Genomic DNA, 61582 nt, shown 5'->3' with positions numbered 1-61582 from the left:
CTCTAAAAACTAACCTCCACAAACACACAAAACCTCTTCAAACTAAATATCTAAAAACCAACACATGACCTCTTCAAACACACAAAAACACTAAAAACACAAACCCTCCACAAAGAGACATCAAACTACCACTGCTCCTCTTTCTCTTCCTGCAGGTGATGGACGAGCAGCTAAGACGAACAAGACGAGCCACAACAGGAGCCTGAAGCAGGAAAACTGAGTATCTGTCTTCTGATGAAACTCCTTCAGGTCGTGCAGTTGTTTGTTGACTCTGGTTTCACCTGCTCAGACAGTGAGCACTGTTGTCTTTACTGGCTGTTTACATAATAAACCCTTTTTTTGAATTACACTCTGTTGTGGTTTTAATCCTGCTCTCTCCTGATTTTTAAAGAACATGTTGAGTCTTTTGAGGGAAGTTAATGTCTCCTCTCAGTGGCATCGTCAAAGCTTTAAATTTATTTGATATATACATTTTTTTGTTGCCATGGAGGTGTTGGAGCAAGGGTGCTGTCTTGTGATCTAGGATAAAGTCAAACGCAACTGTAAAGAAATGTCACAAAAGTGAACAATCTGTGCAGTGACACCATCTGACACATCTTATCGTCATCACCTCAGCAGTGACTGGGGAAAAAAGACCTGATGCACAAAGTGTGACATTGTTGAAGCTTCTGGCCTGAGACTGATGAGGAAGCAGCAGCAGGTTGTTGCTGGTGGTCTGGAGGTTTTACTGGGATCAGTTGATGCAGCTGAAGAAGGATCTGATAGTAAACTGGGTCTGTAGTTTTGGGGAGAATCATCTGACTGGTGATAAAGTGAGGCTATACTTTGCTGATGAAGCCATTCCCAACAGGTTCTGTTAGCCAAGGCCCACTTCCTGTTTCAGGCAGCTGAAGGACACAAACAACAGCAGGGATAGTTGAGATTAAAGTGAAACTCTTGCCAAAATGCAACCTAGGCTTTTTTTGTGAATGTATATGAGTCAGACCTTCGTGGAAAAGCATAATTGCGACAAGAGGCACTTTTAAGATTTACTGTACTTTTGTTTTCAGGTCAAACTCATTTTCAATGGGAGTGCTACGGACACTTTTCCGCTAGCATCAAAATCTCAATTTTTAAAACAGTAAGAAGTCTCGACACAACATGAAACTTTGCTGGTAGTATCACCAGGGTCTCTACACATGAACACGAGCATTGAGAACATTGTTTGTGTACACAGAGTTTACTAAGAAGAACGTTTCTGAACAACTCACGTTAGCAGATGTTTCCTCCACTCACTGCTGTCCTGCCAGTGAGAAGTGTCGATCTCAGAATGTGACGTAACCTGGAGGACAGTTAAGGTGGAACGCTCCTAAAGCTTAGTTCCATATAAATGCAGGATAATTTGTTGTTTTGTCGTTAGTGAAAAACAATATTGACCTTGAAGTTGAAAAAGGAGCCTCATATGAGTCACGTGAGATATTGCGTGGATAGTTATTGCCGGAAGACAGTAGTTACACCTTAACTGTCCTCAAAGTTACGTTGCATTCTGAGATCGATACTTAGAGACTGGCAGGACGGCGTCAACAGAGGAAAGATCTGCTAACGTGAGTTGTTCAAAAACTCTTTTTAGTAAACTCTGTACACAAACAATGTTCTCAATGCTCGTGTTCATGTGTAGAGACCCTGGTGATACTTAGGGGTGGGTGCAATTCATTGATGTGGCGATGCGTCACGATGCGTCACGTGACGTTTTGGCATCAAATAAATAATGTCGGTGTTCCGCAAGACTGGAACAAAAAACACGTAACCCGAACCTTAGCGCGCACGTGCCGCCCGGACTGTTTAGTGAGTGGGACCACAACAAACGGAGCAGTATCGTTAGTTTCTTTGCAAAATGGCAACAGCTTTAGCAGCCCCCAAAGAGCGGCCGATTCTCTCGCCACCAGGGTTCACTGCAACCGCGTGGAAGCACTTTGGATTTTATGAGAGAGCAAACAAGACGACTGACAAGACCTACGCGATTTGCTGCTTTCAGTGTTTTCCACCAATAGAGGGGGCTCTTGTGCAAGTGGAGCTTTCCCTGGTCAAAGTTAAGTAGGTCAAAGTTCAAATGTTTACATAGCCATAAAATAAAATATTTTGTGTCTTTTAAAAATACAAGTCAAATCAAGTCAAATGTTCGAAAAACCTTGTTATTTATTTAATGAGTGTAGTTTTAGAGGAACTGAGTTAATTGATAGGCTATTTACAAATGTAGCCACAGATGAAGACAACATTTTATGGAAAAAAGCATTAAAAATAGCAAAAATCGAAGAATCGTGGGACCAATAATCGAATCGACAATCGTTATAATTTAAGGATTCGAAGCTCCCGTAATCGAAATCGAATCGAATCGTGAGGTGCCCTTGTTGGAACACCCCTGGTGATACTACAAGCAAAGTTTCATGTTGTGTCGAGCCTTCTTACTGTTTTAAAATAGAGATTTTTATGCCATCATAAAAGTGCCTGTAGCACTCCCATTGAAAATGAGTTTGACCCGAAAACGGAACTACAAGAAATCTTAAAAGTGCCTATTTCGTCATTATTATGCTTTTACACAAAAGTTTGACTCATATACATTCCCAAAAAAGCCTAAGTTGCATTTTGGCGAGAGTTTCACTTTAAGCTGCTGATGTAAACAAGACCTTTTGGAAATGTTTAAATCTGTATGATTATAGCCTGACCAGAACTGGACTTTTGAGGCCAATACCAACATAGAGATGTCTTTGATTATATCAGCCTAAGTACATTTTTTAAACATTAACAAACAGTGTTGATACTAATACCTCAGATTTTATCCAGGCTAGTAGCAGGACTATGAATGGCATTGTTACTATTTTTCGACAAATTCCACCAGGTGGCAGCCCTATTCACACTACCGCTGTTCGCGAAGTCACGCGTTAGTTGTTACGTGATTTATGTTTGATCACAATCGCATTATGACGTAATTTCGTATTACGTAGAGCCGTTTACGCAAAACAAATTTGCCGGTAGTAGCACTTTGTTACACACTGAAGTGGCGGAGCGGTAACGTTAGCAGGCTGTATCAGGCGGGAGGGGGGAAGGTGGGTTTCCATACCGGCACACAAGGAACCAGAACAGAGAGGGTGAGTACACGTTTGTCAGCCGTGTCCCGACTTTATTTTTCAGACGCTTGTACATTTACACGTAAACTAAAACGGCGCTGTTTCAGGAGTTTGTTAGCGCAATGTGGCGTCAGTTAAGTCACGCTTTAGCTTAAGTCATTGTTCTCTAACGTAGCGTACCTCGTAGTGTTGTTAGCGTTAGCTCACGTTTTAGCTTGCGGTATGTAGCCACACCGGCTAATGTTCTCAGTTTTTAAAAACAAATTGTAAAAACAGTTTTCTAAATAAACCAAGCTAGCTAAATCGCAGGGTACTTGTGGAAGTCAGCTAGCTGTTGTCTGCGGCTGACTAACGAGGTTTATGTTGAGTTTTATAAAATGTTAGCTTCGTCTCGTTGCGCACTGACTCGGGCAGTTACGTAGATTAAGTTACAGCGAACAGTTTTTGATTGATAACCCGTTTTGACATATCAAATCGAGTTTGGATCATGATACAAAGTTAATTTGTGCAAGTTATGTTGCAGTGCATTTCTACGTTAGCTGTTAACGCTTGCAGATGGTTAGATTAAATTGGAGCTGGCTGTTAAGTGTTTGTGGTGTTGTTTGGACTGGTTCGGGGTTCCCTCCATTAAAACGGCCCATCATGGCTTCTCTTTACGTGCATGCTTTTATTTGTTTTGTGGACTTTGTAGAACTTGCTGTAAACAGCTGATCTGAGCTCGGTTTTTGCGCTTGTCATTTACCGGGACTCCCGTGTTTTCTCCGATCCCGTATCAGTCACCGGAAACACCCTGTGGCCTCGCGCGATCGCTGCTGATTCCATTGATTCCATTGATTCTATTGGCCAAGACGATACCCGCTCTAATCTGATTGGTGTAGAGACAGGAACACCTTGTCGCATGGTTGTATTCATGTCCGCACTGACGGTTTAAAACGGTCTTCGCAAACTAAAAAGTCTAAAATAACTTTATGGATTAAAAGTTTAAAACGCAGTTTGCAGTTGTTCATAATTCTTCAGTTGTTTAATACTTACTTTGACGACTGGTGTTGTTTTTAAGCAAGACCCGCATTCCTGTGTCGACCATAAATAACAAGTAGTAGCTAGTTTTATGATCATTTATGAAGGCTGTGAATCGAAATTGATTACTTTGTTGTTAATTTTACCTTCAAAACTTAAAAGGAGGTGAAATAAATTGGAAAACATTGCTACATCGCGAGTTCGATGATAGAAACTTGCTTGTCATCCAATTGGAGCTGAGATGAACGGCACTTTTGTGAAGTCTTGAATGCACCATTTTTGCGGGAAAAGTGGTCGTCTTTGTGAGCATGTGCAGAAGGAACCGGACAGGCTTTAAACACGTCCACAGCCTCCTCATGGCAATCTATTAATGTTACAAGTCTTCTGGAAGGAAAGGAATGAAAGTTTGATTCAAGGTTTTGAAATGTGAGTAGAGCTGTTTGTTGTTGGGCAGTGATTCATGGCGAGTGCTGATTTCAGTGTTTTCAAGTGTCAGCAGTCACGACCACATCCTGGGAAGTCAAATTATTTTAGATACACAATGTAACCCACTTGTTATTGACTTTCTCACACACTTGTTGCTTTGTTTAGTAATATATCTGTCTGTAGGATTGCCTGTGTCTTGTATTGAAGATATATGTATGTGGTGTTTGTGCAGGTCCTTCCCTTTTGGAGATGGCACAGAATGTGGCAAAGAATATAAATGTGACTTCAGTAAATGTGAACCACTATGAGCTGCTGGCTTGGCTCAATGAAACTTTACAGACTGGCTTCACCAAGATCGAGCAAGTATGCACAGGTAGGTCCACAATCATGGTGTTATGCTTTAATATTTCATGTTTTGTGTACGTTGATACTGGACTTTCATGCGATTGTCTGGTGTCTGATCTAATCAGTCTCTTGAGTTTTGACCATGCCATGCAAAATTCTTTGCGTCTGAGGCAAAGACATAAATATAGCACAGATGAGATTAACACACGCTCAGAGAGGTTGTAGTAACGCATGCCGCTAAATACCCTGCCATTGTCTTAGTTTATCTGTCCCTTTTCTGTTTCAGCTACCCTGAAATATTGTACCGCTTGTCTCCAGTTCCTTTTATTGATTGCTTTTGTATGAATGTCCAGGTGCAGCCTATTGCCAGCTGATGGACTGCCTGTTTCCTGGTTCCCTGGACCTTTCCAGGGTCCGGTTCCAAAGCAGTAACATGGTGGACTCCATCCACAACTACAGCTTACTGCAAGCTGCATTCAGACAAGTTGGAGTTGTCCGTGTGAGTATTGTAACAAAAGTAGTGAAGAACCAGTAAATTAGCATTTTATGTCTATATTTTAGAGGCCTATTTATGTTTAAGTAAAGTTTGAGACTTAAATCCACCTCTTTTCTTTCTTCAGTACATCCCCACTGAGGCACTGATCAAGAAGAACTCAATCGTGGCTCTGACCTTCCTGCAGTGGTTTAAACTTTTCTTTGATAAGAACAAAAGTGGCAGGGAGTACCATGCGTTTGAGGCCAGAGGTGGACAGAGTATGGTTCCTGACTCAGGTGGGAGCAGTGTGCATCAGCAGACAAATCACATAGCTGCTGCAAAGATATTCTACATAGCTAACATTGTTTATTTGTAAGACTCACACAGCACCAAGACTGTTGGGTTAAGACAGAACCATTTGTATTAGGTGTGCTATTTAAAGAAATATGGAACCTTGTTGACACATGATAGAAACTATATTAGTAAACAAGATTATTGCGGTACCTGAACAAAAACAAAACAAACACATCCTGTCAGAATGATGACTCTTTCTGCAGGAGTCTTGTAATGTCTGATAAAGATCATAAGAAACATTTATGTGATGCAGCAGGCCCATGTTTAAATGCCAAAAAAGCTTTCATGATGTCACTTTATTATGTGTTTAATATCTACAAAGCCCTGAATGTGTTTTTATTCTCATTACAGATTCTCATCAGAAACTTGAGATTATTGTGAAGATGGAGGGCGGCAAAGTGGAAGTACCAAGACAAGAAACAGCCAGGGAGAACGTGAACAGGAAGGCAGATGACATCGTGCTTATATCTGATGATGATGACGATGATGTGGTGGAAGTTACAATGGAGCAGAAAATAGAGACAATGGAGATAACAGTGATTGAAGAGCCCGTAGTGGCACAGGAGATAAAGAAAGTGGAGCCAGCAGAAGCAGCAGTGGAAAAAGAAAATCAAGAGAGCGGTGATACTTTATTGCCCTTCATCAGAAGATATTGTGGTGATAGTGTGGACAACACTCAGGTTTCTGGCCTTTCAGTTCCCTCCGGCTTGAGTCCAGTCCACCCCAAAGACATAGTTCAGGCTTGCTGTCGAACCCCATACTGCCTTTACCTGTATGTGGGCGTAGAGCTGGGGCGAGGACAGAGCACAAGTGTTGTCCTGATTGGCTACTTTGACCAGAGCGCAGGGATCAGCGTGGTGAGGCTGCTGCAAACTCTTCAGATGAGTGTTGACACTTTTCATCCACAAACTGACGCGAACACTATCTCAGACAAACATGATGCAGATGCTGATGCACGCCTCTTGATCAGTATGTTAAAAGAATTAGGCATTACTCTGTCCAACCTCGCCGTGTTTTACTGCAACGCTCCACACCCTGCTGTGAGTCAGGTGTTTGTGTCTCAGCTCCAGGCCTTCAACCCCAGGTTGGTATCTCTCTGCGGCCTCCCTGGGATTGCAGAAAGAGCCTGCCAGGCTGGATTCTTGCCCACCTTTCATCAATGCGTGGTTAACCTTATTGGCGACATCCACCAACACTACTCCACCTGCTCCTCCGTCAATGACAATCTGAAAGAGCTATTTGCTGATTCTGAGTCCTATAATCCATCCCAGCCTCTTCATGCACAGGGTCTATTTTTCACCAGGACGGTGCAGAAGATGGTCAGCAGCTGGAGGGATTTAGCAGAATATTTTAAATCACTGATGCCAGCAGAGGATGCTCACCGGATCAGAACCCAGCTGATGGATCATAAAGTCAAGCTGTACTTCCTGTTTCTCTCCCATGCTCTGGAGCCCCTTCGAGCTCTCCAAGAACTGCAGCAGCACGGCTCAACGGACGTGGCCGCTGAGCTCCATCTCACCTCTGAGCTGGTTCGCTCCTACGCAGCCAGACGCCTTCGGCCCGCCGTCATTGAAAGCTTTCTCAGGAAGCGAGACCTTCAGGTCCTCCGCAAAAAGAACGAGCTGCTCTGCAAAAAGGAGGTGGATGTCGGCCCCTGTGTGAAAGAGTTCTTATGGGCCACTGCTGTCATTGATCTGGGGGAACATGAGAGGAACCACTTCCTCAACTTTGCAGCAGCTTTCTATAAAGCAGCGCTGCAGAGTTTAGTGGAAGGTATTCCTCAGCAGCTGGGAGACGTGGCCCTGAAGAATATCAACGAAGTCCTGAAACATCCTGAAAATATTGATGTAAGAGTTCTTTGAGTTTCTTTTTATTTTTATTTTTAGCATTAAGTGAGACTTCATACAGACAGCTAGAGGTTAATATCTGTTCATCAGCAGTACTGGAAAAGGCAAATATTAAAAAATCCAAAGATTCTTCAATTATGATCATGAATAACAAAACACTAGCAAAACTTGACATTTTAAGAGGCTTAAACAAGATCAAACAAATGTTGGACATTTTGACTTGAAACATTTATTTTCTTTTGATTGATTATTTGTTGCAGCTCTACTTCACTGGATCTGATTTTCCTGCCTGTGTATTGCTTCTCCTGATGTCTTTATTTTCCTTCAGGTGCATCTTTCCAGACTCCTGCTGTCCAAGTTGGCTCTCCAGTGGGGTCTGTGTGACACTGGGTCTCCAGAAATAAATCGGCTTGCATCTGACTACCTCACTGTCGTTAACATTGTAAAAGAGGAACCGGCCAGAGGAACAGAAGAAGGGCCCTGCTGGGCAAAGGTAAACCAAGTGCAATGAATCAATTATTAGCTGAAGAACAGGAAAAATCTTTTTCTGTCCAAACAGGAACATGTAAATCTTATCATGTGTCAGAAATGTACCTAACTAATCTATGACCTTGAATTTGTTTGAATCCATCTCTGTTATGATGATGATGATGATGTTGTTTTAACAGTGGCAAAAGCGCTTGACTACATGTGGAGTATCTTGTGTTTTCTGCACAGGTGTTGCGTGGAATTAGACCAAACTCTCTTCTGCATAGACTCCTCCTCACCCTTCTGGCCCTGCCGAGCTCCCTGTGCAGTAAACAGGTGTTTTCTAAGGTGAGTGTTACAAATTGAGACTTTTTCAGAAGACCGACTCTTTTTACAAACCAGGTCAGCGTCCAGGTGCCTTCTAACTAAGTCTGGACACACGGTATACGACTTTTAAAACCCTAACTGTGAATTCTGGTTGCATCACGCACTTTAGGACCATTTTTACAGATGTTCTTGTCTCTAATTTTAAACCTGCACACGCTACAGGATATTATGAAGATGATCGTGCTGGAGGGAGTGATGCAGCACCTCACCTGACCCAAGTTTCAACTATATGAGGCAACTTGCTATAGTAACTCTGTGTGTCTGTCTGTCTGTCTGTCTCAAGGCATTCAACAGCATCAAGGCTCAAACCTCCAGAGCTACACTTCAAGCAGGCAGGTGGACAGGAAGACCCCGAATGCGGAGAAGGACACTACCTGTCCGGGTATTAAATGATGACAAAATGAGTGAAGAGGAGGATGAAGAGACTTCAACAGATAATAGTGAAGATGTGGATGAATCTGACCCCACAGATCATTCGTCAGGTAAGACTGTCAGGTGTGCACTTCTATTGTGATGCGAGCAGCAACTCCAAATATGTTTAATGGTATTAAACAATGTGACTGTTCTTTTTTTCATCAGATGAGCATGATGACGACCAAATACCAAAAATGTCTCGGAACAACAGATTTATCAACTCAGAAAGTAAGAAGTGTGTTATATTGTTAACAGCCCAGTGAAAAAATTAACAAATGTCTGTTCTGAATGATTTGATAAGATATTTAAATTTATTGTAGGCTCACAGTGACGAGTCCTGTTCTTTAAATGCAAAGCTCGTCTTTGTCTTGCAGGTCAAAATCCTCCACCAGCAGAGTCTGTTTACATTGTGAGCAGTGATGAAGATACTTGCACGGAATTGGCGAACAGAACGCCCAAAGCAGCACAGCTGGTAAAGTCTCCTTTAAGATTATTCAGATTGTCATAGTGTTATTTTTCGTACTCGTAGTGTAATCTACCATCTACACACAGTTTATTATTTCATGAAAATAATGTTTTATTCTCAGCGTAACCATTTAGCAGCGATGTAAACATGTTTACAGCAGTTAATTATGTTTAAAAATGCATGAGTTATAGATAAAACCTGCATGTGTTTCTTCAGTTACTACCATTCAAATGAACTCTGGTGTATTTACCTGTTTTGAGGTAATTTACACTGGTGTCATCAAATAAAATGAATGTGCTGCATGACCGGTCACTGGCATTAGATTTCCCTTGACATCTTTTAAAACTGTCCAATGAATGAGTCACCTGTCAGTCCATGTTTACTGCTTTTTACCGAAACTGATGAAGAATCGGACCAGAACTAAAAGGCAACAAGTCTTTTGCTTTGTCTGAAACTGTCAGTATTTGTGCTTTTAATATCGTGTGTTGTGTAGGGTGCACCTGGGGAGCTGGTCTGGGGTCAGGTGGAGGGCTTCTCTCCATGGCCGGGCATCATTGAACCCTGCAGTGGAGAGGATGCATTTCCAGGGAAGAGGATGGTGGAGTTTTACGGCCAGAGAGTGTCCTCTCAGGTGAGATGAACGAGGGTGCAGAGGTTAAACTTCATGCAGTCAGAGTTGATAGAGCACATATCATGCTCCTTATATATACTGACAGACAGTACAGTAACAATGCCACATTTTCACGACAGGATCCTTCTGTGTGGTACCAGCTGAGTACACAGGTTCTGCACAAGTCCCCAGTAAATATTTTTTTCTGACACAGAGCAAAATCATTTTTCTCAGCTGCCTTTAAATGATTGTTTCACTGTGTCATTAAATCGTTGTCATTTTAACGTCGTGGAATATATCATGTTGCTCGTTGATGTTGCGATTGAACCAACTTCCACACATTGTGATTCATGTTTATGTTTCTTCAGGTCAGTTTGAAAGCCCTGAAACCATTCGCTGCCTTCACCGAACGCTTCTGTTCCAAATCCTTCGCCATCCTCGTGACCTACCGAGAGGCCATCTTCCAGTCCCTGCAGGTCTGTGTGTCTCTCTGTGTGATTTCTCACATACACAGGACTCACGTATTGTCTGTACCTGAACTTAGAAAGCAGCCACATGTGATGCATATTCTGTTTTGATGTTTGTGTCCATCAGGAGGCAGCTGTACGTTGTAAGAAGCAGTTTTCAGCATCTCTGGAGGACAGAGACGACCTTCTGAAACAGATGTTAAACTGGGCCTTTGGAGGCTTTCAGCCCAGTGGGCCAAACGCACTCAAACCATCGAATAACAAAAATGGTAAGAACATCCGATTATGAGCCTGAATAGATTCAGTCAGTACTGTCTGCAGGGTTCGTACGGGTGCTTGAAATCCTTGAAAGTGCTTGAATTTCAATGTTGTGTTTTCAAGGTCCGAAAAGTACTTGGATTTTAGGTTAAGTGCTTGAAAGTGCTTGACATTATAAATCTGTGTCTTTCACAAAATTGGGATCAGACTGGATAATTAATTTCTGAAGTTTTTGCTACTATGAAACATAATTTTAGATGTTTACAGCATGAAACAATGTACATAATTGTGATAAAAAGTGAAGAAAAAAATCATGAGTGTATATATATTCCAATATTAGCAATAAGGTGCTGGAAAATCTTGAAAATGACCCTGAAAAGTGCTTGAAAAGTGCTTGAATTTGACCTTGAAAAATGTGTACGAACCCTGTGTCTGACTAAGCTGGTAAATTTTATAAAGAGATTTTGAACTTTTCTGTGACTAACTGCAGAATAATATCACATACGAGGTCTGATGAATCGTTCAGATTCAAGTAAACTAGACTTTCTCAGAGGGAAACTGTTCGGAAAGTATATTAATAGTAATTGACCAACAAACTAACATGGATACAAGTAAGAAAGGAGGAAATGATCTAACAGATATGTAGGGTTACACTTATCCTAAACTCAGAGTTACTGTTCTGTTAAATGTCTGATTTTCACATGTTTGTCTTCTGTCCAGGTTTTACAAATAACAAACCAAAGGCGAAGAAAAAACTCTTCCTGAAAGCCAACTCTAACTCGGTCAGCTCCTCCAGCCCGATGAGCAGCAAGAGCAGTATCTTCAGCTCTGAGCTGACAGACGTGGCCGTCTCCATGAACAGACTGACGTGCAACTCAGCAGGGAAGTCCGTCCACAGAAGTGGAGGAAGAAAAACTACATGGGATGGAAACATAAAAGGAGTCATGAAAGGATCCAGAGGAGGATGTTCTGCAGAGAAGGGGAGACAAGGGAAGGTTGGATGGGACGGAGAGAAGGATGAGTCGGGAGGAGGATGGGAGAAAGGGAAATCAGGATGGGCAAAAGGGAAAAGTAAGGGAGGGTGGAAAGGAGGGAAGGTTCAGAAGAAGAAGAGCAGCCTGCTTGATGGATTCAATGACGACATGTCACCAGACTTTGTGCCGTACAAGAGGAGGCCCTACACCAAACCTTACAATAAGGTGACCAGCGTCTACACCCAGCCGGACCAGAAACTGAGAGGTACCACACACAAGCTGATCGTTAAAGCGTACACATGCAAACAAACACATTCTGCATCAGTTTTAACTTTTCAGACTTACTGTTTGTTTTTTTGTCCTTGCAGAGGAGACCATCAATAACATCATGGACAAGAAACTGGACATTGAAGGTGAGTGTTTGGTCGTGTGTTGAATGTTATTTAGATTCTGAACCTTTTTATGCAAAAATATTTATCTAAAAACTTTCAAAATGATCCTTGAATTGTTAAAACAAACTGATACCTGTCAGCTGATTTTGTGGCTGTTTACAGTGAAACCAGATTCGAGTGAATCTCTTATTAAGCTTTTGCACGATCCTTAAGTTTGAGTATTTAACATTTGTTCTGGTATAACAAAATAAGCACGCTGGTTAATGTAACTATATAATTTAACTTTCATTTGCTTTGTCTCCTCCGCCGCCTCGTTGTCTCTGTAATCTGTCTGCAGGCTTCTGTTTGTGTTGTGGAACTGAAAACGTTGAGATTTTCCACCCTCTGTTTAAAGGCAGCCTCTGCCTGAAGTGCAAAGTAAGAAATCATCATCTTCTCCTCATTTTACAGCCAGCAGTGACCAACAGTAACTGTGAATGTGCGTTTAAGTATTCAGCGCTGTGCTGTCTGTGTCTCTGCAGAATAACTTTGCAGAAACTCTGTATCGTTATGATGAAGATGGATACCAGTCCTACTGCACCATCTGCTGCTATGGGATGGAGGTCATACTGTGTGGCAAAGATAGCTGCTGCAGGTTCGTCTGTCCATCTCCTTCTCTCTACAATCTGGCTGTCTTAACAAAAGTAACCAGTAGAGCTCAGTTTTTTTTTATCTTTGTTAAGTTATTGTTCTTCTCCTGGTCTTCCTCTTCCTCTTCATGTGCAGATCTTACTGTGGAGACTGTCTGAACATCCTCGTCGGTGCGGGGACGTTTGATTCGTTGAAGCTGGTGGAACCGTGGATCTGCTTCATGTGTCAGCCTCATCGACCCCACGGCGCCCTGGTTCCCAGAGAGGACTGGAGCATTCGTGTTCAGGAGCTATTCGCCAACGACAGCGCCATGGCGTTTGTGAGTGATCAGTGAATATGAACTCTTCCATAACCGTGCAAAATCATCTGCTCTCTAAATACATTACAATATTTTTGATGTAATACAGTTTATTTAAGTATTCTACATGTTAAATGTCTAAATATCACTTCATCCCCGTGTAATCGCAGGATAATATGAGCATGGTTTACATTCTTGGTAATAAGAAACAGTGTTAGAAGGGTTTTTTTAATCTAATTTGCTTCAGGGTTGATACTTAAAAAAATTTTGTTTTATCAATTTGTCTTTGAAAGTTTCAGAAAATAGTGAAACAGCAGAGTTATTCTTTTTCTAAAACATCTTAAAGGATTCTTTGGATTACAATGTTTTTGTTGTTGAGGATTCAGACGAGCTCAGCTAACAGTTGTTCTTGTGATCTTTTCATTCGTAGGAGCCACATCGTGTTTACCCGTCCATCCCCGCCAACCTGCGCAGACCGCTCCGAGTTCTGTCGCTGTTCGATGGCATAGCAACAGGTGAGCACGCAGACCGGAGCCCCGTTTACCAATAATGATCTATTTTAAAAAATTTTCCTGAAGCAGCATTTAAGATTGAAGGCACGTATGTGATGAGTCTTAATGTGGACTGTCTGTGTATTGAATACTATCACTGTTTTAATCCATGTTACTTAACAAACAACATTAATGCTCCTGAGAAAAGTACAGCTGTTTAAATCCTCCAGCGGCTTTTAAAGATGCTTTTACCGTTTTTTTTTCATCTGTGGTCAGAAGAGCATCTTCAGCTGTGACGCGCGGGGAAAACCTCTTTAAGTAAAAAGGTTCATTAAAATAGATTTTACCATCATTCTTCTGAAGTGAAACGAGGCCCTTCGCCTGATGTTTGATCAGAGTTTGATAAACAGATGTTCTGATGGTCTCACTCCTCATATTCAGATGGTTTACAATAATCTGTATATTTGATGTTTGTTAGAAGCTTACAGCTTGTGTATGTGTTTTGTTTTGTGTTTTTTTTTTCAGGCTACGTGGTGCTGAAGGAGCTCGGCTTCAAAGTAGAGAAGTATGTCGCCTCAGAGGTCTGCGAGGATTCGATTGCTGTGGCGGTCATCAACCACGATGCGAAGATCATCCATGTTGGTGACGCTCGCCTCATCACCGAGGAACACGTATGTTAACACATACTTACAAGCTGTTATTAATGTTAATATTCTTCTTATTCTACCAAATGTCTCTGTTTGAACTTGTGCTTTTGGCTGACAGTGACATCTGATCGATTTGTTTTTATTTTAGTGTTATTTTGTTGGCTGAGAAAAAACGCGAGTGTCACACTGAATAAATCCAGCTCCTTGTTCCTCTCTGATCCTGCAGCTCGAGCAGTGGGGTCCGTTTGATTTGCTGATCGGTGGCAGCCCCTGTAATGACCTCTCCATCGTCAACCCTTTAAGAAAAGGCCTTTACGGTATTTTACTGCGTTTTGCACATGTCAGATTTATAGAAATTGATTGTTTAAGATTTTAAAATGTATTAATTTAGGAAATAATCAAGTTCAAATGCCAAACCCTCTTGCTGTAATTCACCCTTCTCTCCAGTAGAGGGCACTGGCAGGCTGTTCTTTGAGTACTACCGCATCCTCCAGCTGCTGAAGCCCAAAGAAGACGACCCCAGGCCGTTCTTCTGGCTGTTTGAGAACGTGGTCTTCATGAACACACATGACAAAGTCAACATCTGCCGCTTCCTCGAGGTTCCACATCCTCTTCTGTTTGCTTTTATCCAGAGTGCTCAATTTTTTTAATGTAATAGTATAATACTACATTGTATCATATCATTGTATAATACAGTCTTAATACATGGTCATGTTTTGTTTTACTGCTTTATTATTTACTTATCTTGATTTACGTGTACTTATTTCTCCTCTCTGATTCTTCGACAGTGCAACCCGGTGCTGGTGGATGCAGTCAAAGTCAGTCCTGCACACAGAGCTCGGAGCTTCTGGGGAAACATCCCGGGGATGGGAAGGTTAGATTCATCCAATTCCTCAGGTTAAATCTATCAGAATGAATGTTTTCAGACCATGTTCTTGACTGGAGTAACACATTAGTGTCCCATATCACCAGCAGAAGTGTTATCAATAAAATAAGTCCTTTTTTACCATCGGCTGTACGACTCTGTTGTGTGGTTTGTACTCTTTCTTCTTGCTTACATGTATTGTGTTCTTTGTCTCTTTCACTTCCCTCTGCCTTGTTTCTTCATCTTGTAAAGCATTTTGTAACTTCTGTTTTTTTTAAATGTCATATTAAAAATGTTTATCTGCTGCTGGTCTCCCTTCAGGCCCATCACAGCCTCCCAGAGCGACAAGCTGAGTCTCCAGGAATGTTTGGAGATCGGAAGAGAAGCCAGGGTCAGTGATTGATCCTGCTGGTGCAGTTTTATGTGTCTAATTTGAATGATTTTAACACTCTCTCTATTTCAGATGATTAATGTGTCTTTTGTCAAAAGGATTACGATGTTCATTAAGATACGAAAAATCAACACTGTTGTTGTTCTTTTGGTTTCAGGTCACTAAGGTGAGGACGATCACCACCAACCCAAACTCTCTGAAGCAGGGCAAAAATGTCTCTCTGCTGCCCGTCCTCCAGAACGGCCAAGAGGACAACCTCTGGATCACTGAGCTGGAGAGGTAGGCATAATGATACTTGTGTTTCTGTGTAGGAAAATCATTTTACATCATGGGTCATGTAAACAACAATCACCTGTGGCCAGTTGAAGGAGGTCTGTTGTCATTAGGTTAACTGATTCATCATTGAAAGAAAATGTTCATTACAATGTCCCAGAGCTAAGGGTGATGTCGTCGGGTGTGTTGTATGTCCAACCAACAGTCCAACACCTGAAGAAACCCAACAAATATCCACATATAAGAATCTGGAACCAGACAGTTTGAGACTTCAGCTAACACACATCTGTTCCTCCTCCCTTATCATTCACCAGAATCTTTGGTTTCCCCAAACATTACACGGACGTGAGGAACATGAACCGGCAGCAGAGGCAGAAGGTTCTGGGGAAGGCCTGGAGCGTCCCGGTCATCCGTCACCTCTTTGCTCCCCTCAAGGACTACTTCGCCTGTGAGGAGCTGCCTCCTATGACCAGCTCCACCAGCTCCACCTCCCCGCCCTCCCCTGCCTCTTCAGAAGAGCACCAACTGAGATAGGAGAGGTTGATTATGTTTTCTATAGCATACTACAGACTACTTTATATCTGCAACATGTGCTTTATTACAACTACAGGAGCATAAAGGATCTATGCAGTCTCCTAGACAGGCTACTGCGGATCACTGCCACACGGGCCGTTTTCTACATTATGCATGCAAAACTGCATCATATCACACATGAAATTTATGCGCACAACAGTCACTTTGGCGCCCTCTTGTTGTTGGTTTTGCTTCCTCAAACTCTGCACCTGTTGTAGTGTAAAGACGAGAGGCAAGAGGAAAAAGTTTAAAGTGAATCCTTCCTTTTCCTGACAAAGGTTCAGTGACTATCAGTGGTGCTAAAGTAGCCAGAAACCAGCAACGCATTTCAGTTTGGAAGGTGAAAATTGCCAGTTGAAAAGCAGATGCAGAGTGTCATGAAGGGTGATTTTATTATTTTACCTTTTTAGACTTTTATCTGGTTCGTTCTGTGCAAGACACTGTGCAGGAGGAGAGACTGTGCTGGTATGAGTGCTGCTGGATGATGATGTGATATCAAATTCCGCTGATTTCCTCCGGCGCTGTTTTGTGCCAAATGTCTTGGAGATTTTTAAACATTTTTAACATATGGCTGCAATTTACATGCACGTTCATTTTATACTATCATTCCAAATATGACACATTCAGAATTTGATACAGGACATCTGAGCGACACATTCCATCATAGAATCCTAATTGTGCTTTACTCTGAATGTAGTGTTTTCTGATAAAGCGATGAAATCACATTTCTGGTTGGAGGCAGAAATTCGCCTACTTTTGATCTTAATGAAAAGCTTGGATATCAACAGGTTTTTGGGTTTGCATATATGATGCAGCAGCGACCTCTTCATGATCCGTCCATGGTGCTAAAACAGTACAGAATGCACAACTTCATGAAATCAGGAATATTAGTGGAATTTGCATTGTTTATTTGGCCGGTAAACAGCTGAGTTGGAATATTGTCATTTTCAGAATAAGCACAGAAACCAGAATGGTGTGTGCATGTAAACACTGACACTGTTACATGAGAATATCTTTTTAATATTTTGAGTTACGAAGTCTGAATCATGTTGAACTCAGAGTTTTCCTTCCAATCATTTTTGTTTCTAGACTAGGGTCACTTTTACAATGAGATTAACATCGACTGTAACTTTATATATTTTGTACCAGCATGTCATTTCTCTTCTATTCTTTTTACCAAAACTAACTGTTGTGTGAATGTTGCCTCAGATATTTGAGAAGAAATGTTTTTAACTTCATATTTTGTTTCATCTTAGCTTCATTTACATTTAGACTGCAGAAAATGTATGTATTTGGATGTATGAATATGTACTGAAGTGTGTGTGTGTGTGTGTGTGTGTGTGTGTGTGTGTGTGTATGTGTGTGTGTGTGTGTGTGTGTGTGTGTGTGTGTGTTTGCACGGCCACTTTTACAAACAGCTGGGATTAACACAAACGCCTCAACGAACCACGACTCTTTATGCTGCTCAATGATCATCTGTATCATGTTTTACTTCAGAGAAACTGTGAATATTAATGTTCAGTGACATGAATTAGAAAAACTCAGATTTTACCACTGTAAGGCTTTACTTTTACTTTTATACATGAGAACACAAGTTAATTTTTTGTTTGGCCATTAATTTTGAATCATTTAATGTCAGATAATTGATTTTTAACAGAATGATTTCTGTCATTTTTATTGTTATTTAGTTATATTTTGTAGACGATATTATTATTCAATGCACAAAAATGACAGAATTTACACTAGATGTTTGTTAATAATAATAATATGATCTGTTTTGATGATTGTATCATGAATTTTTTGATATTGGTTGGCGGTGGAGAGCTTTAAACTGGATTGTACAGTTTTAATGCACATAAACACCAGTGAAATGGATTTTAAGGGTTCGAAGTGATGAACGTGTCCGTTCACCCATCATCATAGTTTCTGTACAATTTTAAAAAAAAAGTTTTTCTAATGAGGGATAAATGAATGTTTCTATATGTAAACATAGAATTGTTCTGAATTTTTTTCCCCTGTCCTGCATATTGTATATTTGTCCAAGTGACTAATTGAAAGTGAGAAAGCCATTTTTTTTTTACTTGTTGAAAAGATCAATAAAAGAAAAGAATTCTGATCCTAAAGATGAGCTGTTTATTTTATTTGTGTCCCGCAGCTGACATTTGTTTTTAATTGGTACAAACACGACAGCATTTAAACCTTAATGTGTAAAAAAAGAGATTGACATGAAATATAACTGAACAGTCAACTGAGTGAAAATGATCATCTAAATACCTGATTCAAAATCACCCTGTCAGTCAGGCTACAGGTATAAAAAAACAAAAAACAGCTCATTAAAAAGACTGACAGTCGAATATTGTCTGTAACATTTGTCTGTAGGACACATAGTGGTCCCTGAGTGAAATATCATGAATAAAATATAAAATGTATTTGTGCGCCAACAATGAAAAACAAGTTCAAATTTGCATAGATGACAGAAACCTCCTGAATAATAGATATTACATGTATTTCGTTGGCAGAACAGGCTTTCCTAGAAACCCTCTTTATGTTATATCTAACACAGTGTAAGTTACTCGTAGCATAAACAAAATGACCAGGCGATTATTTTTCTGGCAATAATGTTCACTACATTCATGACCTCAGGACAATAAATTCAACCATTTTTTTTATCCCTTTCTTTTTAATTGTAGCACATACAGAAATCATAAATCATTTCATAAAGATGTTTTATAGGGAACAGGTTCATTGGTTTCATAGCTTTTCTATTATTTGAGCATTTTATTATTTATTTAGTTGGCATGTTTCTCACAGTTTTGATCTATGAAAAGGTGATTTTGCAGGTAGTAGGATCAAACTGATGATGTAGTGCTGATTCGTTTCGGTAGAGGTTTAAATAAGTATTATTATTATTAATATTTCATCGTATTATTACATTTACATTTTCATACAAGAGGGAAAACTCAGCATCAGGTAAAGGGAAATACAATTGCAGATATCTTGCCAAAAAACACACTGGTGGGGAATAAATCATAATACATATAATCTAAATAAATTTAAGTATTGTTTGTTTTTTCTGAACACTTGTTAAAGTGGGGGAAATCAACATGTTTGCATATGAAACAGAAGTGTACGCATGCAACATAAAAAACAGTATTTCAGATACAACATTTATACATAATGTAAAAAAACATTTGAATTAAAATAACTTAAAAAGACACACCACTTGGGTGATTGAAAATGAAAAAGACATGTATACTTATTGTTTTTACGATATAAAGGAATATATCTTAAATATTCACAGCTTAAAATCTTAGGAACACAGACTTCATGTATTTTGTTTAGAAAATCACTATTTTGTTTTGTAATATTTACATTAATTATTAAAATAGTTCATGGCGGGTTTGTTGTTGTTCAATATGTATTTATGTATATGATATTTACCAAGAAATATATCTAATATTGTATTTATTTTGTATTAATCTTCAATTCATTTCCGCTCCGTTTCCTGGTTTATATTGACGTCTCTCGCCGTCGTCACGTTTAGGCGTTACCCGTTGCGTCCTGACGTCATCGAATCGGTTCTTCCGCTGCCGGTAGACTGAACGTGAACTGCCAAGAAGGAGCGAAGAAAAAGCAGAAGTGGCAATAACGTCGAAACAATTACAGATAGGCTTTATATGACAGAGAGCTACAGCTGAGAAACATAAGTCATTGTGTCCAGGAACTGTGAAAGCCAATCCAATCAAGGTAGGTTTCAAACACGGTGTCATTTATTAGCCGGCATGTGAAGCGGCGGAGGCTAATCGCCGTTAGCTACGATGAAGCTAGCCTGTCGCACGACAGCGAACATAACCGGGATGCGCCAGTTTGATTCCAGAGTTAACCACCGTTAGCGAGGCTTGCAGTGTAGGCCACTTCCTTCAACACTGGTTCACATGCGGACGAAGCAGGTGCTTTTCAAAATCCAATACTCAAAATTAGTCGAATTAACCGTTACAAGCTAATTTAAGCTAGCAGGGCTGTTGGTGATTTTCAGGGCGGGGAAAACGTCTTAATGTCTGATAAACTCGCCCACATTAGCCGATGCTCGTGTTTAGCCATTGACATGAAAGAGGCGTATTCTACTTACATCTTCGTCGTCAATTTAAATTAATTTTCCGCTAATTTACTAAATTGGCAGATGGTAGCCTGCTGGGTAACTGTCCATACTGTCTGTCGGATAGCCGTATATAGCTAAGCTAGCTATTTAGGGAGCTAACCGAAGTTGCTTGCCAGTTGGCTAACTGCCGCTACCGTTAGCTTTCCAAGTTTCTCTACTGGGCCCTGTTGCATTGAGCTAACTGGTGCCTGTTAGCTCCAGTTGACTATTATTTTATTACTGACAATAGGCCGATAATGTTCTGGACTTATCATTTAGTCAAGCAAATTACAAAAACAATTTAATCTGAGCTTTATTTGAGGTGATCATGTTGCTTGTGAAATCTCACCAACAGTCCAGATCCTCAATATGAATAAAAATACATCGATCTGATACAGAGAAAACATACAGTTATATACTATTTGAGTCGAGGAAGAATGTCATACATGGCAATTTTTACATGAAAATATAACAAACGATTAGTCGGTTAATAAACGATATTAACAACCGTTTTAGCTCGATGAAGCTGGCAGTAATATTAGTGAGAGACCTGCACTTCAGTGTGAACTGTTGGGCCTTTCAGCTCAGAACATCTGAAACACAGAAGTCCTGTAGAAGCTATGAGTTGGACATTAAATGTATATATTAGGGATGGTAATGATCAATTAATCGCTGTTAAGCAATTAAGTGTTACTTTTTAAGTTGTGTTTGTGTATATGAAAAAAAAAATGTCAAAAGCAGGTAAAATAAGTAGGTTTTTATTTCATGAATAGGCAACAAAACATGTGTGAAAGCGTCAGTTGATATGGAGGTCACTCACATGATTGAATATCTTTACTAACTCATGACAGAATTTTGTCTCCTTTACTTCAAAATAATCTCCCAGGATCAGATTTTGCAAATCCAAAGACAATCGTTGGCTCCATCTGAAGCAAAAAGCCTCCAGCTATAACTTTCATCAGGCCTGACCTGCAGATGAGGCCAAGCAGGGACTGTGGGAGCTGGCATTTGTAATTGATAGGAGTGCTGCAATCATTCATCAAAATGTGACATTTTGACATTTAATTTAACATTTAACTTCATTGTTTTGGTTGCCAGTGTTTTTGTGGGTGCCCACAATCTTGTCCTCATTGTGAAGTGACATGTTGATAGATGTGTGCCACAATACTCTACATGTCACAAAGTACGAGGCTGGGCTGCAGGAAAATCCATTATAAGAAGTTCAACTTTCCCAAATCTGTCTTTCAAACTGGTAATCTCTATATTTTGAAGATAACAATAATTATTGATGCCTTGTGCATTATTATATTGGGTTAATTATTTTTTAAGCATAGAAAGGCAGAAATGAACTGGTTCCAACTTTTCAAAATGAACATTTTGTTTGGTCTTTTGTTAGTCTTGTATGATTGAAGTGGGATTCTGGCCAGGTTCATAATGATGACGCAGCATTGATGATATAAAGGAACTGTCTCCCAGCAGCTCTGTGCTGGTCTACTTCAGCTGTGACTACCGGTAGTTGGTTTGTCTGCTCTAAAAGACGCTCAGACAGATAAATGAGTCATCATGTAAATTTTCTCTCCTCTGTGTCAGCAGGTGACCGACAATGGCTGTGAACGTGTACTCCACCTCAGTGACCAGTGACAACTTAAGTCGTCATGACATGTTGGTGTGGATCAATGAGTCTCTACAGATGAACCTCACCAAGATAGAAATGTTGTGTACAGGTAACACATTAGTTAGCTTTTTAAAATCTTTCTTTTATTGCGGGAGCACCAGGCGTGTTTTGTAAGAAGGACCTACTGAAACCGTTCCAAGATGAGTGTTCACATTGTAAATAGAGGTGTGATCATGATATTTTGCATGACTGTGTGACCTCACAGGTGTGTGGAACAACAGGTCATTCATCACTGATGCTGAATATGTTGACAATGTGAGGGTAGAATCTTAAGTAACAATGTAAAAGTTTAAAAACTTTCACAGTAAGGTACTCAGCTTTTTTATCCACCTGCCAGTCGGGTACAGAATGATCAGATTTTACAAGCTACTCAATAGATTACTATTGTTTTATTTTTTTTATAGAGCCTGAAAAATACAACATTTTTGGAGGCTGATACAGATATTAGGTAGTATAATACTTGTAAGATATAAACACTGGTGACAAAGATATGTAATTGAGGCAGGTTATTTTAGAGTTTAACCATAATCTTTACAGACAAAAATGAAACTAAACTTCCAAGCATTTATTTCTGCCGAATAAACTCAGAGAAAACGATTTTCACATTGAGCAGCATTTACGCTGACACCGATATATTTGTGAACAGATGTATCAGTCAGGCAAACTAAAAACAGTGTATTTATGTTTTCTGATTCTTCACAAAAAAAGAGAAGTCGTGATTTTAGGTGTAACTACGTACAGTGTTTGTGCTCGTCGTCTGTGATGGTAACTGGCTGTCAGGACCTCGGCCTTCAGCTGCTGGACGTCAAATGTGCATAATAAAGATGACTATTTCAGTAGCCAACTTACAAATAATCGATGTAAGTAAAATTAAAGCATAAGGCATAAAACAAGACAAAATAGTTAAGATAATTACAATAAATATTTATATAATGCCATCCGCTGAGAAAAAGCTTGTAACAAAACACCTTGTACTGCTGTTTCTGTCAGATACAGATTCAAGCACAAGTTCAAACAGTTCACTTTTTTTTTTTTTGCCTAAAGCTTTTGAACAGTTAATATAATTCACTTTCTTTGTTTCACGCCCATCTGCCTGTGCGTGCTTGTGTTGTTCGTCTGCATATTGTCTGTGTGGCTTGTTAACATCTATCCTCCGGTTTTGTGTGTATAATTAAAAGGCGTGTCAGAACGGTGCATGAAGGCACAGTTAGCTTTAATCTCAGGTGGACAGATATATTAGTCAGCTGGATTTTCGTCTGCAGTTCAAGAGTTCAGGTCGAGTTCTGCACACTTGAATGAAATAAAAGCAATATCAAAAGTGCCTACAGCCAGGATCTTCTGTATTTCAGAGATACTGAGTGATGCACTTGCATAATAATTTGATAGAAAATGAGTTATGAGTTCATCTTGGTATTATGAGCACTGCACTAAAGTGTTGTCACAATGCTGGAATTTCAATATTCGATATTACACGTTGAAAATTATTGATGTTCATTACCAGAAGGAAAAACTGACACAACATCGTGGGCATAAGATATCACAAGGTTGTTGAACACGACAGCATCTGAGGTGATTCACTTCTGGAGGAGGCAGGGTTGTGTTGGCACGGCAGTGGTGCATGTGTCAGCTCGCTGTCAGAGGTTAAGAAAGTGCAGCTGGTTCTGTTGTATCCATGCTGCAGGAAATGAGCATCTCAGAATCTATCATTTTCAGTAGATTGTTATATTTGACAACCGTACTGTGCAACAAATCTCAAACCTGGCAAACAGAAGTAGTGTTTGGGAATTATTGTACAAACGAAATGTGTTTTATTAAAATGTCTAGAGATCGTTTATATGTTTAATCTCTATTCTCACTTTTGAAATGACTGGCTCTATTTTTGTCCGTCTGTTTCTCCCTCACTCTACATGTTGTAATTGTTCTTCCACTGAGTTTGAACATGGAGCACACTCTCCATCCCAGCACTGATTTTGATTATATCAGACATAAGAGGACTTGTTTTTCTGGGTCATTTCTTTCGTCCAGGTGCTGCCTACTGCCAGTTCATGGACATGCTGTTTCCCTCCTGTGTGCCTCTGAAGAAAGTAAAATTTGGTGCCAAGCTGGAGCATGAATACATCCATAACTTCAAGCTTCTGCAGGTTTCCTTTAAAAAGATGGGAGTTGACAAAGTAAGTACAAACTCTCACTGAGCTTCATATTATGTTGTGTGTTCCCTAAATACGTTCAGATGAACTGAATATATGAAGGTATTCCTGATATTAGAGGGCACTTCTGGATCTGCACAGTTGAGTTGAAAGAACATAATCTGATCTTGTGTTGATTTAAAAAGTTGAGTTTCTACAGAGAGGTTCTCAGTCCAGTTGTTTCATATATTAGAGGCTTTTTCTTTATTTTTTCATATTGATTAACATTTTTTTTGAAAAGCAGTCGATTGCTCTTCTTCTCACATTATACCTCAGCACAGGATCAATGTATGACACAGGAGGATTATCACTGTATCACTGTGTCTTAACCACATGTGTCAGCGACGAGATCAGCTTGATTTCATTGTTTCCTGTTCAAGTTTCCTAACTGGCCGCGAGAGACTCTGCGCAGTGTGATATTTTGAGCCTATCACCCTGTTTCTATTTTCATTTCTGTCGATCATGTTGAAAGCAGATGAAGAACAGCTGAAAATTCAAATTTGATTTTTTTAATACAATACTGCTCCTTTTACTACAAAAACATAGATAAGGTGCCAGCTGGCTGGAGGGAGATCTGTAGGGAGCTTAAAGTTTCTGTTAAGAAAACACCCCATCTCTAATTGTTTCCAATTAAAATCTAAATGTCACAATATAAAATGTTTGTTTTCTGTTTTAAAAATTACAAATGTGTGACAACTCGCCCATCTATTACTTGAGTTGTTAGATCTCCAGTCTGATCTCCATCACATATCTGATCGTCATATTAAACAGATTCAGTGTCATCACGTTGTGTCTGACGCTCACAAACAGTTAGAACACGATGTAAAATGCTTCTGACTGCAAGAAAGCCATCACACGGAAATGCCGACAATCAAACCTTTCGCCAATGGGCGTCACTGAAATGACTTACAATAAGACTACAACATGATCAGTATGAAAAATGACTGACTATACATTTGTGCCTGTAAAATCAAGATACATTGAAAAACCATATTCGTGTACAAGTACTGCGTGGCCATGTCAACCATCTCTTTGTGAGAAATATAAATTGAAATGAAAAGAAGGAATCTGCACACAGAAAAGTCTAAATCTGACTCAGGCCTCAGAATAAAAACCTTCCACTGGTTGGCTGATGAAAATCTTTTAATCCTGAGAGGCTGCAGGAAGTGTTTGGATTACATGAACAGCAGCAGACTTTTTTTTTTTCTTAGTCGTTATCAGAAGCACTGAAAATGAGTGAACATTAATCATGTTGTCTGCAAGACTTGGAAACCCGCCCTCTCTTTCCTGTGGTGGGAGAAACAGTGAAGCTGTATTTACTGTACCACCCTCTCTTCTAACACTCGGTCAGTGCAAATAATAATTATCTGGACGGTGACATCAAATAAGTCAAAGTCAAGAGATTTCAAACTGAAACTGCGACACAACTCTGCTACCTCAAAAAGAGGAAACAGAATGTTTTGTCCTGTGGCGACTCGGGTCGGTTGTTGGATCATAAAATGTTTTGAGAGTGACCTCACATCATTCGTTACTGCTGCTTCTCATGCACACGCCATCATTGTCTCCTCCCAGTCAGCTGAGCGGCCTCTGCTCATCTGCTCATTAGTCATCTTGCTCAGCGCTGTGTTACCTCACCTGTCACTCTTTGGTTATTAAATACTATCAAAAAGGAATAAAACGCCATTTCATACACTGAATGTGTTTTAATCGCCTTTCTCCGAGTTTTAATGGCCCAGCGCACTGGTCATGTTTTAGCTGACCTATCAGAGGCTTTGAAACATTTGTAATTGCTTTAAGGAACTTCTTGCAGATCTGGACACTTCTTAAAATCCTGCTTTTGTCAGACGGCGAACACATTTAAAAGGCAGGGCAGTTCCAGCTTAGTCATCGTTTGTTTTCAGACTGAACACGCAGCCGCTCGCAGGACTATTGACAAAGCTGCCATAATTTATTCATGGCTCCACTTCCTTCCTGTCGTCCATTTGTTTTACTTCATTATTGCAGATCCGTGCTGTTTTGAAAGGCCTGGACAGTGTTTCATCTCATCGATCGATGTAACAGATACTTGACCTGTAGAGCACATCAGTGTATTCATGACTGTGCAGCGGTACAGTCCCAGGCTTTGTGTCTGCTTTGTGGACGGTCGTGCTTTGTGTGTGTGTGTTGTTGATGATGTCAGCTTCCTCTGTTGCTGCGTAGAGATACAGCCGAGTGTTTCTCACCGACTTCTGTTTTTGTCTCACTGCTGCTCTCTTTCTCTTACTGTGGCTCTGGTCAGCTCTGTGTTACCAGACCTGAGGACATTTTTTGGCGTTTTTTAACAAAAGTATTTTCTGACCGTAACGTCCTACATAATACAGTCCAGACATTGTTCGTTCATAATGTATTCCTGCAGGTTAGTATCTGCTTTATGAGCCAGAGACGGAGTGACTGTGACATCTAACAGCTTCCTCTTCCTGTTGGACACTTCTGAGATTGCTTTCTTTAGTATTGATGTGTCTGTAAAGAAGTGGAACCTTTTTACTTTTTCTTTTTTCCTGAAGGGTTTTCCCAGATATCAAAATATTCTTTTAAAACAATATATTTATAACAGAACGGAGGTATCAGGGCACAGCACTATGGAACGATATAAAAATCCCATGTCACGATTATCCTGTCCAACATAGTTCATGATTTTATGCCCATGATAATAAAAATAAAATCTTTTATCGCTCCATCCAGACTCAACATTAACTTTCAGAAGTGGTTGCAAGGCCGGCCGCTTTTGGTTGTCAGTGTTAGTCGCTTTTTATGATTTGAGTAATTAATGTACCGTGCTCTGACACAGCAGAGTCCAACAGTCTGAGGCCGCATTAACAACCTCTTATTTGTCACGTAAACCCGGAAATAATCAGAAGGCTTAAGGATTCAGAAATGTAATGGCAGAGGTCAAATTGTGCTTTGCAAAGAGAATCTTTCAAATCACAGCTGGACTAAGTCTTTGTAAGGAGGCTGTGCTTGGAGCTCTAAAACCAGCTCTTTGTAGAAAGTGGGCCAGTGTGTATCCACGGCAGAGAATGACATCAGTGGTTCAAACCCACAGTGAAATATAGTGGTGGGAAGATTCAAGTCTGGGGCTGTTTTCAGATCTGACCCCACCCTGACCGAGGAGAGGCTCCGCTCCATGTTTCAGAGACATGCTCCACCCTCTGGTTTGATCTGTGTGGAGGAGGATTCATCCTGCAGCAGGATGATGAGCCCAGACACACCTCAGAGCTTTGACACAACTGGAAGATTTCCCTCCACAGTCACCTGACCTCAGCACTGTTGAACATTTATGGGGGCACTTGAAAAGTGAACAAACCAAACAGGAAGCTTTGTAGAACACTGTCCGATCAGGCTGGATCACATGAGACAGCAGGTTGCACACTAACTTGTAGAGTCCATGCCAGCTGCCCAATACTAAGATATTCTGAAAAATCTTTTGGTTTTTCACTCGTGTTTAAGCTGATGGCATTTGATATTAGAAAAATAAAGTAAAATGGAAGTATTTTCCCGACAGAGGAACCACAGCTCAGATACCTTGAAGCGGGTCCTGATTCTCTTTTCTTTTTCCTTTCAGATCATTCCAGTAGACAAACTGGTGAAGGGGAAGTTCCAGGACAACTTTGAGTTTGTCCAGTGGTTTAAGAAGTTCTTCGATGCCAACTACGATGGGAAGGAGTACGACCCCGTGGAGGCGAGACAGGGCCAGGACGCCATGCCCACACCCAACTCTGCCATGTCAGCGCTCAACAAACCCCCCAAAAAGGCCTTCAGTCAAGGTCCGAGTTCTGGTTGGTCAAACCGTTTAAAATGATGTGGATCAGAAACGTGGTGTGCACGTGTTGGTGGGTTCCTTCAGTGTGAACGTTTGTCTGTCGTTAATGACCTCGTGTTCTTGTCTCCTCAGCTCCTCAGAGGCCACCTGTTGCTAAGGTAGCACCCAAGGTGGCTAACGTCAGCGCGAGGAAGCCCGGGATGGGCGGAGGCGATGAGGAGAGGGTGGAGCTCATGAATGAGGTCAGCACACCACACAAAGATCTCCAGCTCCATACAATCACTATTGAAAAGTCAGATAACTTGTTAGTCTAAAACGGGCAAATACAAAGAGCATTCAAAGAGGATTTATAAAGTGAGTCACCAGGAAACAATACAACAAATCTTAACCTTCTTTTGGCCGGTTTTCCACAGGTGGAGATGCTGAAATCTACCATTCAGGACATGGAGAAGGAGAGAGACTTTTATTTTGGAAAGCTGCGGAACATTGAGCTGATCTGCCAGGAGAAGGAAGGAGAGGGCGACCCCACACTGCAGAGGATCATCGACATCCTCTACGCCACAGACGTGAGTTCACCTGCTTTTATGAAACGGCTGTTCCCAGTTAGAGGTAGAGTCGGTGTGTCTCTGCCTGTCAAGACTCGACGAGATACGGTTTCTCGTTAAAAACTACAGGGAGTAACCGGTTTAATTTTAAAATTACATGTGAAATATGAAATACGTCTTGAGGAGGAGCAGAGGGGTTTCTGGCTGGTGGGAATATGTCAGGAGTAACACATGGTTGATTTTTGGTCTTTTTTCTGTGATTTATCGACAGTAAAAACATAAAACCTCCTCAGCCTTGTTGTTTAAAATGTCCCCTGTAAACCAGTGTGTTATATTATGAGCTCAGCACCAGATTAAAGCCCATTTGCTCGGCTGTCAACAACTGCTGATGCCGGCGTAAATTCCTGCAGAGGAATGTCATGCAGCTCTCTCGCTGAGGCTCGGAGCTTTCAGTGGCGCTGTGTTTTGCAGGCAACATGTGAAGTTCCAGTTGAATATACATGTCGACTGTGGCTTTCTCCTGATTCTGACACATTATTGTATGTAGTGTAGATTTTGCCTCGTTTTGGTTTCCTCGAGTCTAACCTCTTGGTGTCTGCTGCTGTTCGTTCACCTCTCACGCCTCTCTCCGTCTGTCTCTCCAGGAGGGGTTCGTTATACCGGATGCCGAGGAGCAGGAGGAGTTTTAATATTTCAAGACTGCAAGCAACTTTTCACTTAGATGCGCTGGTCTACAAACCCACCTCGAGATCCTCCCTCAACACGGCCAGTTTGGTTTTATATCCAACACCAAACTCGATCTCGACTTCTGACCCCTCCCTTCCCTCCCCACTCGCCTCTCCTGGACCCAAATCCAAACCTACCGGACTTCTTCTTCTTCTAGCCTTCAGCCGCCGTACAGCTCAGCTCCTTCTTTCTTCAGACATCTTTCACCAATAATCAACAAAGCCTCGGTCACTGCCTCTTCTTCTTACACACCTGTCAGTCTGCGAGAATCCCCCAAACCCCCTCCCCCTCCCCCTCCCCTCCCCCACCCCTCTAACCCCAACCTTCCTGAAACCAGATCAAGCTGTACATATCTGGTTTTTGTAATGGACTTGAGTGTGAAAAGCACGGTGATGTTCTCTGTGTGTGTGTGTTTGTGTATACTTGAGAGTGTGTGTGTGTGTGTGTGTGTGTGGTTGTATGTGTTTAAACATCAATTTGAAACAAATCAAACATGAAGAACCTCCTCTGAAGACCTGATGTTCAGCTCACTGGTCACGTTGTCCCAAACTAACCCCGATTGTTTTGTTTTTTTTGTGTGATGGCACCGCCGCCATTTTGTGCCTCTACTGTTGACACTGAATTTTTAATTATTTGGAGGAAGGTGCGTGTACAGAAGTGATGAGAACAAAAAGAAGAAAAACACACATTCCCAACTAGAAGAATTAGTTTTGCATCATTTTCTGACTGAATCTGAAGCCTTTTTTGTATTTTTGACAGTTTCAGTCCTGCTAACTGTGCACTGTGCTTTTGAAATAGTAAAATTTAACCATCAGATTTTCAGAAGTCCTGCTGACATCATTTGCCAGTCAGATGTAGCTGATATAAGGAAAAATGCAGCCTGTCGACTCATCACGTCGATGCTCAAGGGCTCAGGGTTTAGTCTGGGACAAGGCACCAGTCGGGTCTTCTCCAGTCGTCTCCACCGACGACACCATCCTGATTTTTGTCCTGTTCAGCTTCAGAAGAGCTTTTGTAAATGTATGCTACTGTTTTACCACGTGGTCCCCCACCCCTCCCCCCACACTCCATCTTATTTCTTTCTTTTCTTTTGTTTTTTGTCATGTTTTCACACCAGTTTTTGGGCACCTGTCAGTCATGCTCTCAACTTTATACATTTGTTTTCTGCCTAGGTTGAGTTTTCCTCACACTTACTGAATGATCACATTGTTGGAAAGATTCTCCTTGTGAGCAGAAACTAGTTTTTCCACCCAACGATAATGAAGAAAAGGGGTTTCAAATGTCGCAATCAGCAGATTAGACGTCTTGTTTCTTACATTTCAGACTTCCTAAATGTGCGCGTCCTAATTCCAGGAAAAAGTCGCTCACTCTTCGAGTCAATGCGAGACGTGGTCAACATGCCAAGGTTTAGGAAAATGTGCACACACAAAAAACAAACATGTTAAGAGTCGGCAGTGATTGTTTTGTACGTTTCTTCTCGGAGCGTCTGTTTCCAGGCACATGCAGTTTTATACCAGTGGCCCTTAATCAGCCCCCAGCCAATAGAAATGATTCCTGGAGGGCGGCAGCCTCGTCACAAACACTGTGAGCTGATCAGTGCGTTCACTTCATGTAGCCGACGACCGTGAATCCTCTGCTCTGATTACTGATGTTAGTTGGATTCAGTTGTTTCCAAAGTTGATAAAAAAGTCGACGCAGGCTGATTTCTCTCTGTGAATGCAGGACAGGTGTGTTTCCCCACCTCTGCTCCTCCCTCCACACCCTAATCCACCCATTTTAATAGTAATATTGTGGATCTAATTTAAGACCAGTTTCTCCACTGTACTGTAAAGATGTCACTGACACATTTGTACCTAATTTGAAACGACGCCCTCATGTTGATTCATCCCTGTAACTCGCGACTTGTTATTGGAAAACACTTTATCGATGGCCTTATTCATAAAAGTACTTTTTTCATAAGAAAACATTTTTCATAATTTTTTTTGTTTTGTTTGACTTTAATGTAAGTCTCTGCTGTCTGGGGGCGAATGTTTGTACTGTTAGTCATATTTTTTTATGTGTTCTGAAAATAAACAACATTGGAGGTATTGTGGACAGAAGCACGGATGTGTCGGGCGCAGCAGACCACCTGTCTTCCATCAAACGCTCACGCAGCAAACAAAAACATATTTATGGTGTTTCGCGTTCAGTTGAATTCAAGGATGTCTGGTGAAAACTTGTCTTTTCTTTTCTTTCTTCTTTCTGCAATCTTATGATGTAAATTAAAGGTGAATTGGCTTCGGGGCTGCCGAGTCGAGCATCTTCCTGTTTGGACGACTCGGTTATTTAGCATTTAAGCGTCGTAGTTCCATAATCTGCTGTTTGGCAGCGCTCACACGCCTTTAACCAACACTGCCGTGAGTAGATGTTGCACAACATCAGAGGGTGCCTGGGTATTCATTTTTCTAGTTTTAGTAAAAACGGCTTTAAAAAATACGTCTGTACTTCGACGTTTTAGGATTTCTAAATCTAACTTTTTTTCTGGAATGTATGCTTCTTTTTTCCTACTCCCGGAGTTTCTTGTTTGAAAGCACACTGAACTTCATGTGGTGTTGTAAAAGTGCAGAAACTTCTTGTGTTGTTTTGTCTCTGTGCTCCTCCAGCACACTGGATTTCACTCTTAATATGTGTAGAGAGTTCTGACTGACTTTCAGCTTTAATTTGAGAGTTTTCACATCGTGGTTTGGTGTAAAACTGTCAGACTTGTAGCTAGTTTTTTTTTTTTAACAATGCAGCAGAGAAACTAACATACAGATAATTAAACCAGTGAGTGTTGTAAGTTAGTCGCCTCTTCAGTCATGTGTTAAACTCCTTAAGGCAGAAGAAACGAGCTGAATGTGAAGTAATGATCTGATGGATCATTATCTGCCTGCTGATGTCTCACAAGTATTTTCCTGCATATAAAACGTTTATTTAGGTTTATTTCATGGCCTAAAACTGAGACGCTGTTCATCAAACATTTATATAACCTCACATCAAATTAAAGCTGCAAGTCAGAACTCTAATCTCAGAATAATTCTTTAATTTCTTATTTAATCTGTTGAAGTTCAGATGCAGCACGACAAAAATTGTGACTGTAATTGATGTGCAAGGTTTCACAAGATGATTCTTACTGTCAGGAGGATCTTTGTACATTTTCTTTGCACGACCTAAAACTATTTAAACTGAGGCGTTGCAGTGAGCAGAGCTTCTCAACAGAGCTGCAGCTAATTATTCTGCTCAATATGTTCTCAGTTAATTCTAAAAACTGCCAGAAAAAAAGTTTAAGGACTGCCGGTTTCTCTAATCCCAAAGTCTTGTTTGCATTTGCAATTGTTTAGCATAATTTTCTTCTGGAAAAAAAGGTCAAAATTCAGATTCAAGCTTCTTAAATGTGAATATTTTCTGTTTTCTTTCTTCCTTTATGACAGAAAACTGAATGTCTTTACATTGTGAACATAACAAGACATGTGAGGTCGTTGACCTGAACAACATTTTTCGTTCCAAACCAAAAAAAAAACATCAAATCTATCGATATAAAAACAGTTATGGTTGGAAATTCAGTTCATATTGATAGAAAACAGGGAAAAAACAGCCAGCCGTGATGATTTAGAAACTGGAACCAGCAGCTGTTTGACTCAAACGATTAATCATCATTTTATTTTAGGTGTTCTTCCCAAAATATGTTCACTGACAGAAACAAGAACAGCAGGTTAGTGGAATTTCTCCTCACTAACTGCTGCTGATCTGAACGCTGCTTTCAGATTTCCACATTTCATATCCACTCTCCGTATCGATGAACCGGTTTTTAAAGATATCCTGGGAGTAAGAACGTTTATTTTAATTCTTTAGCTGAGTTAACAGACAAATCGTAGCACACTGAGGACGGACGCACTACAAACGCCTCCTCTCTGTTTACTGTGAGCCGTCTCAGCGCAGGAACACTCGAACACTGTAGACAGAAGAGCAACTTCCTTGTTTTCTAGCAGTTTTCTGACAAAGTGTGTGTCATCGAGCCTTAGTGAAGAAGTGCTTTTTTTTCGTTATGCAATGTCAAAGGGGAGCGGACGTCCCCCTTTACATAGTGGCCTCTGTACTGAACCCAGTGCCAATGTAACCTCCTCCCTCCACTAACAGTCTGTTACTGTAATTACTTCCTGTCGAGTGTGATTTGCAGCATGATGAGATCGTTTTCCTTCGTTGTGTTTGGAGCGGCTCCGACAGTCGCCTGGTTTTGTCTCCAGTTGAGTGTCGACTCCTGTTTGCTTTCATGGTAGTAGTGAAATGTGTTCTTGTAAGTGTTTCTGAGAAGGACTGTGTGCCACGGTGGAGATTCAACTCTGCTGCAAGACTTTTAAAGGAACAGTTCAACCAAAAAGTCAAATTCAGTCATTCTCTCCTCAGTGCTGATGGGAAGTCAGGTGAAGTGTCGTAGTCAACAAAACATTTCTGGAGCTTCACAGTAAAACACAGGGTTCGTACGGGTGCTTGAAATCCTTGAAAGTGCTTGAATTTCAATGTTGTGTTTTCAAGGTCTGACAAGTGCTTGGATTTTAGTTTACGTGCTTGAAAGTGCTTGACATTATAACTCTGTGTCTTTCACAAAATTGGGATCAGACTGGATAATTAATTTCTGAAGTTTTTGCTATTATAGAATATAATTCTAGATGTTTACAGCATAATACAATGTACATAATTGTGATAAAAAGTGAAGAAAAAAATCACAAGTATATGTATTCCTTTAGATACGTATTTTACCCCAGCAGTAAGGTGCTGGAAAATCTTAAAAAAGTGCTTGAATTTGACCTTGAAAAATGTGTACGAACCCTGAAAACAGAGTAGCAGCATTCTGCTGAACAACTGATGAAGCTGGAGACTTGATTTAAAACGAAAAAACAACCAAAAGAAAAACAGAAAAAGGATCCGAACAGTGTTATCAAAGTTTTCCAAAAGCCCAGAGATCCAAAATTTTTTAGAAAAGGCACTTTAAAAAGTACAACAATTTAAACAACAGAGCACCGACTCTCCTCAAGATCCCGACAAAATACATCATTTAACAACATAAATAAAAAGAAAAAAAATGTGAAAAATCCACGTCTCCACGGGATCCAACATTAATTTGAAATTGATTAACACCCTTGAAATGTGGCTGAACTCGTTCAACCACGTCAGACACACGTCTAACACTTTAGCTTAGCAGCTACAGTGAAGTTTTTGGTTTAAAGAAGGGTGTAAATAGTCCTTTAAATCAATGAGGAAACTCTGGGCTTCTCGATCCGTCAGACGAGCTGTATGGAGACGGTTTACGGGGCGATCAAGCTCCAGAAATGTTTTGTGGACGGCGAAACTTCACCTGACGTTCCATCAGCATGGAGGGAGGAGAGGAGGACTGAGTGTTTATTTCTGGGTGAACTGTTCCTTTATGTTTTCAGTCACACACACACACACACACACACACACACACACACCTGAAGGGCTTCATGGTTGCTCTGGGAGTCTGTAACTGTTATCTCTCAGTAATCAGGGCTGATTTTAAAAGAAGAACATCCCGGAGCGTCATGCAGGCGTGTGTGTGTGTGTGTGTGTGTGTGTGTGTGTGTGTGTGTGTTACTGAAACTGAGCAGTGAACTAACGGCTTTAAAGGTAACGTGGTGCTCGTCTGACCTTTTCCTTTCTCAACGATCAGTGGCGATAAGCGAGAACACTGTGGACCACCTGAGTCTCCCTCCTCTCTGTTTCTGCTGGACTTTGATGTGTTTGTTAAACTCCACTTTCTTCAATCAAGTTTGGTACAGACAATAAAACAGTATTTCCACGTCAGCAGCGGCCTGTGTGTGTGTGTGTGTGTGTTTGAGATCACTTCATTTCATGTCCAGATCAGCTTTACAATTTTTCAGAGGTTGGAAATACAAATAGTTTGTTACTGTACTGGAACAGATGTGTCAGGAATCTGAACTTTATTAAGTGTTTCTTCGGCTTTCCCTCCCTGACACCAGGATTTGTACAAAGTTTGGGAAATGTTAAATGTTCCAGTGTCGGCCTAATCCTTCAGAAATGCTGGATATTCATCATAATCTGATCGACTCAATCACTCGTGTAATTTCGTCTAATATTTGAAATGAAACGTGGACATATTTGTTTTTAATTTAGAAAGAATGAAAAACCCCTGATCAAAACAAAACATCTGAGATAAGATGAACAGCTGGTCAAACAAACAAAGTGACAATATACAAAAAGAAAACCTGCACATTGAATGTTGCACCACTTAAGTGATGGTGAAGGCTTCTTCTTGAGTCTCTGAATTTTCCTCTGAAAAAGCTGTAAAAACCTGAAACATGCAGCCAATCAGAGGAACAACAGATGTAAGTTGAACACAGAAAACAAAGCAGTCCTTGTGAATCCCCCATGATCCTTCAGTCCAGGCCCGTGGTTGACCTCTGACCTTCAGCAGGCCGAGTGGTGACATCAGAAAGAGCCGGAGGGATTCAATCTGACACGCAGCAGCTCTGAGATCCTCCTGTTAGATAGATATTATGTCAGAATTCTACGTTAAAGTGTTGAAAAACTTTGTTCCATAATTCGTTGAGTTGTGGAACTTTAACTACATTATCCCAAATGTTTCCAACATCCACAAGTTTCCTCGAGGTCACTGTGATTTTCATCCGGTCGACTGTCACTGTAACTTCCAGGAGAGTCAGAGAGCGAGGGAGGAAGTCGGAGAACGAGATGAAACACGACGTAAATAAAACTAAAGCATCTCCTCGTCTGAGTCACGTCAGATTTCAACAGCAGTCATGGTTCATTTCTTGTTTGACACCGAACAGCTTCAGACTTCTTGCTAGAATTGAGAACATATTGTGAGTTAAACAGATTTGTTTTATTAGTTATTTACACACTATTCACACTTTTGGTATGTTTGTGTCTCGTCACATAAGAAGAGACCAAATCCATGAAGTTCTGTTCATACAACTTCCTCACTTCCTGTTCTTATTGTCCAGCAGGTGCAGAATGTGTTCAAGAAGAATAAAACATTAATAAGCGCTTTTTAATCACTAATAAAGAGCCATAATGCTGCTGACATGTATACATTACTAACAATAAACTAGTTAATGGTGAACGTGTGTGATAAAGTGTTACCAGACATTTGTGTTGTTGGTCTTTGTTGTTGTCACTGTTTACTTCCACAGTTGAACAATATCGCCACCTGCTGTTTGTCGACCAAACTTTACTCAGAAGTCATATTATCAAGTAGAAATAAAGATAACGTGTGAAAATATTACCTTTCAGCACTCACTACAAATAGTAGTTTAGTAATAGCTTTAAAGTATCTGATGTGAACTGTACATAAATATCAAGAGTACAAGTAAAAGTGAATTATGTATTTGTCAACATGTATGTAGTTACTGTATACAGTTGACCAATTATCAGATCTGAATTTAAGTATTTTTGTGATTAAAATGATCAGTGTTTTCTCTCAAGCAAATTAAAAATGTGATACTTTCGCTCTGATGCAAAGTAACTCAAGTTTTCAAACACATGTAGAGGAATACATGTACAATACTTGTAGACAACAAAATTTAGTTAAGTGGAAATTTAAAATAGCAGAAAATTAAAACAACGTTTTTATTCATTATCTGTTCAAATTTTTAATCTTGGTGACAAAATATAAACTCTCCGACTGACAAAGACTCAAAGACTGAACTAGACATTAAATTAATCTTCTCTTCTCTTCTTTTGAGGAGGAAACACTGACATTTTTCACCAGTTTCTGACATTTAAAGACCAAAAAAAACCTAATTGATTAATTGAGGACACACTCTACAAATTAACTGAGAATAAAAATAAGTGTTAGTTTTACAGCAGGACGTTTTCATGATGATTCCAGATATTCTTTGGATGCCTGTTGCGGCCGAAATTGATCAAAAATCACTTTTGTTTTTCCTCCATCATAAAAAAAACTCTTATCAGCACTTGAACGCAACAAGATGTCGCATCTACTTCTGGTTATCTGAATTCTGAGCTTTCGGTGAGTACTTGAAGGCATCGCGCGCTCTGATTGGCTGCTGGTCAGGGCCAAACAGAGTTCAGCGCCACACGCTCGCTCTCCTTGTAAAAGAGCAGAAGAAGAAGAAGAAAGCGCAGCAGCAGAAGAAGAAGAAGACGGAACAGGTAGCTGTCAGTGCTGGGTCGGAACAGTTCACCTTCGCCCTCCCGGACAGCATGAAACATTCTCCGCTGACTGAAAGGAAGCTTTTAATTTAACCACTAAAAGACATAAAGTCTGTGGAGCGACAACAGAAGGGCCTCGACGAGAAGTGCTCGTTTTCCTCGTCCGCTGGAGTCAGCTAGCTTAGCCCGTTAGCTTAGCAGGGAACCAACTCACCCGTGTCCGTCCGTGCAGAACTTCAACATCAGGAGCGAGCAGATCCAGTCGGAGCTGCACTAAACCTGACCTGGACTTTACTTTACAGCACCAGCTGCACGTTTTGGGTCCAAGCGCGACTTTTGCACGCAAAGTTTTCCCAAAACCGCCACAAAAAACATCCTGCAAAACAAGGAAGTCTGGATGAACTTTGCTGCTAGCCTGCTAGCTAGCACCTAGCCAGCCCTGCAGCTGCACCGCTTCATTGTGCTGCTTGCTGCTGCAGCTGAAGGGAGTCTGTGCAGCCTCTCGTGGCTGATATTGATGATCTGAAAGAGGATCTCCGCGTACAGTCGACATTTCGATCGCTATCTATCGGAGCCAGTCTGGTGGTTTGCTCTGCCAACACGTCTCTCATCTGCTAACTCGGAGAAGAGTCAAACAAACGCTTCAGAGATGATTCCCGACAAACCCCCGAAGGAGGACGTCTTCCACGGGTCCGAAGACTTGAAGAAGGAGGCTCACATCAGCAGCTTTGAGAAATATAAAGAGCTCTACCTGAAGTCCATAGAGAACCCTGATGGTACGTGTCCATTTATAGAATCTCAATCAATCAATCAATCAAGTGTAAGATGGAGATCTTTTAGGGAGGAGGTGCACCTGCCACATGTGACGTCAAGACATCACCTGGCTGTAAAATACTGTGTTAAAAATCATGCATTTCGTTTTAAACAGCAGTACAAACAGAATATCACACAGCTGCAGAAACATCTGGAGCAAACACAGTCACTCAGCCATGACACGGATCTGTGTTTCACATCCGCATTCAGCTGTCCTCACAAATCAGTACAACATTATTCATGTTCAATCTCAGTTGAATAACAGTGATAGATAATTGTGTTTTAAAGTTGTGTCACCTGTATCAACAGTTAAATGTTATTTGTCTTTTCTGTGCAAGAATTAGAAACTCTAATCTAAATCTTATTTCTCTGCTCAATACTTTACAATATGTGCTGCGTGTTGTTTATTTGAAAAATTCCCCTTCTCTGTAATTTGACTAACTTCTACATGTAGAGAGAATTTTAAAGGAAAAGCCAAAGAATAATTAAATCAAACTTGATTTGTTTCACACTATTCGTCAATGTTTTTGACAAGGCTGCAGCTGGTGATTATGTATCGATTGATCAGAGTATTTTGACTTGTTTAGTCTAAAATATGCCCCTTAATTCCCAGGTGATGTTTCAAAGTCCGACAGACCGCCTAAAACCCAGAAAAATTACATTTTTGAAGACGTAAAACAGAAAATGTCATTTTGTCAATCCTCTCAGCTGTGATATTCTGACATTCCTCGTTTACATTACAGTAAACTGAGTGTATTTGTGTTCTGGACTGTTTGTGAGACAGAAAATGTATTTAACGTTGAACAGACATGAAAAACACAGATTCTGAGAACGCTGAATATCGACTCCGATTCTCGGTTTGTCCCTAAATTGCAGACGCCTCTTTGAGCTCTGGGAAACTGAACCTGCCCTCTTCTACCTGCTTTATAACGTTTTACAGACTCGGTAATCATTAAAGAATATAAATGTCACGTTACTCCATAATAGAAATAACTGTTTTGTTGCACGATTTGTCAAAAAGCAGTTTACTCCAACAGTATTCGGTCTGATAGTTTATGACACAGTATTGAGTGAGGTGAGTTATCTTTGGTTCCTGGTTATAAGGAAGCTCCTCTGCTGAGGCCTTTGGGCGGGACCGGCCTCGCCTGATCTCACCAGGCGGGAGCGGACGGTGAATCTGTGCAGCTATTGTTTATCAAACAGGTCATTTCCTCGTGTGGAGGCGTCAGAGTGAAACGAGAGAGGCGATCGAACCAGTTCCTCCTGCAGGTGGAAGCTGATGCCCAGGACGGTTTTTATTACATCCGCCAGAGTTTTATCATGTTGTGTTGTGGAGTTATTGTGACTTACTGCGAGTTAATGATAAACAGCACATGTTGGTCTTATAAAAGTCTCACATAATGAAATCAGAGAGTTTTAACGGGAAGGAAGTGTTGCAGCAAGAAGACAGTTGACCTCCAGTGACATCACAGTGTTGGCAGTTAAGTTCTGTTTCGTAGATTTCATTATTTACTGTCTCCGTTCAGAGTTTATGAGCTCTGCTGGTAGATTAGTGCTGAATCACCTTCACACCTGGTTTGTGTCCTTTTAGAGCGGCAAAAATAGACAATAGATAATTCTACTGCCGGTCCAGCTGCAGCGATATGTTGATTAATCGATTAGTCGATTGGAAGAAAAGGAAAAAAAAACATTGGCTGCTTCCAGCTTCTTAAATGTGAAGATTTGCTGCTTTTCTTTGTCACTTCTGACAGTCAGTGAAGTTTTTGGGACAAAAGAAGCGATTTGAAGACGTCACTTTGTATTATAAGAATAATAGTAAATAATTAGTTGCAGCTCCTCACTGACAGGAAGTTGATGGGCAACTATTTCATCAGTTTTCGACTGTTTATCAACTTTTCGTTGATAAATTGTAAAAACAACTAAAAATTGTACCTTTTAATGAAAATGACAGATGCTGTGTGATTTGCAGCCTTGGATAATTTCCTCTCCTGATCATTTCCTCACATTTCATTGATCAAATCTTATATTTTCAGACTCATGCACGATGAGTGAGCGACCTGTAGGACTTTATATATGTAAACATATCTGAGATGCTCCACTGCATCTTCCAGCTGTTGCTCATGAAGATATTGTTTCACCAGGAGGTTTCTTTCTCTCTCTCTCTCTCTCTCTCTCTCTCGTCCTGCAGAGTTCTGGGGTGACATTGCCAAAGATTTCTTCTGGAAGACCAAACACACGGGTCAGTTCCTCGACTACAACTTCGACGTGACCAAAGGAGAAATATTCGTCAAGTGTATGGAGGGAGCGTCCACCAACATCTGCTACAACGTCCTCGACCGCAACGTCCACGAGAGGAAACTGGGCGACAAAGTGGCCTTCTACTGGTTAGTGTGTGTGTGTGTGTGTGATTCCTGTGGTCGAATGCTGACATGAAGCCTTTGTAGTGGTTTTAAAGTGAGTGTGTGTTTGTGTGTTTTCACTGTTTCATTTGGTTTGCGTGTGTCTGCGAGTAACAGGACGTCTCCTGCAGACTTGACTGGATGAAGGTGCTGGAGTTTTAAGTTTCCTCTCTGTTGCACCAGATCGACTCGTTTTAGATTCTCTGAAGGTCTTTTCTTCTTTTTCTCTTCCTCCATTCAACCAGATGAAACAAACAGTGAGATTAATAGTTTACGGAGAGACGAGACAAAGAAGGCAGAACAAAAATTAAGTTGTGATGATAAACACCGACACACTCTGAAGAGCCTGAAGAGACTCCTCCGTCAATTATCTGTTTATTTTCTCACCAAAAGGCTCAAAACATCTTGAATTTGTTTCCTTTGCTGGCACATTGCAGGGTTTATTGTTGCTGTCAGTAGATCAGGTGTATCACATCACCTGAGTCCTCAAACAAGCAAAGCCGGGACGGAACCAGAAAACCAAATCACTTCATAGCACCACAGGAGCTTTTCAAGCTGCTCATACAGGCCGAAGATGCTCCGAATAACCTGCGGTTTTTTTTTTTTTGTGTGTGTTTTTTTTTTTTTATGGAATGTGGGACAAGAGAGACAGTGTGAGAGATGGAGACGAAGCTGGAAGGAAAAGGAAAAAAAGAGGGAATCATGGCGGGATGAAGTATGTGAGAAAGAGAGAGAGACAAAGGAGGGAGGATGAGTGCAGCTCCATTCATTCGATCCGCTGGTATTCAATCCTGTTATTGTGTTCACAGAGAGGAGCCCCTCACAAAGAGGCCTCACACACACACACACACACACACACACACACACACACACACACTTTCTCTTCTACGGAGGAATGTAGGCACGAACCAACACACTCCTTCACCCACAGTAGAAGGTCAGAGCCACAAAAGAGTCGATTAATTGATTATTTAATCAAAAAAAATTGACAGAAAAAAACAAATATTGAGTTTCAGCCTGTTGAAGAGGTGACAGGAGACATTTCATTTTCATCCATTTAACATCCCTGTAAATCTGCCAGCAGAAACTGACGATAAATAATAAATGATTGGCTGTTCGGACTAATTAAGATCTTGTGTATCGTAGTTATTTATTCATTATTGGGAGCAGACCAGTTTAATCGTCCTGATGATCGTTTCAAACAATAAATAAAATAATGCCAGTCGTACTGTCATGAAAACCCAACATGACGTCTTCTGATTTCTTCTTCTGTGCCACCGTAACTTTGAAACCCAAAAAATATTTTAAGAGAAGATGTAGAGAAACTGCAAATCTGATCAGAAGTCGGGTGATGAGATGAGCGATGATTTGAACACTTTATAATAACAGTTGCTGCTGCGTTGGTGTTTGTTCTGCAGGGTGAAGTCGGTGATGTTTGGAGTTTATTTCTCTTCTTACTTTCTTCTCTCTCTTCATCGACAGACCTGCTCTCATTCTTCCGTCTCTTCCTCGTGGCTCACTTTCTTTCTTTTCTCTGCACTTGTTCCCGTTTCTCCTGAAAGCCTCTCTCTCTCTCTCTCTGCAGCATCACTTCCTTTCATCATCGTTCTCTCTTCCTCTCGCTCTCTCATTGTGTCACTTGCCTCCGGTCGTTGATGTGTCCTGATGTGAAAGGTGAAGCCACAGAGAGAGATGCAGCTCGACCACACTGAGCCTTTTTAAAAAGCCGGGTTATCCTGGGAGAGGACGGAGAAACGGGATTGAATGTAGCAGCGACGCCAGAAATGCAAACCTCTCTGGTGTGACAGATGTAGATCACAAATTACTTCTATCTGCTTAAAAGTTTCATTGAAAGTTAGTCAACAAATAATTATGTTCACTTTATATCTGTTTCTTCTTTTAGTCCCTTGATTGTTTGCGTTAGTGTAAAATGTTCACCAGCTTCCTCGAGACAAAGACGATGGCTCAGAATCTGATTTGGATAATTACTTTATATGATTTAATTGACTGACTTGCTGATTCAGTCCATTTATTGTTTCATATTAAATACACATCTGATCATTTTCTCCATCAATCAATTAATTGTTTAAAGAAAAAACCCTGAAGAATTGAATAACAAAGAAAAGCAGCAAATCTTTTGATTTTAGAAACTTGAACCGACAATGTTTCGACTTTTTGTCTTTAAAAATAACAGAAACTATTTATTAATTATCGACTGATGGATTAATCAACTAATCTCTAGTTTCAGTCTCAACGCTCATCATATTTTTGGATGAGGGCTTTGTTGTAGCTAATATTGATCCTTGCCCCGATCAGTCCTGATTCTGTGTGTTAAGATTGACTTTCTACCTACAAATGTTAGAAAGTAAACTTCACAACAGATTTGAAATAATTTGGATTGGAATCAGATCTCAAGTTTTAGGCCACTGAGCGATATTTGCTCGCTCGGTGCTCATATTGTTTTTGTAATGAATGTTTCATCAGTGTGATGTTTCGTCACAAACAGACGTTCCTGACAAGTTATTTATTTTCTCCCACGTCAAAGTTTGAACATATTAAACCCTGCAGCAGGAGAACGAAGCAAATATAAAGTAGAAACTCTTTGTTTTCTTTCTTCTTTACAGGAAGTATCAGGTGAAAAATGTTTGAACTTGTGGATTTAAATAAAAACAATTTTCTGATCAGAACAACTTTGTCTTCAGCAAACTCAACATGAAACCTGAGTGGCTGACTTTGTTCCTCTGAGACAAAAGTGTTGCAGGTCAGCGTCTCTGTGTGATTTGTTGCCTTCATGCTGGTTTATTTTTAGTGTGTTTGTCTCCTCATGGCTCCCTGACATTTAAATCCACAGTGTTGAAAATGGGTTTCACTGTTGTGTATTTATAGGTGTATGTGTGCGTACTGGAAAGTGTGTGTGTGTGTTTTTATAAATGTGTGTACGTGCCGTTATCTTGAATTTTCTGGAGGGGATAGCCGAGCAAAGAAACACGTCGGATGACCTTCGTTAAAGTGTGTTTTTTACAAGAGCTTTGTGCTGTTTAAAGGAATAAACATCATTCAGAGTTTATCTGATGTTACCTGACGTAACAGTTGGTTTGTCAGACAGAAAGGCATCTTTAGAAATGGGTCAATTGTCGATATTTTTCACGTTGTTCTGTCGAAGTCAGAAATTCCAGAATCTTGACGACACTATCTCAGAAATATTCATTTTCTTTAACTGACGACGTCTCTGTCTTCTCTGTAGCGCTGCAACAATAAGTCAGTGGAGAGAAAATGATTAGCCAAATATTATTATAGTCGATTAATTGTTTCAACATTTGCTGTTGAGGATTTGCTGCTTTTCTTCATCATTCGTGACGGTAGATGAAGAATTTTTGGGTTTTGTACTGAAACAATCACTTTTTGGACTATTGCCAAGTTAAAGATGTTGGAATGAGTTTCCATCAGGTTTAGTCACAGAACTCAGTTGCTTCCTTTTGTAAATATGTGGTGTCGTTTAAGAGGAAACTCTGTAAACGTATGAAAGGAGTAACGTGCAGACGCTTTATGTACTTTGGCTCGACACCAGCCTGCTGCTCGTTCGTGGCGCCGTCATGTTCGCCGCGTGTCGACTCGACACAGAAGTCAGACTGGGTATAAACGGTATCTGCAGACCTGATTGTGAACGCAGCTCAGATATCGTGTGTGTGAAACGGTTATCAAGGTCGGAGCCTCGTCGGGCTGTCAGTGATTCTGTGAATGCAGCGACCGTCAGCTGTTGTGCCAAGTGGGTCACAGAGAACTTTCAGCTATGCAGCCTCCCCTCCTACCAACACACACATCCAGATACAGTGTGTGCTATTGAGACACACACACACACACACACACACACACACACACACACACACACACACACACACACACACACACACACACACACACACACACACACACACACTGTTCCTCGCTCGCTGCTGCTGAAAGAGATATTTTGCAATCTTGTGTTTTTGTTGAAGTGCATTTCGATTTGTGCTGGAAGTCAACGAAAGGCGAGGCTGCTGCTAATGCTGGTGTGTGTGTGTGTGTGTGTGTGTTTTTTTTTTTAACTGACATTATCAGCCAGAATGGGTTAAGCAATATCTTCAGAGAGAGGGAGGTGAAGAAAAACACGCGTTCAAATAAATATGATTTCACTGCTCGATAAAAGACAAAGTTGGGCGAGTTTTGTGTTAAACGAGCCTGTTTCTGAAGGGGTTTCGTTACTGTGCTGTGATCGGTACATCTTGAACTTGTTTTCCTCAAACAGTTCAGTTCAGTAACTTTCTGGTCTTGCACTGCAGTTGCTCTGAAAACATGCTAACACAACAGAAAAAAACTTAAGAACAACAGTTCAATTGAGACGACAGTGGAGATTGTTCAGGACGTGTTTGAGCTTGTATTTATTCCAAGAAGCTCATGAGTCATGTTATTTTGCAGGCTCTGTTGTCTGTCATATATCACTTTCCATCTCTGCATTAAAGTGTCGCTGCTTCCAGGAGAGGGAAGTCAGTGAACAAGACTAAACTTGGCATGAATAAAACTTTAAATTTGACCTCATGTGTGAATATTTGTTCCAGAGTCACATCAGACAGATTTCCATCAGCAGTGGTGGTTGTTTAATAGTTTATACATCAACAGTGAAGCGAGTCTGACAGCAGGAACATTAAACACTAGACGTAAGATAACGTTAGCAAGCCAGCACTCAGCAGAGACTCTGGTTCTGGTTCTGGTTCTCTCTCTTCTCTGAATACATTTCCAGCTCCAGTCTACCTTACAGAACAGAACCACCAGACACGCAGGTCACCTCCTGATCACTGCTGCAGTCAGGGTGATAAACAGGAGTGAAGATAAATCCGGCCCGACACAACACTCTGCAAACAGCTCTTGTTTTGTTTTGACATTGAGCTCAATGGCGACAGAAGTTACATATTATACACTTAAATCTTGACGTCTCGCTCTGTTTTTGTTGTTCTCGTCCACAGTTGTGGCGTTTCCCCTCTAACCACCGTCTTAATGCACTCTCATACTCTCTTTCTCTTTTATCGACTGTCTCTTACTTACTTTCGGCAGTCCATCTTCTACCTGCACACATTTTCCCCTCAGGTGCACTTAAACTTTTTACTTCTTCAGCTGTGCTCCAGTTCCAGCGTACATACGACACGTCTGATCTATGATGAGCGACTGACAGCTGTGGAAAGTTAGAATAAGTTTTTCCTGGTGACGCCTTGAAGAACTTGTAAAACAAAATATAACAATATGAAATGTTTGGAAGTAGATGTGTGAAGTTTAGTTTGCTGTGAGAATCCGAAGTTGCATCGGAGCATTTATTGCATAATTTCCTGTTGGGACAAAATGGTGAAGAACATTAATTTATTGTGCAATAACTGCAAAACAGTTTGAAAGTTGTACAAAGTAGCTGTTTTATACGGATGTGAATGTATTCAGTCAATGATCAATTATTCAGAAGACAAAATTAAATTAACTTTAACGTTTCTGCTTTTTGAAATGTGAAGGTTTCTTCTCTTCACTGTTTTATATCCTCATGAATAAAATGTCTTTTACATCTGAAGACTTACCGTAATTGTGATTTTTCATCTTTTAAGACTATATTGATTCAATCTGAGCAGCCTGAACAACTAATTGATTGATAGATAGTTTCAGCTCTAATTGACATAAATTTATCCTGAAAAGAAATCATGTATGTAGTTTAATTAAATGTTTTAACGGTTTGAATACTTTAAACGAGGGGCTGCAGTCCAGAGAAATACACTCTTATACTTGTACTTTTAATCTCCGGGGTTTGTAAGCAGATCATTTTTATATTGTGATGTAATATTTTGTAGCTGTAGTTGTTGCACAGCGTCAGAGCTTCCCTCCGTCCTCACATCACTGTTTGTCAGTCGTGTTTCTAATCGTCTGTGATGCCGAGAGACGAGCGAGACGACGAGCACGTCAGGAGAGGCTGTAATGTAATAACCTGGAGAGGCAGAACTGTCACAGCTCATTCATTCCTCTGTGTGTGTGTGTGTGTGTGTGTGTGTGTCTGTGTGTGTGTGTGTGTCTGTGTGTTGTGTGTGTGTCCCTTAGTGATGCTTTTGCAAGCGAGCAGTTCCTGAAACGCCCAGGATGATACTGTGTTGTGAAAAAGGGGAAAGTTTGGTTGAGTTTCATAACTGGGCTGAAGTTTTTACTGAGGAAAATGTGGCAGCAGCTACAGTTTGTGTTTGTGGGCTGCTTCAGTTTTGTAACCGCGGTTTGTGTTATGGTCGGGTCGACTTGTGTGTTGAAAACTGGATCAACCCGTGTAAGACTTGGAACTGCTCGACCTGCAGCTGAAGTAGCCCAGGACTTGTTTTAAAATGTGGAGTTATTTAATTATTGTCTGATCCAGGTCTTAAACCCAGAGACTCTTTATTTACTGTCATAAATGACGAAGAAAAGCAGGAGATCCTCACATTTAAGAAGCTGGAACAGCGAGTGCTTGTTAGAAGTGTTATCTGATAATCTAAATGGTTGCAACAGATTTTATTTTGACTGACTGATCAGCAACTAATCGTTTGGTTGCAGGTCAGGTATTTAAGCGGGACTTGAACCATCTGTGAGGCCCTGTTGATATATTGATTTGGCACAAACCAGCTGATGGTTTACATTTTAATCTAGTTAATTTTTTTATCTGACACTTTTCTGTATGTTTTGATGTTCGTTGCAGGGAAGGCAACGAGCCTGGAGATGAGCTGACGGTGACCTACAGAGAGCTGCTGCAGAGAGTCTGTCAGTTCGCCAACGTCCTGAAGTCTCAGGGTAAAACTACCTGATCTGAAGTTGGCGGTAAAGATTCACCTCGTCCTCCTGCTTTATTGTTCACTTGATTATACTTTCTTTGCGTTGTTGTGTGCAGGAGTGAAGAAGGGCGACCGTGTCTCCATCTACATGCCCATGGTGGTGGAGCTGGTGGTGGCCATGTTGGCTTGTGTCCGTATTGGAGCCGTTCACTCCATAGTGGTGAGTTGTAGACGCACGCAACGTCAGCGAAGAGAATAATGGTCAGTTTGAGATTAAAGACGGGTGTTAATGATTTGTGTGCTGCTGTTTCTAGTTTGCAGGTTTCTCTGCTGAATCTCTGTGCGAGAGGATCATGGACTCTCAGTGTTCACTGCTCATCACAGCAGGTGGGTTATCAAATCCACATCGCAGGTTAACACACGTATATTTCTAATCATCACCACATGAATGGATCTGTAGAGACAGAAGGATGGTTGTGTGAGTTCTTGTACTTGACTTAAAGGGATATTCCGGTGTAAATTTAATCCATGGTCTAAATCACCGTGAAACTGTGTTAGACTCCCTCTCGAGAGATCAAGTTAGCAGACCGCTAATTTACGGAGTTTTAGCATCCTCAGAAACGACCGCACGACAACAATACACTGCAGTAAATGGATCCAAATATAAACCGCCACCAAAAAGCCACAAATAATGCTCAGAACAGCACCAAACTTCAGCAACAGTACAAATAGGGTCTCAGCACATAGTCCGGGGCATCTAACCTCCGCTAGCGTAGCTGGATTTCTACTGAAAAGCTGACTAAATTTACCACTCTTCTGCAGCAGCTTCCTGTTGACGGGAAGTCCCGACGAGTCGATTACCGAGTGCAGTAGAGTTCCGCGGCTCATGGATGAAAATGTATGATTATGACTCCATGGAAAAGCAATCAAAGTTCATATGTGTCTTACCTGCCAGTTTATAACAGTTATTATCGAGAGCGGACAGGGAAAAGAACGGAATTGAGCATTTCTAACCGCACTCGGTAATCGTCGCGTCGGGACTTCCCCGACCCGGAAGCTGATGGAGGAGAGTTGAAAATTTAGTCTGTTTTTAGCTTCTCAGTAGAAATCCAGCTAAGCTAGCGGAGGTTAGATGCCCCGGACTATGTGCTGAGACCCTATTTGTACTGTTGCTGAAGTTTGGTGCTGTTCTGAGCATTATTTGTGGCTTTTTGGTGGCGGTTTATATTTGGATCCATTTACTGCAGTGTATTGTTGTCGTGCGGTCGTTTCTGAGGTTGATAAAACTCCGTAAATTAGCGGTCTGCTAACTTGATCTCTCGAGAGGGAGTCTAACACAGTTTCATGCTGATTTAGACCATGGATTATATTTACACCGGAATATCCCTTTAATGCCTCCCTGACACTAACAGACTGGTCACAATGGAGCCTGTGTTCTGCTGAGCTGCAGCTCCTCACAGATACAGACGTGCTGGTATGATGTCGATTTGAGCGTCTACAGGTCGTTTTCAGGTCTATTTTTGTTGAGCACTGCTGGCAAGTCACAGTTAATATGCAAGACTCCAAATCTCAAGACGCAGCCTCGCTTGACACGCGTTCGAGACGTGCTAGTCAGCCAGTGTGGCGGCTCTAACCTGCTAACACGGACGCCAAAATGAAAAGCGAGATGTTCCAACGCTCACACACGCGCTGCTCACACAGGCAGTGTGTCCAGCCTGTAATCAAATCACCTGCTGACGTGTCCTTTATCTCAAGACGCTGATTCTGAACCAGCTCCAGGTCTGCTGCTCTCTGTCTGACATTGAACTCTTGACTCTCTGCGCTCAGACGGGAAGAGACGAACGGCCCGAACAGCCGATACATGCAGACTTTATCTTTTAATTGTGCTGATGATGGACGCAGCAGCTTCTTGAACAGATGCAGCTTTATGAGGCAGGAATTAGCAAATGTTTTTGGAGGAAACCTTTCGGTCAGTTCTGCTGCTCAATATTTATTTATCTATTAAATTAAAAGAAAGTCAAAAACAAAGCTGCCAATCAGAAAAAGTAGATGTGAACAGCAACATTTCAATCTATTTCAAAAGATCTGTTGTAACCTTTCTCACGTTGATATATTGAAAACGTATTCTCTAAACCGTTTTCCACAGTTTGTGGTTCGTCTTCCTCTGCGACGGTTTAAAAGTTTTCTGCCTGAAAAAACTGGCACCAACTTGTGATGATTGGACCTGTAGTGGATGGAAATCTGGATAATCAGTGATGTATTCTGGCATCGTGTTGATTTCTTTGTCATATAATTAACAGACGGTTCAGGTTGAGACGCCAGCGGCCGAGCAGGAAGTGGTGTTCAGCGTCTTGCTCAACGACTCCTCTGCAGAACACGTCGCTCCCTCCGGCTCCTCAGAACGAGCTGCTGGGCTGCGACCACTAATCAAAGACTTATTATCCGGATTAGAGTCTGGTGATATAAATCTGTTGATCCGCGGGGTTAGTGGCCTGTGGTTAGAGTCCACACACACTCACACACACACACACATTTTTCTCATTCATAGAAGTCCTGTAAGTGGATCACAGAGTCTTTAGCTCGGGGCGTTTCATCCTGACCAGCTGTGTACTTTTATTACGCTGTAAAGAGGAACGAGAGCGCTGCGAGTGAAACGGAGCTCCACTGGGTCTCGTTGAGTTTTATTACAGCAGATAAAGTTTGTGAACTGTCTCGTGTGAAGTGACTCATGAGGCGTGTTGTAAAACTGACTGGTGACTGACAGCAATGAATTACACAGATGTGACTCTCTCAGCTAGTTTTCGTATTATGTTATGTTCAATTTGGAGTTTTATTCTGCCTTATATAGAGGATTCACTCCAGACATGTTTGAAGAAACAAAAATACTCTACTTTGTTAAATTACCCTGTTAACAACTTAAAAAAAAAGCATATTTATTCCTTTTCCTCAATAATAAATCTCTCTCCCTCTTCTGGAAACTAATATTGCACTTTTTTTGTGTGTGTGTGTTTAAAAAACAATTTCTCAAAGAATCTTAAATCATTAATGAAGGTATCCCTGCACACATAAATTAAATAGTAAACAGTGGAAACCTCACCTCCCTGTAGTTCTTTAATTATTAAAGAAAATCACAGGATAGAATCTGTCGTCGTTCTCTGCCTAATCTTGTAACATTAGCCGTGTCCACAGAGCAGTTTTTCCTGAGCTTCATTGTCTGCAGCAGCAGGTGTCTGCTCAGAGAAAAGATGCCGGCGCTGCGTCTTTTCTCTGAGTGCTGCTGTCAGGTCACCGTTGCTCTTTTTGTTTTCCTGGCTTAGTTGATGATATTCACCATATTTTTGTCTCCAGTGGATCGTATCATGCACTCACATCCTCCTGCTCTGATGTCACGATTTCAGATTTAAAAAAACGCAGATATTAAACCACACAGGGGCCGAGTGTTTATCGTACAGCGACGGCTGACAAATATCTGTTGTCATGGCGAACAGGCACATGCAGCGTTTTGTTTTCACGCCTCTTCTCAGCACTTTTCTGTGGCCACGTGCCCTCAAATCTCATGCCAGCTGGCCATGAAGTGATATCTATAGAGCACGACAACCACGCAAAAACTCAGTCTGAGGTTAAAGTGAAGCCAATATGGATCTTCCGATGATTTAAGATGACGTGTGATAAGAGAATCAGGCTAATGTTAGCCTGTTAGCCGCTCATCTTAATAACACTGCTCATATTCTGTCCCCGTCCCGCACGCTGTTGGCCTGAACGAAACTAGTAGATTTGTCTCGTCCAAACCGTTCGGACCGCAGAATGAATCTCACCTCTTTCCTTTTCTCTCCCTCTCTCTTTGTTCGTGTCTCATTTCATCTGTCATCGGTTCAGACGGCTTCTATCGAGGAGATAAGCTGATCAACCTGAAGCTCTTAGCTGACGAAGCACTGCAGAAATGCAGAGACAAGTAAGCTGTCTGGACACACACACACACACACACACACACACACACACACACACACACACACACACACACACTTCTCTATTTGTGAGGACCCTCATTGACACAATGCATTTCCTGACCTGTGACCCTTCCTGTAACTGTAACATAATAACTTTTCATCATAACTTCTTTGAGTTCGGGTTACTTGCTGCCTCAGACACGACTCCATATTAAAACACACACAGAGCTGAAGTTAATGTGTGCACATCATACAGTTAATATCACAGTTTCACTGTCAGCGTGGTTTTTATACAGTTGCTGTTGTTATAATATCAGTTACAATAATCCTTAATATGAAAAGAACGTGGCTTCTGTTTGGACAACATTTTTTATTATAATTCCACTAAATATGATGTTCTGACAGATATGAAACTCGACATAAAGTTTAAATATATATGTATGTTTTATTAACACAGGTAGATTAGAGTTGGACTGGTTATCACCCCTAAATGATTATCTGGCCCGATGTTCAACACTTTCCAATATCGTTATCGGAGATTTTTCAGTCAGATTGCCGATAAATTAAACTCATTTATAAATGTGCTACTTTAGCTCTGATGCAGCGTCCTCTCTCTCAATGTCCGGCCTGTCACAGTATCTGAACAATAAATAACCTATAAACACTGAATAATCAGAATCTGCAAAGTAACAAGTAACTCAGTGCTTCCACTTGGAGAGGAAGTATAAAGTACTCGAAAACTGTACTTAAGAACAGTACTTGAGTCAATTGTACTGCAATTTTTGGCACAAAGACTCTCAGTTTTGCTGCCAATATCTGTCCCAATTATCAGTTTTCGTTCTCTTGATTTCTAATGATCAATATCGTATCAGCTTTGAAAAAGCTGACAGGGCAACTGTACACGGTGCGATAATCTTTAATTTTCATACCATAGAGTTGAAACCAGTTTCCTGCTGCAGCCCCGTGCACAGAATATTAAATATGACGTTAATCCAGAAAGAAATCAGGTGACACTTTTCTAATCCTGGAATGCACAAAGTTTTATTTCAGGTGAAACCAACACGAATATGATCATGACATGTTTCAGGTTTTTTCTCTTGAGCTGGAATTAGAAAAACTCTCCACACATCGATCAGCTGAACTGTCTCTTTGTTTCTCTCCTGTGAAACTAAAGGATGTAATCCTGATGGGACAAAAAACAACTGATGCCTTACAAATCCTCCTCATCAGACATCAACAGTACTGCAGTAAAGTTAAGGAGTGCCAGAAAAGCTCACTGAGTTCTGGAGCATCCCGGTTCTGACTCCATGTCTCTGTCTCTGCAGGGGTTTCCCAGTAAAGAGGTGTATAATGCTGAAGCACTTGTCCAAAGAGGCAGAACAGACTCTGGGTTCTCCTCCAGCCAAACGCTCCTGTCCAGATCTGCAGGTAAACACAGAGTCACTGCAGCCTGCGGTGCTTTCACTGTCCCATCGTATCATGCAGTCTCATCACGGTGCATCCCGTAATTTAATTTAATGTAATTTGATTTAATTTAATTTAATTTAATTTAGTTCACATCATTGCTTCGCTTCTCCTGTGTTTGTCAGATAAAACTCGACGGGGTCAGTTTCATGAAACATTAAATGATACTAATTGGACGAGAGCGGCGACTTTCTGTTTCTCTTTAATTCTCAACAAATCACATGAAGAAATCGAATTAATACATTTTACTGGAGCTGGAATAGTGCTGAGACAACATAGATCCTTTCATATCCTAATAAGGATGCATGTCACAAGTGAATAAATATAATATATGAAATGACCACAAAGAACAAAGTGTATTATTTATTTTCTTCTTAATTCTCCTTTGTGTTGTTTTGTGTTGCCTGCTTGCACACACGCCCTTCAGAACAACACGAAACATCCAACTGACCAAAAATACTGCTGTCAAGATTCAACACGCACAGATTCAAAAATAGAACATGATATCAAACAATAAAGGTTTTTCACTGTGACATGTGTATATACATCGCTACATGTAGTTTACATGTACGTCTCCAACATAAAGACGAGTGCGATAACCTGGGAAATGTTCAGGAAACCCAAACGTGAAGAAATGAGGGATCATCGTCTAGTTCACCCTGGAGAAACGCTCATCAGAGCGCCAAATGTGGATTAATCCGCTGCTGAAAATAGTCCCCGACATCAGCGCCATTACCTCCTGTTTGTTTGTGTGATTTGAAAACTTCAGTGAGCAGCTGTTTTTAGAAAATCACTGAGGTGTTTCTAAGGTTTGCATCTCCAGTAGGAACCAATGAGCCACAGAGAGGAAGTCACAAAGTTTTGACAAGCTGGTTTTGCTCTACGTTTTTTGTATCATTTTGATAGTTTTTTGTATCATTTTGATACAAGAAACGTAGAGCAAAACCAGCTTGATTCTTTTAAATATATTCGATTTCTTATTTGTTTCTGTCGTCAGTCGTGCCTCTGAATTCTGGTGGCGTCGATTTATGAAGTTATCGCTTCAACAATCGAGGGCTGTCTTTAATTCTCCTCGACATGTTTTATTTGAAAAAAGAATCTCTGGATCTTTTGTTTCTGTGAAACTGAACCTGTCGCATCAACATGGTTTCTTATTTTTCACTGAATTAATCTTGGAAAGCTTCTTAAACTTCTCTTACTGTGTCAACTCGAGGTGACGTTGTAGACCCCGTTAAGTTCGTGTTTTTTAAGTAACCACTTTCCCTCATTAACGTCTCCTTCCTCCTCCTCCTCCTCCTCCTCCTCCTCCTCCTCTTCCTCCTCCTTTCTTCCTCCCGTCCAGCAGGAGAAACAGACAGGGAGAGTAAAGAAAACACGTCCTGTTCCGCAGGTATTTTCATTCCCTCCTCCCTCCACTAAAACCCCCATAACACCTTTTGGTTTTGGTTTTTCTGAAGGACACAAGCAGAATTTTCATTTTCATCTTCACTGCTGTTCAGTAAAAAGAATAAACAAAAGTCACGGGACATTTATTTCGTTGTCTTTCTGGACATGAAATCTGTGATCCGAAATATATTTAAGCTATTAAAACTAATTAAGAATCTATCAATGCTGATTTATTGTTTTTACTCATCAACAGCAGTTTGTTATTCCTGTGAGTCTTTTCACAGTTCAGGTGACATTTGTGAACATGACAAAATGATTTTTCCCTGATAAACAAATATAAACTTCATCACATCGGCTTTAATAACTACTTTTATGATTGACTCTGACTATAATCTGCAGCGAATCAGATGAAAGAAATTGGGAATAATTAAAAAGAATAACTTTACTGTAACTGAAATGTTACCATGCACCAAAAAGGGAATATATTATTTTTTGTTCTCAGATGTTGATCTGTCTGGATTCACTGGAATAAAATGTAAATTCTCTGTAAGTGTTTGGATTAACAGTTTTTTCTCTTTGTGTATTTGCTGTGAACACACTCCGTACGTTGAGGTCGACTGCGCTCTCGGCGGAGTTGAGCACCTTTTTTTTTTCTTTTTTAGCTTCTGTATGAAATGAGCTGCTGTTTCTGAAGGTTCTTGTGTTCGAACACTTCTCTCCTTCACTCACACTCCACAAGTCAGGAGAGAACCAGGGGTCTGCTGTCCAGACTCACTTTGATTTAGATTTTTGGTTTTAGATGCATTTGGCTTCTTTCTCGAGGCCTCGTGTCTCTTCTTCAGTTGACTTCACTGTTTCTTCTAACCTGATCTCACAAATTTAAAACCATTAAAGGTGCAACATGTGAGATTTGGTCAGCTGTCCAAGTCGTATTCCGAAACAAAAAGGGGGGCAGTGCATCATCAGAGAAACCGCTAATTGCTGCTAACTGTAGCTGCTAACTGTAGCTGCTAACTGTAGCTGCTGTGAGCTTATTAGCTCTGTTAGCCTAGCATGCAGCGGTCCAGACTGCTTTACGCCAGTAGCACAGAAGCTTTGGAAGGGGCAGGTGATGGTTAGCATGCTAACTTCAGTAGATATCTCTGCAGCACTAATATCATTCTGTCAACAAGATCTCACATCCTGTTAATAATTTTAGTTTGTTTTTTAATATGTTTCAAACTAAAACTATTTTGCACCTTGAAGTGAACATTGGAAGTAAATATTGACGTCACCCTTCACAGCCGATATATTAAAGGTAAACTGAAAAGAGAGTCAAAGTAGTTTTATCATACGAACAGTTAAAAAAGTGATTTTGTGCTTTAGTGCTTAAAGGAGCATTCTGTAGTTTTGGGGAAGAAATGTTAATGAGAAGAGAAACATCTTCACTGACAAAATAACTAAATAAACTAACTCTCTGTTTTTCATGACTGACTAAACAAACTGACCTTAAAGGAAAACACAATTTATGCTGTTTTACTGTGTTTACATGTGGCGGACCCTGCCACATGTAGCGTCAAACAGTGTTATTCTTATTCTCCTCTGAGAACAGCTTGTTTAAAATTCAGAGGTTGAATTTTCTCTTCCTATTTTCATCCTCTTGGTTTTTCTATGAATCACTCACTCAAATTCAGTTGCATTTAAAATCATACTTTTCATTATTTTATGTCATTTTTGCACATATTTGCCATATTCAGAAAATTATCCCTGTTAATAACAACATAGTGCTTTCAGTCTTCACTCCTTTCAGACATAATTTTCCTGTGTAATTAATCACCCAGATCCCTCCTCTGATTGATCCTACAATCAGGTTTAAATAGCTTTACTTTCCTCGTCGTGTTTCGGACACAAACAGACCCCTCGTTCTTTCTCAGTAACCTCCTCACTTTGTCTCAGGGAGCAGAGATGGAGCCTTGTGGTTCCTCTTATCACTGACCTCATTATTACTCTGTGCTGTCGGCCTCACTTCTGGAAACCGTGACATCTTATCTGCCTGCGTCAGTGTGACACACTTCCAGTAATCACTCCTCCTCTTCTTGACCTGTCAAAGGTCCAGAACTGTGGTACCGTTTTCTCTCCTGTGTCAGATTTAAAGATGGCAACAAATTGTGGTAAAATATCGATGACTTGGAAACATCTTAACATGAGGTCGTGATAGGAAACACAAGGCTCTGCCAACATGATCTCAGCTCTGAAGAAGAAAACTGCTTCATGGAAGATGTGTAACGCTGAGTGGACGTCAGATTTGGGTCACGTTACTCACCAGATTTTCTGTGACCGGTCGTTTTTGATACATTAATTAATGTATTATCATTCAGAGACGAACTGAGGAACTCTTAGAAAGATTTTGTGCAGTCATAATTTATTTTATGACTAAATCTGTCTATAAATCTCATTTTTCCTGGTCTTGATCTCGCTCTTCTCTTCTATTATTGTTAGTCCAAACATTTCTTTTCCACTTCTAGAAAGATAAAAAAAAAATCTTCCCCATTATTCTTTAATCTACATGAACATTTGACTTTGTTATTTTAATCTTGTATCAAACAGTAAGTGACCCAGTTCTGATTGACACAGAGAAGTTACAGACATTTAAATGTTATTGTAACTTATCTCCTCTAACAACTCTTTGGTGCCTCGTTCACTCAGATTAACAGTTTTCACGTGTGTTTCTCTTGTTTGCACTCTTTACCAGCTAGTTTGTGAGACTTGTCTGTCAAACTAACCAACTTCACTTTGGTTTGTCTTTCCCATTGTAGAGACGTTTGTTTTTTTATTCCTTGGTGACTGCATTCATTGATTACTCAGGGATTTGTGTGTTCATCTGTTTGTGTTCATGCATGTTTGTGTATATGTTTGTCTCCTTTTGTGTGTGTGTGTGTGTGATACCAGGTCCCGTGGAACCCAGACGTGGACTTGTGTTGGCACACTCTGGTTTGTGGAGAATCAGACGAGTGTGAACCAGAGTGGTGCGAGTCTGAAGATCCTCTCTTTGTCCTCTACACCAGCGGCTCAACCGGCAAACCAAAGGTAGCACACACACACACACACACACACACACACACACACACACACACACACACACACACACACACACACACACACACACACACACACACAACCAGTTGTGTGTTTTGTGAGTTCTTGTGTTTTTTGTAAACTGGTTAAACTTCCAGATGTTCATCGTGTATCAGACGTGACGATCAGTTGATTTATTGACGGTTGATCACCTGAAACCGTTATGAAGTGAAAATTATCTGGTTCCAGCATCGGAAACTATTTGGTCTTTGTCTCTTTAGATCATGAAACCAAAAATAAAAATGAATTATCTTCAGATTTCTTTGGACATTTTTTATAATAATATCTTTAAAATAATAAATTAATCATATATGACAATTAAAACATGCACCTACAATTTGGATATTGTACCATATTGCCAGCTCACTAATGTTTAGATGAGTCTTTTAAAAAAATGTTGGTAACTGTGAGTCACATTTATGAAAGTTGTCTCGTCTGATTGTCGTTTTTTTTCTTGAAATATTAACAAATATGAATATTGACACAATTTTACACCTTAAACATTACGAAACTGTGGATAAGTATTAGTAAAGAGTCAGAGCAGTCTGATACTGATCACCATCAGATATTTCATTTGTTTTAACCTCCACTAATTAAGTCAGGAGGTCTGTTTGTATAAAAAACAACCTTGAATTTTCTCCTTGCGGTCGTTCATCTCCGTGCACCAGTCGAGTTACTGTTCCTGAGCTGTGCTGTTGATTAACGGCCAGAAATCATAACACAATAAAAACATTATGACATTAAAGTGCAACTAACCCCTGACCTGTTAGATATCAAATGTCATAACTAAATCATTTTATCCTATCAGACACATATATGTCACATTTTATTGTAATTCTTGTGTGAATTCTTGAGTTTTGTGAGGTCACGGTGATCTTGACTTTTGGCCATCAGTCAATCAGTTCATCGTTGAGTCATAATGAACATTTTCTGTAAACTTTGAAGAAATTCACTTAAGGTGTTTCTGAGAAACCGTGATAGTTGGACGGACCGACAGCCCAAAAGCATTATGCCTCGCTCCGTCCACGGCTGTCGCTGGCGAGGACGAGTTAGAAAACTGACTTGTAAAGTTTCTCATCACATCTTCTCGTCTCGTCTGCAGGGAGTTCTTCACACCATCAGCGGCTACATGCTCTACACTGCCACCACCTTCAAACTGGTGTTTGACTACCAGCCTGACGACGTCTACTGGTGCACGGCAGACATCGGGTGGATCACCGGACACTCCTACATCACGTACGGCCCGCTGGCTAACGGGGCCACCAGCGTGCTGGTGAGTGGAGGCTGAGGGACGGAGGGATTTACCCAACTTCCTGTTTTTACAACCTTCAGACAACTTGGCTTGCTGGAGCTCTATTGTGATCGACTGCAGGTGGTGTCTGATGGTCTGCAACTAAAGAATACGGGCCAACAGAGGCATCAAAATACATCCATCCTATGATCTTTGTTTGGAGTGATAGCATTACGCTGGGGTGCCACGATTCTCCAGATCCAATAATCAATTTAACTTTTTAGGATTTTAAGGTCACACTTCAAATCGATATTCAATTTCTGCATCTTTCAGCCCCAGATCATCAGTTTATGTCCTGACAACTGTATTTACATTTTCAAATTCTTCTTTGAAAAGAGAGACTGGATAGTACCAAGTTTAACGTGCGAGTCACAGGTGACACCACGCACACCCCGTATCTCTTCTTTCTTTTTTTGTGGTGCAGAGAATCCATTACCCAAAAAAGACCTCCCTCCAGACAATAACTACAAAAACGTGCTGTTTTTGTGATTGTAATTTCAATGTGCTTTAGTTTTCAGGCGTTTGAAGGACATTATTCACCAATTTCTGACATTTTATAAACGTAATGATTGTTTGCTGCACCGTAATCCAGTTCCCCAGCCTGAAATGTGACGTCAAAATCTTTGTTGCATTGTTTCTGATGATTTTGTGTGTGTGTGTGTGTTTCAGTTTGAGGGACTACCTACATACCCAGATGTTAGTCGTATGTGGGAGATTGTGGACAAATATCATGTGACCAAGTTCTACACGGCTCCGACCGCCATCAGGCTGCTGATGAAATACGGCAGCGAGCCGGTGCAGAAGTGAGTCGTGTCTGAACATCACAAAATGACTTCCAGTGATTTTTATTCACGAACACAAGCTTGCTTTTTCAAAAAAGGCTGTGTTCATTGCAACAGGAAACTGATGTTCTCCATCTTATTGTCTCTGCAGGTATAAGCGAGAGTCTCTGAAGGTTTTGGGGACGGTGGGCGAGCCCATCAACCCCGAGGCCTGGCAGTGGTACTACACTGTGGTGGGAGAGAAGAGATGTCCGATCGTCGACACCTTCTGGCAGACAGAAACTGTAAGTTAGTTATCACAGTCTCTGATTAAAATGAAACAAGTGTTCAATATCATCCTCCATGAACTGTCTTTATCTCGGGACCAGTGGTAACAGACTGTGCTGCTCCCTGCTGGACGGACAGGGTAATTACACCACGTGGGATCTTAAAAATAATCTAACTGGATGGTTTTTTGCCTTTCAGGGTGGACATGTGTTGACTCCTCTACCTGCAGCCACACCCATGAAGCCTGGATCAGCTGTGAGTAAATAACACACACACACACAGGAATAAGACAAAACTTTCCGTTCCGTTCAATGTTTAATAACCTGAAAATACTACAGAACCTTAGCTTAAATAAATTAAAATTAAGCCTTTTTCTTGTCCACAAGTAATGAAGTTTCACAAGGCAGCAAGTCACAATAGTAAAGTATGTTCACAAAGTTAGTTTAAGAAAAAAAGAAAACTGGCAGTTAATAATAAATATATTTGAATAATAATATAAAAAGTGTCAGCAGGCTAAAAAAAACAAGATGATAAAGATTTATTGGACATCATGTATTAAATATGACACATTTCTGCTCAACGTTTCAGAATAATTGCCATAAAATAATTTCATTGTTTTCTGATACCTACTTAAGTTTGTCCTCTGAGATTGGATGAAACTGAAATCATGCCCAGATTACTCTCTAACTCTGTCATGATAAATAAATTCTCCACAGTCAAGAAGTTGAACGTTTGTCCTTTTCTGTCCTACAGACGTTCCCGTTCTTCGGAGTCGTGCCGGCCATCTTGAATGAGTCGGGAGAAGAGCTGGAGGGTCCGAATGAAGGATACCTGGTCAGATTATTATTGTTATTTATGCTTTCGTCTCTTTTAAATGATCGAGATCAGTAAATCTGTGTTGTTCATGTGTGTTGATCGCCTTCCTCTGCCTTCAAACAGGTGTTCAAACAGCCGTGGCCCGGTGTGATGAGGACGGTGCAGGGAAACCACCAGAGGTTTGAAACCACCTACTTCAAGAAGTTCCCTGGATACTACGTGACGGGAGACGGTGAGAGAGCTGCTTATGATGAAACTCTGCCTGGAATCCAGAATAAGAGTTCTCCTTCTTGTTCACGTAGTTTTGTTTTGAACCATCCTGTAATGATTCCTACCTGTTCAGACTCTAATCTATCAGATCATCATTCTGTGCATTATAAGTTTTCTTTTGGATATTTTTTTTAAGTTTTACAGACATCACCCCCCAAGTGCAACTATGATCTTGAGCTCTTTGTAGTAGGCTTAATGTTTACAACACTTTTCCTTTTGTTTTTATTATTTGTTAATCTGCAGGTTGTCGTAGAGACAAAGATGGATACTTTTGGATAACCGGGAGGATAGACGACATGCTGAATGTCTCAGGTAAGACTGACTGCTGAGTTGATTTATAACAATGTAATATATAATGTAAATGTATTCTCTCCATGATAAATTTACACTCTAGGATCTGATAACCTCTCTCCTCCCTGTAGGGCACTTATTGAGCACAGCGGAAGTTGAGTCGGCTCTCGTGGAGCACGAGGTCGTCGCCGAGGCTGCCGTGGTGGGCAGACCGCATCCTGTCAAAGGAGAGAGCCTCTACTGCTTTGTTACGCTCACTGATGGAGTGACGTTCAGCCGCGCGCTGGAGACAGATCTCAAGAAGCAAGGTAGCTAAACACAGATGTTGGTATGGCTCAAGTAGTATGGCTTATATTTATTCCTTGTTTACCTGAAAGACTGTTGTTACACTAAACATCTCCAGTGAAATCCTGATATCCTTTTTGGAGTTAAGAAAAAGGAGGAGATTTAAACAAACAAGCAAACCAAAGAATCTGATCCTGCTGCGCAAATAAATATAAATAATGAATAATTG

The 61582-nt window shown here is 40.7% G+C and overlaps 3 protein-coding genes across 7 annotated transcripts in view; all 3 read left to right on the top strand.

The window, feature by feature from the left end:
• The first annotated feature begins 2990 nt into the window (after positions 1-2990).
• On the top strand, positions 2991-18294 carry LOC115584361 (uncharacterized). Of its 3 annotated transcripts, none has more exons than XM_030421725.1 (26): positions 2991-3125; positions 4780-4920; positions 5246-5391; positions 5513-5663; positions 6073-7568; positions 7897-8061; positions 8286-8384; positions 8707-8905; positions 9003-9065; positions 9212-9309; positions 9797-9934; positions 10282-10389; positions 10508-10649; positions 11359-11877; positions 11981-12025; positions 12342-12421; positions 12526-12638; positions 12770-12953; positions 13363-13447; positions 13949-14094; positions 14297-14387; positions 14518-14669; positions 14859-14944; positions 15257-15326; positions 15484-15605; positions 15914-18294. In XM_030421725.1, exons 2-26 carry the CDS (start codon positions 4797-4799, stop codon positions 16131-16133), a joined length of 4842 nt encoding a protein of 1613 aa, XP_030277585.1. In that variant the 5' UTR covers positions 2991-3125; positions 4780-4796; the 3' UTR covers positions 16134-18294. The 3 variants fall into 3 exon arrangements, with proteins under 3 accessions (XP_030277585.1, XP_030277587.1, XP_030277584.1); XM_030421727.1 differs by lacking the exon at positions 2991-3125 and adding an exon at positions 4303-4547 and having other exon boundaries at positions 14521-14669; XM_030421724.1 differs by lacking the exon at positions 2991-3125 and adding an exon at positions 4303-4547.
• Positions 18295-19723: 1429 nt separating this feature from the next.
• mapre1b (microtubule-associated protein, RP/EB family, member 1b) lies at positions 19724-31542 on the top strand. Of its 2 annotated transcripts, none has more exons than XM_030423069.1 (7): positions 19724-19919; positions 21901-22034; positions 24011-24156; positions 27773-27974; positions 28103-28212; positions 28384-28536; positions 29160-31542. In XM_030423069.1, exons 2-7 carry the CDS (start codon positions 21914-21916, stop codon positions 29202-29204), a joined length of 777 nt encoding a protein of 258 aa, XP_030278929.1. In that variant the 5' UTR covers positions 19724-19919; positions 21901-21913; the 3' UTR covers positions 29205-31542. The 2 variants fall into 2 exon arrangements, with proteins under 2 accessions (XP_030278929.1, XP_030278927.1); XM_030423067.1 differs by having other exon boundaries at positions 19726-19919; positions 21904-22034.
• A 5820-nt stretch (positions 31543-37362) lies between these two features.
• The window catches only part of acss2 (acyl-CoA synthetase short chain family member 2), a 26999-nt gene continuing 2779 nt past the window's right edge, over positions 37363-61582 (top strand). Inside the window, exons 1-17 of one of the 2 annotated variants that reach the window (XM_030423210.1) lie at positions 37363-38204; positions 40430-40625; positions 47368-47459; positions 47557-47660; positions 47755-47827; positions 51317-51392; positions 52713-52815; positions 54194-54241; positions 57166-57303; positions 58454-58624; positions 59312-59445; positions 59576-59708; positions 59890-59946; positions 60445-60525; positions 60631-60739; positions 61021-61089; positions 61200-61376. In XM_030423210.1, the coding sequence (XP_030279070.1) occupies positions 38078-38204; positions 40430-40625; positions 47368-47459; positions 47557-47660; positions 47755-47827; positions 51317-51392; positions 52713-52815; positions 54194-54241; positions 57166-57303; positions 58454-58624; positions 59312-59445; positions 59576-59708; positions 59890-59946; positions 60445-60525; positions 60631-60739; positions 61021-61089; positions 61200-61376 (1888 nt within the window). In that variant the 5' untranslated portion in view covers positions 37363-38077. The remainder of the gene's footprint in view (positions 38205-40429; positions 40626-47367; positions 47460-47556; positions 47661-47754; positions 47828-51316; positions 51393-52712; positions 52816-54193; positions 54242-57165; positions 57304-58453; positions 58625-59311; positions 59446-59575; positions 59709-59889; positions 59947-60444; positions 60526-60630; positions 60740-61020; positions 61090-61199; positions 61377-61582) is intronic. The other variant, XM_030423211.1, reaches the window with a different exon arrangement.

This window comes from Sparus aurata, chromosome 7, assembly GCF_900880675.1.
Source record: "Sparus aurata chromosome 7, fSpaAur1.1, whole genome shotgun sequence".
NCBI classification, from domain to species: Eukaryota; Metazoa; Chordata; class Actinopteri; order Spariformes; family Sparidae; genus Sparus; species Sparus aurata.
This window is presented reverse-complemented; position numbering and strand designations above follow the sequence as displayed.

Bases quoted from the DNA above. Each gene is read 5' to 3' on its own strand.
- mapre1b (XM_030423069.1), top strand. From the start codon at position 21,914: ATGGCTGTGAACGTGTACTCCACCTCAGTGACCAGTGACAACTTAAGT. The intron at 22,035-24,010 runs GTAACACATTAG...TCTTTCGTCCAG, and splicing joins GATAGAAATGTTGTGTACAG to GTGCTGCCTACTGCCAGTTC. The intron at 27,975-28,102 runs GTCCGAGTTCTG...TTGTCTCCTCAG, and splicing joins CAAAAAGGCCTTCAGTCAAG to CTCCTCAGAGGCCACCTGTT.
- LOC115584361 (XM_030421725.1), top strand. From the start codon at position 4,797: ATGGCACAGAATGTGGCAAAGAATATAAATGTGACTTCAGTAAATGTG. The intron at 4,921-5,245 runs GTAGGTCCACAA...ATGAATGTCCAG, and splicing joins GATCGAGCAAGTATGCACAG to GTGCAGCCTATTGCCAGCTG. The intron at 8,906-9,002 runs GTAAGACTGTCA...TTTTTTCATCAG, and splicing joins CCCCACAGATCATTCGTCAG to ATGAGCATGATGACGACCAA.